This window comes from Mirounga angustirostris, unplaced genomic scaffold (assembly GCF_029215605.1).
Source record: "Mirounga angustirostris isolate CCGP_5_RB_7025 unplaced genomic scaffold, mMirAng1.0.hap1 SCAF_10, whole genome shotgun sequence".
NCBI classification, from domain to species: domain Eukaryota; kingdom Metazoa; phylum Chordata; class Mammalia; order Carnivora; family Phocidae; genus Mirounga; species Mirounga angustirostris.
Window position 1 is genome coordinate 21193284 of NW_026991718.1, and position 60948 is coordinate 21254231.

Below are 60948 nucleotides of genomic sequence, written 5' to 3' on the forward strand. Positions count from 1 at the left end.
CGCCGAGGCGCATGTGAGTGTCACCACGCAGCCGGCCTCTTCGGTCCCGAGACCACACGCACTTGTGCTCACTGTCAGCTTGACCTTCCCACAACTGTCCAGTTTCTCTCACGGCTAATCTTGAACAAGTGGTCTGCGGCTCCCTTTCTTACCACCCTCTTGGGCTAATCCCTCGGAATTTCACTCTTGCCCTCTGCGCCCTGATGGCGCTTGCGTGTGGAGTCCCCCAGGCTGGGCCAGGGCAGGCCCAATGAAGCCATGGGATTAAGGCTTCTTACTCGATCTTAGCCTAAGGACTCGGCCCACTTGGGTCCATATACACCTTCCCACAAGCCAGGCCCACCTCTCAGGCTCCACTTGTAGTAGCTCCTTCGTCCTTGTTTCTTTATGCTTCTTCAAGAACAAGCCCTTGTTCTCCACATTGACGCCCATCCCATGGACAGATCGGGTCACTTTGCCTGCCTGTCCTCTTAGTGTGGCCTTGGTGCTGGGCTCTTGTGGCTTATGACTACCGGACAAAGGGCCCAGTGTGTCTTGTGGTGGGGGAGGGGTGTAACATCGGCCACAGCCTGTGGAGCCTCTCCCCTCCATGTGTGACCCTTTGGCTTAATAGGCCCTTCTTTCTGCCTCCAGATCCCCAGAAGATGCCTGAGCCCCACGTGAAAGACAGACTTGCCCTTTTACCTTCCCCAGTTCTCCCCATGGCTGGGTTCTGCCTCTAGAATCTCTCAGTACATTTTGCACAAAACTCTGGGTGACCCAAACCAGGCCCACCTCTCAGACCAGCCCTCAATGCTGACGCTGGCCTGGTTGGAGAGGAGTCTAGAAGAGTCTCAGGTTTCTGGGTGGATGATAAGGGATGGCGCAGCTTGTTTTGAACAGGCTGAGTATGTCTGTGGAACATTCCAGTGGAATGGTCCGTGGGCATTTGAATGTTAAATGCCCTCACACCCTCATTATTGGCATAGAATAGGTTCTAGATTCCTGCTTACCCTGGAAAGCAGGGTCCTAGGTGTTGAAGAAGTCAGTCGTAAGGCAGGTAAAGTGTAATCATGGGATGTGGGGAGAGGTCATGCGGCAGAAACAGCTGTGAGCTTGTCTTTTTTATTTTTACCTGTCACCTAGTTGTTATTTTCATGAGTTCATACAAATTGACTAGAAAAGTGGTTGTGTCTGAGGGTGGGGGTGGGGTGGAACGGAAGAGATGCAGGGACGGCAAGGGTAGTGACGATGGTGAGTTCACAAGTGTTTGTCATTTTTCTTTATACCTGACGTGGACATTATAAATACCATTTTAAATCGACTCAAGAGTTGATAAAGCCAATTAAGAATTATAAAATTATACTTGCTTTAATATTAGTTAAGAATTGTTTAGTGCTTTACTGTTTAGAAAGGCAGTTCAGTTTATTACAAAATTAAATGTATTAAGTTAAAGTGCTTCCCACTCACCTCAGACTTCCCTTTTTGGCTTTTTGTGTTCCAGCGAACCTTTCATTTGTTCTCATTTTTCATCTCCAGAGAGAATCCCATTCCAGAATCATCCCAGGATGCTCTAAGTGCAAGCACCCCCATCTCCCCCCACAACCCCTGTTAGATTCGGCTCTCCCAGCTCTGTTCTATTACTCTTTCCTATGTGTTGATCAGAGGAAGAAAAATAGCTGCATATTTTAGTTTTCTTTTCCTAACCACTGCCATATATCGCCTTTTGATCCTTTGGCAAATGTTACCTGCTTGGAGCAAAGGAAAAGCCACATCATTCAGTGTGTCCCCAGCGACCGGAACTGGCTTCCCCTGCCCCTCCAGTTAGCAGCCCATCTGCCATTAGGATTGGCTTATGTGTTGTCCCAGGACACTTGTGTAGCTCTTGCCTTCATGTGCCTTGATATCACAGTGACCGATGGTCTGTATAGAATCACATGTTCTTCTGTGGGCTCGACCCAAAAAGGAAATGTGAGTCTTAAACCAGTGCCTATTAAAAAGGAAATACAGGGGCGCCTGGGTGGCTGAGTCATTAAGCGTCTGCCTTCGGCTCAGGTAATGTTCCCAGGGTCCTGGGATCGAGCCCCGCATTGGGTTCCCTGCTCAGCGGGAAGCCTCCTTCGATTCTCCCTCTCCCACTCCCCCTGCTTGTGTTCCCTCTCTCTCCGTGTCTCTCTCTGTCAAATAAATAAAAGCTTTAAAAAAAAAAAAAAAAAGGAAATACATACCATACAAACCAATTTCTATCAAGTTCTTTTTAAGGTCTCTCTGCAAGAAGCATCCCCTTTGCACCATTCTGGCCCCACATGTCTTTGTGGAGCCCCAGAGTCCCCCGGCATCCTCCAGCTGAGCTGCCAGAAGGAGACAGCTGTGGAGGCCAGACTGCAGGCTCTCCGCGTCTCGCACCTCCCTGCAGGCACAGGGGAGCTGGGGAAGGTGATGACAGAAGCAGGCAATTGCAAGACACAGTGTTGGGGTTGGCATTTCCTTGGCAGGACCACACTGCGCGCCTTCTAGGAGCATGGAGTTGTGTGCGTTTCACGAACGAGAAGCAGCAGCTGCCATAACCTTGACCATCCAGCCCGCAAGGTACCCCCTGTGCAGTTCTGCGCTGGAACAGCTCACAGCAGTAAGAAGCAGGAGGGTGGGCGGTATGGGAAATTGTCCTTTATCCAGCAAACGGTTATTAGGTAGCAAATAGCAGTCATTGTCACTGTTTTAAACAGAGAGAGGCTTTCTCGGGAAAGACTGCACTCCCAGATTATACAGTGCTGTTTCCCCAGCTTGCACATCCCCTTGGCTCTCACCCAGCAGAGGTTCAGGAACATAAGGAATCCATGCCACAGGATTAGGAAATTGGGGGAGATAAGCCGCCTACAGTTGCATAAATCTTGGCATATCAAAGATATCCATCTTGCTGTGGAAGGCATCATTTCTTCCCCACATAAACTGTGGAATTCCTAAGATGTGCACATTTGCACTGTCCCAGCCTCCTTTCGGCCCTGGGCTGCCTCTCCTATACAAGGTCACTGTTGGTGAAGACCAAGGACTGAAGGGAAAGTCAAGGTAGATTCGATGAATCTCCACAGCTCTAGAATTCCATAGTTCTGAGTTACTCCTCCTAATACCATTTAACTACCTGGCATGTTTCCATTTCTGCCTGGGAGGACAGCCATGTGGTTTGAATTCTTTCATCTGCATAGACAAAATAGCTGAGTGATCAACGTTTTTGGTTAGACAAATGGGAATGTGGGATGCAGCCAGAAGTCCTTAAAGGAGGTGACATTTATTTTAAGGCACAGTTGTTACTTAATGATGATTTGATTATAACGTTCACTTCTGTCTAATGTAGTATCTTAGCTCACATTGCTGTAATAAAAATACCATAGACTGGGTGGCTTAAATCACAGGAAATTACTCTTCACAGCTCTGAAGGCTGAGAAGTCCAAGATCAGGGTGCTGGCCAATTCACTTGCTGGTGAGGACTCTGCCTGGCTTGCAGATGACTACCTTCTGTCTGTATCCTCATATGGGGTGGAGAGAGAGAGGGGTGGGGGGGTGAGAGAGATCTCCTGTCTCTTCTTATAAGGGCACTAATCCCACTTATGAGGACCCCACCCTCATGACCCAATTCCCTCCCAAGGCCCCAGCTCCAAATACCATCACACTGGGATTGGGGCTTCAGCGTAGGAATTTTGGGGGTGATACAAACATTCAGTCCACAGCCTATGTAGTAAGCCAGTGGGCCAGATATTGGCTCTGTCTACACAGTAACTGTGTTTGGAATAAATGAGTGATTTGAAGTATCATAAATTAGTAAAACTGATACCAATTATGACCACTGACAAGAACGTCTTCTGAATACAGAGGGAGAGACAGTCATAGCTAGGGGCGTTTGCGGAGCTTACGAGCATGTATTTCAACAATTGTGCTCAAATCTTTTCCCTTCCAAGGGACTCTCCTAAGAGGGCCAAGGTATCTTCCCCACTCACCCACCCCCTCACCCCATTATGTTCACAAACTCGTACGTACACAGACAGAAGAAGCCTTGCTGCAGAAAATGATGCCAGGAACATGTTTTCTTCATTTAGTTTAGCAAAGACTAGCAGGGAAAGCTGAAGGAATGTGGTGCTAATGAGGTTACTGGGGGAGGTGAGAAGCATAATGAATGTCAGCCGTCAATGGTGAGGGGGACTGGGCAGGATGAGGCATCTTGGCCACCCAGACAATTTGGAAATCTAGAAAGGTGTGGGGGCGGGGATACTGGTGTAGCAAGACCGTCCCACCATCACCAGACAGCTCATCTCACCATTCACAGCTCTGGTGTCTGGTACTCCGTGAGACACCCCCAGTTTAAACCAATCCCTGGTAACTTAGTTTTCAGGCTTTTAGGCAAGAAGTGTCCCGTTACCCATTAGTCACTTTGTAACATAGCTTGGGTCTCTGTCAGCCACTAGACTGAAGCTCTTGAGAGCAAGGCCTGTGTCTTCTTCAGAGTTGTGTCCGGTGCTTGACATTGGAAGAGAGTGAGGGTCCAGAGTATTTCAGTGCGCACAAATGTTCGTTTTTGTTCACAACGCAGCCCTAGCGTGTTCTGAGTCCTCAGTCACCCCAAAAGGCTGACAGCCTACAGGCAGTTTTGATGACAGCAGCCCCTAGTCTGAAGCTGGCCGTCTGCCAGAGGGCAGGGATAGAGCGCCCAGCATCCCTGGAAGTGGCTCCACCAGGCGGCCTGAGATCCCCCTCCATGTTGGCAGTATGGCGCATGGCCAGGAGCGTAGGCTCTGGTATTAGTCTCCTCCAGCTGCCATAACAAAAGACCACAGACTGGGGGCTTATACAACAAAAAGTATTTTCTCAGAGTTCTGAGGTTGGAAGTCTGACATGAGGGCGTCAATATGGTAGGTTTCCGGGGAGAGCTCTCTTGCTGGCTGGTAGATGGCTCCTTTCTCACATGGCCTTTTTTAGGGCTTATGCAAAGGCTGTGGCGGTGGTGGGTGGGGGACTGAGCCCTTTGTCTCTTCTTATAAGGATACTAATCCTGTGGGATCAGGGACCCATCCTATGACCTCATTTAACCTTAAAAACTTCCTTAGAGGCCCCATCTCCAAATGCGGCCACACTGGAGGTTAAGGCTTTTTGAGTGTGAATTTTGGAAGAACAAAACATTCAGTCCACAACAGCTCTGGACAGTTGTCTGGCTTTTGGTCCCTACTTTGTTACAGACTAGCTGTGTGACCTTGAGGATGTTCCTTTAACTTTTCTGAGCCTCAGCCATCCCGGGGCAATAATGGGACATTAATGGTGCCTATCTCAGGGCATTGTAAGGATCAAGTACGATAAGGTGCATGATGCGTTCAGGGAGGACCCAGTAATTAGTAGGTGTGCACTGATTGTTAACATTATTTACAGGGTCCTCTAAGTTCTGAGAAGGAGTTCCTTCTGATGTTATCCTGGGAATCCTGTCTCTTCAGAGCCAGGTTAACCTTCAGGGATTTCTACAAGGAAGAAGAAAAAGACAGGTTGGGTGGGGGACCCAAGTTTATCCTACTATATAGTTTGAAAATATAGAAAACTATGAAGAACATAAAAATCACCTGTAACTCTTCTACCCAGAGCCAACTCTGATAACCTTTCCTTTAACTCAGACAGACCTGAGTATGAACTTCTCTTAAAAAGGGGGCTAAGGTCCCTGCCTTGTTCCTACTTCTCAGGGTTGGTTGCCACGTGGTTAAACGCATGTGAAGTGCCAGGCACGGGGTGTTAGCTTACTAAGAGCGATTGCTCTCATTTCTACTGAAGAAGACACCCTTCGCGTTTGATACCAACATCAAAGCTCAGACAGGAATTCCCAGTAATTCATTATCACATCACCTTTCCAGGACCCCCACCCTCCAGGTGTGCACTCTGAAGCAGGTGTTCTAGATTGATAAGCAAATCAGTATTCTCCTTTACAACACTGACAAACAATAAGCAGTTTCCCAGCATAAATATTGCTATTTTTCCTCTTGCCCTAAAGCAGCTTTAAAAAGTGAGGATTATATATTTGCACAGGGGGCTGGGGGTGGGGGGTGTCTTCTTTCGGCCATCTCTTCCATCACCATCACTTCCCTCCTCTAGTGCAAACTGAGAAGTTGCATCTCTCCTTTCATGGTCACACATGGCCTTGGCTTCGTAACGAGAGAGAGGGAGATTGCATCTGTCAGCCTTTCTGGGCTTCCTTTGGCCAGGGTGGTTGTGTCCCTCACCTGCAAAGAAACTCATTTCCTAATTGCATATTAAATTAAAACTCCAGTTTTCAGATTTTAGGACAAAAGATCAAATATACTCAGCTTCATCCAGGTTCAGACAATAAGCTTATGGCTGGGACTGTCCCATCTTCCCATCTCTCCAGCCTGACTCCTCCCCACTCCTCTTTGCCCACTACCCTCCTCACTAGGGGAGGGGCCCCTTCTCCCCAGAGGTTGGACTGATACCTGGGAGGGGAGGGGCGCAGATGTTCCTGGGAAACAGCTGTTGCTGTGTAAGGGAACAGGGTTCACTCCCACCACCTGTCTTGTTCCCCAGCACCGCCCCCAGCAACAGCCCCACAAGGGGCTGGCCACCTAACAGCAGGAGAGCCTCATGGTTGACCCCGAATAGGCACAGCCAACTTTCTTGGTGTGGAGATTCCATGCACTCCAGCCTGGTCAACTTGACAAAAACAAACTGCTTAACCAAGTGTGTCCAGGAGAGCAGGCTAAGATCACCAGATAGCTGACCCATCTCCTTACAAGAGGGTATTCCTTCAACAGGTTCTAGGCCTTTTCATCCTGGGGCACAGCCCCCTCACAGCTTACCTGATGGCAGACAAACGAAATGACAAGAATAAGAGGAAATATGTTTCTTCCTCTGCTCTGTCCACAGTAATTTGCTGTATTGGAAAAGGGATGAAAGCTGAGCATTGTCCTGGACATAGAGTTGCCAGATATCCCAGAAAACAAATATGGAACAGCCTACCACTCACTGGCTTTAGCCATTCGATCCTGTTGGGATGCAACAAGTAGATGAGGCCATTCATTCATTTGTTCACTGGTTTTGAGTATCCTATACTTGGGGCTGGGGCTGAAGAGGGAGCAGAAACAATGATCACTAATAAGGCTTTGGACCTTGAGAACCTTAGTTCAGAGGTGCGGAGAGACTCCAGGGCCATGAAGTCTGCAAAGGTGGCAGAGAGTCAGGGAAGGCTTCTTATACTTATAAAGGGGGACAACTGGATTAGGTCCTAAAGAATGAGCAATTTACCAAGTGGAAAGGTGGGCTTCACTCATGCCCGGGGAGACCCTGCAATGGTGAAGTCTCCCTCCTCCTAGTCAGACTTTGTTGTATCTTTCCTAAGTCTAAATAAAAATCATTTCTGTTCAGATACCTAAGGGTCAGGAGAGTTGCAGATCCAACCCAAAGGTGCTCCCTGGACGGGATTCTGATTAGCTCCATCACGGCAGCCGTCTGAACACCTACCCCTTCCCCTGTGTCCAGCCCACTTAGTCTCAGGCCCCACAGTGGCTCCTCCACATCTCCCCCACTCTGCTCACATCCTCTTGCTCCTCGCTGCTCCCAGGAGCTCCCCACCTCCCACTATTCAGAGCAGAGAGAACACAGATTCCTGTGTATCCCCACCTCTTCTGCATCTTCACATATCTCCTTTCTACAAGCCTTGACCTTAACCTTTCTTGAATCTGTTTCCTCTGTGGATGGGCATAATAATACCTTTGGAAGGATCAAATAAAATAAACCATCTAAGTCTGTGACAGAGACCTGGCTTCCATTAATAATGGCCATCATTCTTCCATGCTGCAAGACCTTCCATTACAAGTAATTCCTTGTCCTCTTTTATCTTTAATCAATCCTTTGACTCTTTCCTAGCTGTTTGAAAAAATCTTAGATCTGTCTTAAATTGATCTCTTCCTTCAGGCATGCTGTCCTCAGCCCATTTTACAGCTCCCTTTACTCACAAAGGACTTGACAAGTTTCCACAAACATGCCTTCAACCACCACTTATCAAAGACTTGCTCCTCTCCAAAACAGTGGCCAAGATCTCCCTGTGGTCCTTATTCCCCTCCCCTGCATGGCCACATTTAATGCTAAGGAGAGGAAGCTCCAAGAGGAAGAGAATGGTTAGTGGTCAAATGCGGCCACTCAATGGATGATCCATTTTGAGTTGATTTTTGTATAAGATCTGAGATTTAAGTCAAGGTTTATTTTTTGCTTATGGATATCTAATTGCTCAACATCATTTGCTGAAAAAACTATCTTCCCTCCATTGAATGGTTTTTTTGCACCTTTGTCAAAAATCAGTTGACCATACTTATATGGGCTATTTCTGGATCTTTATTCTGTTCCACTGATTTTGTGTCTCCATCCATACTACCCAGTTTTGACTACTGGAGCTAAGTAATAAGTTTTGAAGTTCGGTAGACTAATTCCTCCCACTTTATTCTTCTTTGTCAAAATTATTTTATTTTTTAATTTTTATTTATTTGAGAAAGAGAAAGAGACCCAGCGGAGGGAGAGGCAGAGGTTAATAAGTTAACTTATTCCTACTTTTCTGAGAGCTTTTATCATGAATAGATGTTTGAATTTTGTCAAATGCTTTTTCTGCATCAAATGATATGTGATTATGTGATTCTTCTTTAGCCTGTTAATAGGGTGGATTACATTGATTAAATTTTCAAATATTGAACCTGACATTGCATCCCTGGAATAAATCCATTTGCATGGTGTAGAATTCTTTTTACATATTGCTGAATTCCACTTGCTAATATTTTGTTAAGAATTTCTGTATCTATATTTATGAGGGATATTACTCGATAATTTTCTTTTTTTGGTGCTGTCTTTGTCTGGCTTTGGTATCAGAGTAATACTGGTTTCATAAAATGAGTTGGGAATGTTTCCTTCTCTTCTCCTTTCTGCAAGAGATTGGCATTCATTCTTTAAGCATATGGTAAGGTTCTCTAGCTTTTAAAAATAGTGGTTCCGGGGGCTCCTGGGTGGCTCAGTCGTTACGCTTCTGCCTTTGGCTCAGGTCATGATCCCAGGGTCTTGGGATAGAGCCCCACATCGGGCTCCCTGCTCAGCGGGAAGCCTGCTTCTCCCTCTCCTGCTCCCCCTACTTGTGTTCCTCTCTTGCTGTCTCTCTCTGTCAGATAAATAAATAAAATCTTAAAAAAAAAAAAAAAGTGGTTCTGGGGGACCCAATCCGGAGCAAATAAAGCTGAATCTCTGGGGGTGGAACTTGAGTGAAGGTGCTTTTCCAAAGCTCTGCAGATGAGCTTATTAACTGTGCAGCCTGCTGTGGAGTTCGGTGTGGTAGTGGCCTTGAGGAAGGATGGGAGGGCGAGCTGAAGCAGAATCCATCTGAAGAATGACATGAATTAAACAACGGGGAGGCTTAGAGAATTTGGCTCTCGGAGACATGCCCCAGGAGCCCCTGATATCTTTGGGACCATATCATATAATGGGGACATTGGTCATCCAAGGCATCTGGGTTTGACTTGGCTGCTTAGAAGCCATCGATTCCTTACTTAGCAATTTCAGCTTTCTTGTTGGTAAAATGTGACTCCTCGGGTGGTTTCGAGAATAAAACAACACAGTAGGTATGAAAATGCTTTTGAACCTACACAGCATTTTGGGAAGGTAAACATTGATGTTTCTTTGGGCCCCAGATTCATCCTTACTGCCACTGTATCATGATTCCCAGTAAGTCCCACTAGGAGGTCAATGGGAGGCTTGTGACCCCAGTCGGTTGTAGGACCGATGTTCTCAGGCTGTGGAGAAACTTCCTTCTCTTCCCTGCTCACTTACTCTGCCCAAGGAGGTTGGCCTCTGGTGGGAAGAAGTGGGACCTCAGTCACAGTGAAAAGGGACTCTGACCTTGACCAGTGCCTCCCTCTCACCTTCCGTAGGAACATGCTTGCCAATTCAGGCAGCGTGAGGATTCTCATCAAGGGAGGCAAGGTGGTGAACGATGATTGCACCCACGAGGCTGATGTCTACATCGAGAATGGCATCATCCAGCAGGTGGGCCGTGAGCTCATGATCCCTGGAGGGGCCAAGGTGATCGATGCCACTGGGAAGCTGGTGATCCCTGGAGGCATTGACACCAGCACCCACTTCCATCAGACCTTCATGAACGCTACATGTGTGGACGACTTCTACCACGGGACCAAGGTAATGCTCCTGTTTGCTGAAGGTGCCTTCCTTTTGGCTTCTTCCATTTGTGGGGCTGCTCCAGACTAGACCCATGTGAACAGGATGCCCCTGCTGTGTTGCTCAAAGGAGAAGGGTGCTCTCCTGGGGCCACTGTGGCAACTGACATAGGAAATTCCAGGCTAGATGTCCTAGATCTCCATGACTACCGAAAAGGAGGTATGTGGGCCTGTTTTACTGACCACATCACTTACCTATGTACTGAGGCCGGACACTGATTTTATGTTTATATTTCTATGGCATGTAACGCAGACCTAGAAGAAGAGAATTTGCTGATGTTTGTTATTGTGCCTGTATGTGACAGGAATGAGGAATTGATCTGATGGACTCCTTTATGTGTGATAAGCTAAATTAATTCCCCAAAGATGGTGACAAATAGATATTTCTCTTCTAGATGATTTTAATGGCAGTAATTATGAAACAGACATAGTGAGCGATCTTGTATTATCTCTCCTAGCTTGTTCATTATTTTTAAAAACAGCTAGAAAAAAAATGTGGTGAGCCTCTTTCAGAGGGCATGGCCATGGACACTGTTTACAGTTATTGAGCGGGGCCTGAGCTGCTGGATGTTCCTGAATGCAGAATACAAAAATTCAGGCCTGTGAAACAAATGAATTAGGAGGAAAGAGTCACATGTGGGTTCTTTTATCCCTCTTCTGTGCTCCGGAACCTGTTATTGCTGTCATTCCTCTGCATTGTAATTATCTGTCGCATGCCAACCTCTCCGTGAACAGCAGACTATGGACTCCTTAAGGCCTGACAGTATTGTTCTGCTTTCCCAGAGCCTGGCCCTGACCAGGAACCAGAGTAGCTACCCAGGAAATGTTTGTTGAGTGAATCAGTGAATGATGCTTAATCTGTGTGGGTCTCTGTACCCAGCTATGCATCAGAGTCACCTATGAAGGTTTTTTTTAAAGATTTTATTTATTTGAGAGAGAGAGAGCACGAGTTGGGGGAGAGGCAGAGGGAGAGGGACAAGCACACTCCCTGCCGAGGAGGGAGCCTGACGTGGAGCTCGATCCGAAGTCAGACACTCAACTGACTGAGCCACCAAGGCACGCCTGAAGATTTTTTTAAATGCAGAATTGAATCAGAATCTCAAGGACTACAAGTTCCTGACCCGGGAGGCTGCCCCTTACGCTGTCTGACTTCCAAAGGCCTTGGCCTCTAACACTCCCTGGGAGAAAGGGATCTACTAGCTACTGGCCCAGGGGCTATAGTCAGTCCTCTGTCCTACTTTGGCCCACAGCCTCAAATCCCCAATGGCCCTGCACCCTAAAATCCCACCTCTGTTCTACCTGGGGTTCTCGGGGAGCCCTTCTCCCATGCTCAGGTGTCTCCCCCCAGGATCCATTTTCCTGGGGGTTCAGGTGTCCTGGCTAGGCGGTGGCTGACAAGGCTCTCCAAACCCGCCTCTGAGGAGCCTGGCTGGGGCAGGCAGAGGCTGGCCTTGCGGTCACAGTTCTAGGGCTGGCCCATCTCAGGCAGTTGGCTATTTAGGTCTCCCTGAAGATATCCTCCCTTTCCAGTCCAGGAGCAACAGACCAGACCCCTGGAAGGCTGGGCTGCGAGGAGTCACAGTAGCTGCGGCCTAGCCTGTTCTGAGGCAAGGGTGCTTCCAGGACTGATACTTCAGCATCTGGGGCCAAATCTGCCTACCCTAGCGGAGCCCAGAGAAGAGAGGCTGTAGGCAGACCCTTCCCACTTTCTCTTCTGAGAATTCCCCCAGGACCTGTGGGTAATGCCTCACTGATGAAATGGGGAGCCCCGTCCCCATAAACTTTTGCGGGGTCCTCTTGCAGGGTACACTAGTGACAGGACCTTTCCGGAGTGAGGGAGCATATCCAGTTCCCCATCCCCATGTACTGGAGCCAGGCCAGGCCCAGCCTGTTTGGTTTGTGGTCATTGTCGTTTCTATTTTTATTGAAGCATAGCATAAATACCAAGAAGTGCACAAGTTGTAAGTATATAGAATTGTTACAACTGAACACACCCTTGTAACCAGCACCCAAATCGAGAGGCTAGACATTGCCAGACCGGAGTCCCTCCTTATGCCCCCTCCCAGTCACTACTCCTTACCAAGGATAACCACTATCCTGACTTCTAATACCACAGTTTCAAACAAACAAACAAACAAACATCTTCATTGAGATATAATCCACACACCATACAATTCACCCACTTAAAGTATAGAAGTCAATGGTTTTTAGTATATTCACCGTAGATTGGTTCTGACTGTTTACTTTATATAAATGAAATTAAGTGGTTTGTTCCTTTGCATCAGCTTCCTTAGCTCAACATTATTTTTGTGAAATTCATGTTGTATTTTATTCGCTTTTACTGCTTTGTAGTCTGATGTACCACACAGTACTTATCAATGGGTGTTTGGGTGGTTGCCAGTCATACTGTTGCTATGAATGTTCGTATACTTCTTTCAGCAAATCTGTGCACACATTTCTGTGGGGCACATTCCTGGGAGTGGAATTGCTGGGTCACAGGGTACACATGTGCTCAGCTTTAGGAGGTACCACCAAATTATTTTCCAGACTGGCTGTCACAAGGTCTACTCCCAGCAATAATGTAAGAGAGGCCATAGTATTTACTATCAGCATAACTCTGATTATCCCTGGGGTCCCTGCTGTAGTATGCTCAGGCCTGGCACCCCAAATTGTAGCTTTCTGGCTCCTGTTCCCGCCTGGGAGACCTGTAGTCCAAGGTCGGATGCCATGCTGTCACCACGCTCTCTATCCACCTCTCAGAGGGCAGGCTGGCCTTCTTTGTCTTATTTTTCACATTGTCATCTGCCGGGACCTCATTAGCCAGGAGTGACAGCTTTTCCCCTGAGAGCCTTTAGCTCTTTATAGCCAATGAAAACCTCAGCACGTGCATCTTTGTGCAAGGTGGTGAGTAACTCTTGATCTTTTCCAGGTTTCTCATCCATGGGAGCAGCTGCCTCTGGAAAACACATAAAAGCCCCTGTGTGATTTAAGGCCCCCCACTCCATCTCAGGCTCTAGTTGTGGAGTGTTTAAAGGCCCATAGATCCTAAGCCACCCCCCTGGCTACCTAAACCCACTCTTTATTCTATCTATCCCCTAAGCAAGACTGGATCTTGATGTCCTTGTGCCCCAGCCCTCAGATTGGACATGTTTCCTCATGCAGTCCCTGACTCAGTCTCCCCTGGATCCCATCCGTAGACCCTGCCCCAAGTTCTGCCTCAGTCTCCCGGCCTTCCAAGAGCTGTTTTCCTGCCCTGGTACTCCCACCCCTCCACTCCCGATTTCCCCTTCCCTCTGGTGCTCCTACAGCTGGGCGCTTGGGCATCCTCTTTCCTCGGGGTGCTGACAATCTCCCGGGGAGAGAAAATGCGCTCCTATTGCAGTGCCGCTCGGGGGGATGTGTCCACTAAATTATTCACACGGCCTGTGGCGCTCGTTCAGAGGCTGTGCACCCTGGTGGACCAACGCTGACCTACTTTGTACATTCTAAGGAAGGTAGCAGTTGATTCGCTTTAAGCATCTGGGTTTATAATTGAATAATAATCCTAAGGAAAGGCTCACCCGAGTGATTAGCCTAGAGAGAAAGAGAGATCAAGCTGCATCTTTTTGTTCTTATCTGACAGATCTGCGGGGCCTCGAACTCTGCACCCCCTGAGCTATTGCGTGCCTGTCAATTTGGCAGCCGCAGTCAGGGCTGGGAAAACAAAACAGTTGAAAGCCTGGCTTTTCCGAGAGCATCTGGGTCTCCATTGTACTGGGTCTAAAGGGATTTCTCTAGCACTTTAACAAACGCTTTGCCTGCTTTCAGAGGCTGTGGCAGGCTCTGCCTGGCTCCCCGGGCTCTGCATCCCGTGCTCACAGCCGGGCCCTTGATCCTCCTCCCCGCCTCCTCACACCCTCCCAACCTGCAGGCCCTGCCCTCCCCAGGCCCAGAACCTGGGTTTCTTGGAAGCAAAGCGCCAAGACCACCTGCTTGTTAATAATGCAGACCCCATTGAAGAAGGAGGTTATCTCCCGCGGGGAGGCAGGGGGCGGGAGGGAGGAGGGAGACCAAGTAACACCAACTGTGTTTATAAAGGTCCGGGATTTCAGTTGGGTCATGAGGTCTTTTATTATTATTCTGCTTAACGTACTTATGAGTTATATGTATTCTCTTGTGTGGAGCTAATGTTACCTAATAAAGAATGTTAATGCAAGCTCTGGAGCTCCACCCCACCAATGGCCCTCCGCTGCGCTCTGGGAAGATCAGAATCAGGCTTTTTAACCTATACGCACAGCCCCTTCACTAAGATGTTGATAGAGGGGGCAGGCATGGGCAATGGGGAAAAGCTTCCTAGATGCCTTTTCTGCCTCCCGCTCCTCCAAAAATATATTAAGAACCACCGTCTCGGCCAGTGGTTTTCAACCCTTGGAAACAAATTACATTAGAACAACTTGGGGAGAGGCGCCTGGGTGGCTCAGTTGTGTAAGCGTCTGCCTTCTCGGCTCAGATCATGATCCCAGTGTCCTGGGATCGAGCCCCGAATCGGGCTTTCTGCTGAGTGGGGAGTCTGCTTCTCCCTCTCCCACTGCCCCTCCCCCTACTCTCTCTCTCAAATAAATAAATAAGATCTTAAAAAAAAAAGAACGACTTGGGGAATTTTTTTAAGACACCAGTATCCAGGGCCCATGCCACATCGGTGAAATCTGTATCTCTAGGTCTGTCTCTTCCCCCATCAGTATTTTTTTTTAAGATTTATTTATTTATTTTAGAGAGAGAGGGTGCAAGCAGGGGGAGGGGCTGAGGGAGAGAGAGAATCCCAAGCAGATAACCCTGCTGAGCACGGAGCCTGACGGGGTCGATCCCACGACCCTGAGATCATGACCTGAGCTAAAACCAAGAGCCGGCCACCCAACCGACTGAGCCACCCAGGTGCCCCTCCATCAGTATTTTTTTTTTTAAAGCATCCCTGATGATTCTAACATTGGCAGGGGGATTAATAAGGAACTTGAAAAGTTCCACTCTTGAAAAGCACGTTGTCCTGGCTGTGACTCCTGCAGGTCTGACCCTCACCTTATGTGTCAGGCTGACATCTGAATCCCCTTTGAAAGCTCAGGCCTGCTTTGCCTTGCCCTTGCCAGTCTTATTTATTTGCTTCTCTCCTTCTATTCACATGCCTGGGTCCGGTCAGTGGGCTCCCAAATCCCAGCCTGGGTCCAAGAACCCCTGACTTGTTAGATTTCCCTGGCCCTGTGTTCTCCCCTCCTGTCTGTATCCCACCGACATCATCAGGGAGTGAGAAGTTGGCCATGGTAGAGGTGTCACCAAACGGAAGTCCGGCTGGGTCTGTCCCTCTTCTTTGAGGGTCCAGAGATTCCCTCTCGTTTGTGCCAGGACCATCTGTCACAGAGACATGCTCCCATTAACTCAAAATCAGCATCAGCAGGACATCTATTCTTCCCTACAAGGGAAGCCAAATCCAAGAAGAGTGCTTGGCCAATAGGTTTGGACAGTCTGTGACATCCCGCCCCCAGTGGAGGGTCCTGACCCTCCCTTGCCTTCTCTCACTGCAGAGGCCTGGGCCCTGTCTGGCAGAGTCCTGAGATTGGACAGGCTAGGACATAAATAAATTCCCTGTGGTGTCCGGCCTGCCAACATCCTTACCGAGGAACCCATTTATCCATTGTGCAGACTGTTTTTCTACTTTGCCTTTGAAATTTGCTCTTTTGGAATTAAAACTTTAAATGCTGGTCACTTCCTTTTTTTTTTTTTTTCCTTCCTTTCTTGACTCAGTACCCTGTTTCTGTTCGGTTCTGGCCAAAATGTCTTTCCAGTCTTTTAGCTCTGCAATAACACTTCCTGCTTATCAGGACCCAGACTCATAGGGTCTTGCTTTTTTTTTTTTTTTTTTTTTAAGTAGGCTCCATGCCCAGCATGGAGATCAGGTCTGAGATCATGACCTGAGCCGAGACCAGGAGCCGGATGCTTAACCAACTGAGCCACCCGGACGCCCCTATGGTCTTGCTTATTAATGTTCCCAAGTTCACTTGTGTCTTCATTCCTGTAAAAAGCTGGAAGGGACTTTAGAAATCGAGTTCCACCCTCCCACTGATGGAAAATGAATGAGTTGCCCCAAGTCCCAGCGTTATTTGGACCAGAATGCAGGTTTCTCAGTCTGAGGGTCTTTTCACCATGCCACTCAGGGGCTCTGCTGAAACCCCAGAGCAGGATAGTCAGCCCTTTCAGACAGCCTGTGACCTCTTGGTGGGTGCCTTGACACGATGGCTCTACACTTGCCTGGACCAGATGAAGTCATCCCAGAACTGACATGCACTGGGCAGACAGTGGAGCGAGCTCTTTGCCTCCCTGCCATGGTGGCTTTAGCAGACACCACTCGTCCTTGGAGGAGTAACATCCTTCTTAGTTTTCGCCCTTTACAAATGGGTGTTGTAGGGATTAAATGAGGATGCGTGAAAAACGCTTCCCCCCGTGCCCGGCACAGAGTACGCCTACGATCAATGTCGGTCCCCAGGCTGTGACGACCCGCGTCCACCCTAGGCCCACCCTTGGCTCTCTCTGCAGGCTCTTAGATCCACCCACTTCGACTTTGCAATGAAATTGTTCTACTGTCCCATCTAGTGCCCAGGCTGCCTCTGTGTCCCTGGCTTTGCCAGCAGGCCACCCTGACAGATTCTCTCAGAATCCACCCTCCTCCCGGCTTGTTTCCGGGGCCAGCTGCTGCCACACCATGCCTGTCCTTCCTGCGGAGCTGCCACCCTTCCGGTGTGGCTGTGCTAGTGGGGATCCGCACAGCTGGGCTCCGCTCCCCTTTCGGAATCCCTGCAGTCCCACGAAGATCTCCGTGAGTGCCTCATGAAGTGGCTTCCCCTTCCAAGCCACCTGGAGGTCGTCCCTTCTGCCTCTCCCAGTGGGACCCGGCACCTGCGCAGGGTTGTATTCGTCTTCTGCTGCTTCCGGACAAATTCAGACAATACCCACATGCTAGCTCCCAGTTCTGTAGGTCAGAAGTCTGGGCACAGTGTGACTGGGCTCTCTGCTCAGGGTCTCACAAGGATACAGTCAACGTGTTGGCTGGGCTGCTTTCTCATGCGGAGTTCAGAGTCCTCCGCCAAGCTCACGTGCTTGTGGCAGAATTCGGTTGCTTGACGCTCGAGTGCTGAGGTCCCCGTTCCCTGCTGGCTATCAGCTGAGGGCCCATCTCAGCTCCTTGGGGCTGCCGCCATTCCTCGCCACGTGCCCCCTCCATCGTCAAAGCCAGCCACAGAGACTCTTTCACTTTGAATCCCTCGGACTTGGAATCTCTTTTGCCAGAAAGAACCCTGTCCCTTTAGGAGCTCACCTGATGAGCCTCAGGTCCACTGAGATCATCTCCCTTTCTTAAAGTCAACTGTGCCATATAACAAAACACATGGGTGATGGTGCCCCATCTTATTCCCAGGGCCCCTTCCATACTCCTGGGAGGGGACTGTATGGGGCGGGGTTCACTGGGAGTCATCTGCCTACCATTGGGCTGGGGGGATCCCAAGCAGAACCATGGCCATCCTATAGACATTTTGCCCTGGCCCATCTCCACTCCACCAGTTTTGCTTCAACTACTTAAATCTTTTGAAGGCTTCATATTTACATATTTTAAATTAAAAATCACCTTGGCCACCCTTCACTTCACAGCTCTCTGCGCCTCGTGTCGTGCTCCTGCTTGAGAACCTGCCGCGACTCCCCGTTGTCTAAGATGTCAAGTTGGGATTTCTGGATCTTCACCCTGGGCAGCTCCCCATCTGACCTTGCCTCTCCCTCCAGTCCTCATTCCCAACACATGCACATGTATCAGCAAGAGGGTTTTCTCTCCCGGTGAATGTCCCACGCTCCCCGCTGCTATCCCTTCCCACCATCCGAGGAACCCTTCAAGGCCTACCAAGCCCACATCATGTTCTCCCTCCAGCTAATTCAGATCCAGGATCCCGCTTTCTCCTCCCCAGCTGAAATAATTTGTCTTCTTGGGGCTTTCAAATTGTTTCCTGTGTAGTTTGTCTTTCAGCTAAATTGAAGAGTATTTGTGGGGCAGAGACCACAATTTATATTTAACTCATGACCCACCACAGACCCACATAGCTTGAAACATAGAGTAGATGTTCAAGAAACACATGAATGTCAGCACAGTGTGGTGGTGATGAGCACAGACTGGAGTATACCATTAGAATCTGAATTTTAGCTCCATATTGACTGTGTGATTTGAACAAATTAATCTCTCTCTGTCTCTCAATCTCTTCTCTGGGAAATGGAGATTATAAGAGTATTTTATGTGTGTTAATCAAGTTACTATCTGTAAAGAACTTAAAATAGCACTATATGAGGGTCCATTAAATCAATCAACCAATCACTTGATCGTGCTACCAACCCCTGGAAAATACATTTGCACAGTTTCCTCATGAGCCTACATATTAAACTGTTAGGCATCAAATAGGAACTAAAAAGTTTGATTCTGTTCCTACTGTTAGGTCGACTATGTGTGTTTTAGATTTCAAATGGAGTCTAATAGTAATGGTGACGAATTCTAGATAATTTTCTCTCTTCTCTCTTTCTCTTAAAAGCAGAAATAGCCAGTCATAAACTGCAGGCATCAGGAGCTATTTAAAGATGTCCTGCTTCGGGCGCCTGGGTGGCTCAGTCGGTTAAGCGACTGCCTTCGGCTCAGGTCATGATCCTGGAGTCCCGGGATCGAGTCCCGCATCGGGCTCCCTGCTCGGCAGGGAGTCTGCTTCTGCCTCTGACCCTCCTCCCTCTCCTGCTCTCTGTCTCTCATTCTCTCTCTCTCAAATAAATAAATAAAATCTTTAAAAAAAAAAAAAGATGTCCTGCTTCAAATCCGTTTACCTTGCTTAACAATACCTTGCTGGCAACTTTCATTCTGCACCTACATTAATTGGTCAGGCAAAATGTAGGCCAGGTTGACCCTTCTTAGAATAAATGTAAGAGGAGATCTATTGTTTCTTATAAATTTTACATCTAGTATTGGAAAAAAATCTCCTATGGTGACCAAGCAGCTCCTCAATTTCTAGAATAGTGTTTGCAAAGAATTTATCTATATAGAGATTATCACATCTTAAAACCTTTGGTTCGAGAATAGAAATAAACGCCCCCTTCTATGATCCCAAACATACTGGAAACCTTTCATATCTCGTACAAGAAGTTCTGCTTTTATATTCTCATCCTTTGGGGTTTAAAAAAAGAAAATAAAGAAAAAAAATACATGTGTTGCATGTATATTTCAGTGATACATATAGTACATGAACGATATATTTTTCTTTCTTTTCTTTCTCCTTTTTCTTTTCTTAAAGCCTGCATATTTTTTAATAGTTCAAGAAATATTTGAACATAGCCTTATGGAAAGTCTCAAAAATCTTAATGGTAAATATCTCTTTTCCCAGACCTTGCTGTAGTTGCCTCTGATGTGAGGTTATCATAGTCTTATGTTGAGTGTAAGGTACACGTCTTAGAATGATGCCCTGTCTGACAGGTAGGAATGTGTGTAGATGCCGAATCTTTTCCCTTGGTGGTTTTAGCCTCGTGATTCCTTTAAGTGATCAGTGCAGCCAAGCACATTTTTTCTCCTTCTGATCCTTTTTTATTTCTTATTAATTAAAAATTAGGATCTATAGGGTGCCTGGGTGGCTCAGTTGGTTAAGCGACTGCCTTCGGCTCAGGTCATGATCCTGGAGTCCCGGGATCGAGTCCCGCATCGGGCTCCCTGCTCAGCGGGGGGTCTGCTTCTCCCTCTGATCCTCTTCCCTCTCGTGCTGTCTCTCATTCTCTCTCTCAAATAAATAAATAAAATCTTAAAAAAAAAAAATTAGGAGCTATAATGATCCTTAGTGACTATACGAATTCAAAACTATGGGCCAACTATAGGGCGCCTGGGTGGCTCAGTCGTTAAGCGTCTGCCTTCGGCTCAGGTCATGATCCCAGGGTCCTGGGATTGAGTCCCGCATCGGGCTCCCTGCTCGGCAGGAAGCCTGCTTCTCCCCGTCCCACTCCCCCTGCTTGTGTTCCTGCTCTCGCTGTCTCTCTCTCTGTCAAGTAAATAAATAAAAATCTTTAAAAAAAAAAAAAAACCAAAACTATGGGGCAACTATAATAAGAACTTTCTCACTGATCAGTTTTTCTCTCTCATACTCACACACTCACGTTCATACACTTTCACATTCTCGCACATGCTCAATCACACACACAATTTTAGAGCTGGAAGTACCACTAAAGATTAATGAATCCAACCCCGATCCATAAATAACTTTCGTGTTTAGATTGGAACTCGCCACAGTATTCTCAATTAATATTTAGAAATAAAATTAGGGGCGCCTGCGTGGCTCAGTCAGTTAAGCGTCTGCCTTTTGTTCAGGTCATGATCCTGGGGTCCTGGAATCAAGCCCCACATCCAGCTCCTGCTCAACGGGGAGTCTGCTTCTCCCTCTCCCACTCCCTCGCCCTGCTCCTTCTCTCTCTGACTCTCTCTCAAATAAATAAAATCTTTTTAAAAAATTAAACAATATATGTTGGTGAACTTTATTTTGGGGAGGAGTATGAATAGAATGAAGAAGGTCATGATTAGGCAACCTAGGAAACCACCCTTTTTTTGTTTTAATCCGTGTATTTTTTTTTTCTCAACAAATTGATTAAGGTATAATTGACATACAATAAGTCACGCATTTTTAAAGCATATATCTTGAGGGGCACCTGACTGGCTCAGTTGGTGGAGCATGCGACTCTTGATCTTAAGGATGTGAGTTCGAGGCTCACGTTGTGTGTAGACATTACTTAAAAAGATAAAATCTTAAAGTGTACAGTTTGATCCATTTTGAAATATATATATACTGTGAAGCCATCACCATTAATATAATAAACATATTCATCACCCCCAAAAGTTTTTTTGTGTCCCTTGTCATCCTTCTCTGCCCCTGATAACCACTGATCTGTTTTCTGGTACACTAGATTAGTTTGCATTTTCCAACATTTTTATATAAATGGAATAATCCAGTATGTATTCCTTTTTTGGCCCAGTTTCTTCCACTCAGCATTATTAAGTTTTTGGTTATTGTAGATAAAGCTACTAGGAACATTTAGGTACAAGTATTTGTGCAGATGTATGCTTATTCCCCTTACATAATTACCTAAGAATGGAATGTCTAGGTCATATGGTAGATGTATACCTTTACAGTAAGACTTGAAAGCAGGTAGTGTAAGTCCTCCAGCTTTGTTAATCTTTTTTTTAAAAGATTTTATTTATTTATTTGGCCGGGGCCGGGGGGCAAGCGGTGGGGAGGGGCAAAGGGAGAGGAGAGAGAACATCTCAAGCCGACTCACAACCCTGAGATCAGGACCTGAGCCGAAATCAAGAGTCAGACGTTCAACCAAATGAGCCACCCAGGTCCCCCTGTTGTTTTTCAAATTTGTTTTGGCTATTTTGTCTTTGGGAGCAAACTTTTTTTAGTACAGGCTATGAGCTGAAAACTTAAGAGAACTGTAAACTGAGTGCATTAACCAAATTCTTGATAAATATTCTCTGCCCTTAGCATGGTCCCTTTCTGCTAGCTAAAAGTTAAGACTTTTCTTTAAAATTTTCTCAAGTTATTTGGAGCGGGAGGGGGGGGAGATACGAGTGTGTGTGTGTGCGTGTGTATGTGTTAAAAGAAACTTTGTTGGGGGTCGAGGGGAGGGCCTCGAGGATGTTGTCTTCCATGAAGCTGGGCTACACACTGATGTGGACGTACTGTCTTCACGTGATGTGTATCTTACTGAACAGTGAACTGTGAGGACGACATGGGGAAGAGTCCATCCTGCCCCCTCTCTGCCTTACGACTAGTCAGTGGCGAATAGGGGTAGGCTGGGGCATGTTGAGGGACCTAGAGGAAGATAAAGGTTTTGTGGACTGGAATTCTAACCACTGAGCCATTGCCACCCTCTCCTGGTTCCTCTGTCAGGTTTCCATTCTCTTTGGTATCCCTTGTTACCACCAGGCTTGGGCTGTGGCTGTGATTTCTCTTCTGGGTCAGTGCCCTGAGTCACTTGCCAGGCTTAAGATACTCTAGAACTCTAGAACTCATGTTTGGGAGAGCACGCTAGCTCCGAATCTCTACGCCCTAGACATAGTGGCCCATCAAAGAGTATATTTTTCCTGCTGTGTGGAAAATACAGGGTTCAGAATGGAGCATATTGAGCCTCTGATGGGCTCTGGGATCCCCAGCCCCCAGGTGGCTCCTGGTGGCTCAGTGGCTCTGCACAGGACCTGCAGATGAGCTTCTGTCCCCTGCCTCCTATGAGAGTGGTGTGGGGAGCTGTCCAGGCCCATTTGTCAGAGCACCTGTATATCCATTATTCACTTATTTTGATCTTTAAAGCCCCCCTTGGACAGGTCTTATTATCTTATTATCTTTTCTTTTTCCAGGTGGGGAAACTGAGTCTCAGAAAGTGAAATACTTGCCATTTTAATCAGTGCAGGGACAGGTCTGCCTGCCTCCCAGCCTTGACTCCAGCCCCATTCTTGGGCGCCTTGTATCCAGGGAGGCCCCAGGGCCACCTCCCTCGGCAGTTTTGTTGATGATATTGTTATCACTTAGCTTTGGGACAAACACGCGGACTCGCCGATGTCAGGGTAGACCGGGGCAGGAGAGCAAGTTGGGTTACATGTGGTGTATTTCTGGATGGTTGATAAATCCCTCTTCTCTGGCATCTGTGGGCAGCCTGGGCTTTTAATAAAGACGGTTGTGCCCTGCTTGCCTGTTAACTTTCCCGCTTTGGGATTAGAAGGGGCTTTGCTAAGGAGGAGGATGACAAAGGGCCCCTCTGTGCGGCTCTATTTTAGAATGGTTTCCCCAGGCCCCTTGGCTTCTTAGAAGCTGGCAGCCACTTTCTCTCCGCCACATAACTCCCTTTGAGGATCATCTCCAGTCTCCATGGCAACTGCATGTCGGGAGATAGCCTGCTCTGTGCTGTGGCTTTGTATTAAACACAATGAATTTAAATTGGATGCTCGGCAGTGAAGATAATCATTCTGGGTTAGAGAGAAGCCTGGAGCTCCTCATTTCACAATTTTGGATGTTGGCACAATTCTCAGATTTAGCCCTGTAATTCAAGCTCTAGCCACACCTACCCCTCTGTTTCTAAACTGCAGTTAGGTCCAGTTTCACTTGGGCTTTTCTCCGTTGTGTCACAGAAGAATCTTGGAAACACGGAGCCCCTCAGTCAGGCCAGGACTATCCTGAGCTCTAGAAGGGGCAGCATATACTATAAAGGAAACGTGGGGGCTCTAGAAGCAGATGGACCCTCATTCAGTCTGGCTGTGCGATTTCCTCTGAGTCCATTTTCTTATCTATCAAAGGAGAAGAGTAACCTCTACCCTATAGAATCATTTTTTAAAAAATTTAATGTGCTAAAATAGAACATAACATTTACCATTTTAGCCATTTTTAAGTGTACAGGTCAGTGACATTAAGTACATACACAATGTCGCTGCAGTAATTCATCTCCAGGGGCGGGCGCCTGGGTGACTCAGTCGGTTAAGCGTCTGCCTTCAGCTCAGGTCATGATCCTGGGGTCCTAGGATTGAGTCCTGCATCAGGCTCTGTACTCAGCCAGAAGTGTGCTTCTCTCTCTCTCTCTCTCAAATAAAATCTTTAAAAAAAAATCCATCTCCAGAATTTTTTTTTTAAAGATTTTGTTTATTTATTTCACAGAGAGAGACACAGTGAGAAAGAGAACACAAGCAGGGGGAGTGGGAGAGGGAGAAGCAGGCTTCCCGCTGAGCAGGGAGCCCGATGCGCGGGGCTCGATCCCAGGACCCTGGGACCATGACCTGAGCCGAAGGCAGATGCTTAACGACTGAGCCACCCAGGCGCCCCATCTCCAGAATTTTTTTATCTTAACTAGCTGAAACTCAGTACCCATTAAATATGACTTCCCCATTCCCGCCCCCAGCCCCAGGCAGCCACCATTCCACTTTTTGTCACTGTGAACTTGACTACCCTAGGTACCTCATCTATGTGGATTCTTACAGTATTTGTTCATTTGTGACTGGCTTATTTCATTGAGCATAATGTTCTCAAAGTTTCAACTACATTATAACATGGCTCAGAATTTCCTTCATTTTTAAGGCTGCATAACATTCATATATACCACAATGTGTTTATCTATCTGTGCATCACCGGACCCTTGGGTTGCTTCCACCTTTTGGCTGTTAGAATAATGCTGCTATGGACACATATATCTGTTTGAATCCTTGCTCTCAATCACAGACAGACTCATTTTGAGGATCACACAGGATAAGCAATGTTAAGAATACTGCACGTAGGGATGCCCGGGCGACTCAGTCATTAAGCGTCTGCCTTCGGCTCAGGTCATGATCCCAGGGTCCTGGGATCGAGCCCCACATCAGGCTCCCTGCTTGGTGGGAAGCCTGCTTCTCCCTCTCCCACTGCCCCTGCTTGTGTTCCCTCTCTCGCTGTGTCTCTCTCTGTCAAATAAAAATAAATAAAATCTTTAAAAAAAAATGAACACTGCACATAGTAGGCCATCCGTCAGTGTGAACCCCTCTCCTGAAAGTGCGTGCAGCCCCGGGGGTTAACTGCCACAGCGACCTGCTGTTTTCAGTGTCAGTGATGTCACTTGCTCCGGAGCAAGCTGCTTCTCAGTCCCTGCAACGCGCCCATCTGCCATGCCTGGGAATTAACACAATTCATTCCAGGGTTTAAAGGAAATGTCTTAACCGTGAAAATGTGCATTGTATCACGCATGCTTTAACATTCCCCCTCCAGTTGGTATTCATGTATTCCTCGTTCCAGAAGCGAGAGAATGTTAGGGCTGATGTATATACTTCCTTATCAGTTGTCTATTTTAAGTATTCCCTCTAGGAGCCCTGAAGCGGGGCGAGATCACCCCAGGCTCTGAGGTTCTGGGCTTAGTTACTATTTCATAGGTATCAGATGTGTTCTTAGCATTACAGAAGAGAATGGGATTTGGAGTAAAAATATCTAGCCCCCAGTCTTGGCCCAGCTCTAAGACACCAAGGTAGGCAAACCGCTGTCCCACGTGGTGGTCGTGGTTGATGAGAGGAGGACTCTGCTGTGCAGCTGACCCACTCCTGGAGCACTCCGTGCATCGAGGGAGAGAGGGACCAGGTCCTTGGGCTGGGGCGCAGCCCTCCAGGAGATTCTCTCTGGGTGTAGTTTCATCCAAAGCCCCTGAAGTAGGGGTGACTCTCTGCAGCCTTGGGCGCCTCCAGGGATGAGAACCCCAGAGCTCAGGAACAATCATCCTTCCCTGCGGGGTCCTCTGAAATTAGAGGTTCTGCCGCCAGCACCGCCAAGCGAGCAGCCCCCCAAGAGAATCGGCTAGCACCCCTTTGTACTTAGGAATCTGAGACAGAAGGGAAGGAGGAGGAGAGCTCTTGCCAGCCTCCTGACCTGGGTGTGACCCAGCTGCTCCAAGCAGCAGAGCAGCAGGGCCCAGGGCCGTTGGGCTGACGGGAGGAGGGGAGGGGAGGATTTGGCGTGGAGTCTCAGACCTTTCTCTGCCTTCTCTGCAGTGCTGCTGCTGGGGGCGGTGTGTGTGCCCGGAGTCTACCTTTTGAGCTGATGTCAGGGCTTCAGGAGCAGATGCGTTTGTTCACTGTCCCTGAGACCCCCAAACTGCCCTGGTTTGTTCACTCCTGGGGAGGGGGCGCTTAGGCCTCTGGGGGGGGCGGGCAACTTAACCTCTAGGGTAGTTCCCCTCTTCTTGAAGCCGTTGAGCCAGGGAGTTTCGTGCCTTGGTAGGAGGGTTTGCTCGGCTTCCATAACCCCGTGCCAGACTGGTCTAACTCCTAGACCTTGGCTCTTCTTGGCTCTTCTTCCCAGTGTTCTTCCTGGTCTTATCTCCATCTTAATCCTCTCCCACGTGCCGCCTCTCAGAGCCCTATCCCACATCACCTCCTCCGACTCACCTTGTCCCCCTGGGTGACCTGTTAACGATGACTCCCACGGTCATAGCTACAGCCTGGGCACCCCTGTGTGCCTCCCCCAGATGCAGCCGTCCACCACAACCCTGCTCCCCTCCCAGGGATCCCACATTCCAGGAATGGCACCCCCATCCTCTCAAGCTGGAGCTCGCTCGCCCAAGACCACAGGACTCAGCGATACAGCCAGAAGTCGGATCCAGGTCTGCCAGGCTCCAGAGTTCGGGCTTCTCTCACCGGAGAGCCTGCCTCCACACACTGCTAACAAGCATAAAAATGCAAATGTCACCCTAAGCCCCAACCAAACCCTGGGCCAGCCCTGAGATGCCTCCCCCTTTATTGCTGTGCTGGATCTCTGCCCGGACCCTTTTGTGGGCCAGCCCTGCCCCACCCCCCCGGGCTCCCCACTCCCTCAGCTCTCCCGGGCTGCTTCCCCTGCCCCTGCCGCCGGCTTCCCTGGCCCCTCACGATGGCATGTTGATTCTAGCCCTCTCTAGTTGATTCTGCATGCAACTCCCGTAGGAGTGTTGGCTCAGCGCCACACTCCTCTAGTTTTTCCAAACCTTGCCCCTGGGAATTTGACTCCATTTCCTGTTTTGCTAAGGGGTCTGGGACCAAGGGTCCGGGGACCCTCTGATCATCTCCTCCTTTCTCGATTCCCTACCGCTCTTGAGTGGATGGGAAGAGGGGTCCCTCCCAGCCTAATAGATACAAGGATCAACCCTCAGTTTCCTCATCGGAGCAATGGGGACAGTAATGTACCTCTTTCACAGGGTCATTGTTAGAGTTAAAGGGGCACAGAGCACGTGCTCAGGGAGTGTTGGTTGTCATTAGTGATGTTCATCTCCACTTGGATGTCCCTCAGTGGGCTCTGTCTTAAGACGAACAAAAACTCCCTTCCCTCTCCTCATACTGTTTTTTCAGCCACACAAGCATGAAACCTCCCTCATCATTTACATCACCTCCCCTTCTAGCATCAAACCTGCCTGTTACCGCTTCTCCCGGGAAACAGCTTTCACGTTTGTCCCTTCCATCCCCGGCCCCAAATTCGGGGCCATGACACTGCAGCGGGCACTCCATGGTCAGAGTATCGGCAGTCAGACTTCATCTTCTTCCCCTGCCCTGCAGCCTGCCGTGACTACAGACCTGTCCAGGGCTGGGGGTGTGGCAGCATCCTCCTATAAACCCCGCACTCCCTCAGCGCCCTCAGGACCACCGCCTCCTCAGGACACAAGTTGCTAAACTTTGCTGACCCGATGGAATCCAGGCTCAGCAGGGTCCTCACAGTCTGGTCCTAACTAGACCTGCCTCGGCCCAAACCAAACAGGTCTACTGTCTGTCCTCCAGCTGTGCCCCCAACTTTGCCCACACTATCATGCCCACCTTCCAGCTCTTAGCCTGCCTACCCAGTATATCCTTCCCTTCCTCTGGCCTTTTGCACTAGATGCTGCCACGAAAAAAAATACTTTTTTTTTTTTTTAAAGATTTTATTTATTTATTTGAGAGAGCATGAGCAGCGGGAGGGGCAAAAGGAGGGAGAGGGAAAAGCAGACTCCCCGCTGAGCAGGAAGCCCGCCCAGGACCCCAGGATCACGACCAGGACCCCAGGATCATGACCTGAGCCGAAGACAGACTGACTGAGCCACCCAGGCGCCCCAAGAGGAATGTTACTTTTGATGCCTTGTACTCTCACAGCACTTCGAAATCATCTCTATTACAAATGAACTTTTTTCTTGTCCTGTTTGCCAACCACATTTCTTGCTTCTTCTGGAGCATCTGATACGTGTCCAAGAGGGCACGTAGTGTATGTATTAATGCTACCTACAAATTACATACTTACTGGCCATAAACACTATTTGTTAGGCTCCTACTATGTGCAGGCACTGTGCTAAGTGTTTTACATACATTTTCTCATCTAATTAGAGTAACCCCATGGATATATATTATCTTCATTTTACAAATGAGGAAATGGAGCTCAGAGATAAACAACTTGCCCAAGTTCTTACAAGTAAGTGATGGGACTAGGGTTTAAATCTGGATCTGCCTGCCTTAAAGTCCCGATTCTTGTCCTTATACTATTTTGCCTTTTTTTTTTTTTTTAAAGATTTTATTTATTTATTTATTTGACAGAGAGAGATAGCGAGAGAAGGAACACAAGCACGGGGAGTGGGAGAGGGAGAAGCAGGCTTCCCGCCCAGCGGGGAGCCCGATGCGGGGCTCGATCCCAGGACCCTGGGATCATGACCTGAGCCTAAGGCAGATGCTTAATGACTGAGCCACCCAGGCGCCCCTATTTTGCCTCTTAATATGCCTGTACATGGCAGCCAGGGTAAGTGTGGGGAAAATGTCCTTTTCCCAAAATATATTGTGGATTGAAGGTTGCCTGCTTCCTCTGCAGAAAATTCAAAGAATGAAATGTGAGTTTTAGATAGGGTAATGCTTAGAGTAAGAGCATTGCAAGGTCAGACGTGGGACCAGGCCCCCCCAGATGGTGTGGGAGAGGCTGTGGACACAGAAGGCGGGAGTGGAAAGTGAAAGGAAGTTTGGGAGTGCAATTAATTGCAAATATACAATTTAGAGAAAACCAGTCAGCTGCAGGATGAGCTCCACAGGCTGTAAATTACAGGTCAAGAGAAGGCTTGAGAGCTGTCTGCAGCCACAGGGACAGAAAGGGTAGCCCCAGGGAACTGATCACACATCAATCGGATGCCCTGCAGAAAAGCTAGGGGGTTTTTTGGTTTGGGTTTTGTTTTTTCAGAGAAAAGAGGCATTTGATAGAAAGGGGTGGGGGCAACTGCAAAAGAGACTGGAACAGTGGTCAGTGCTCTAGAGGCCTGGAAGGGAATTGTCAGAAAGAGTCGGTGTCCCGAGCCCCCCAGTGTGAGCTGGCTGAGTTGGTGAAGCTCAGTGTAAACCTGTAAGAGCCGGATCACCCTCGATCAGGCAAGTGTAGCTAATAAAAATGTGGTACTCCTTGTTCAAAAATTATGAAGAATTTTAAGATGATGACAGCAAAACATTAAATACCAAGCAGAGAGCCTCTCTACATGCAAGGCACGGTGGGACCCCTCAGGCCACGAAAGATACGGACTGAGTGCCAGGCATGGTTCTAAGCACCGTGCATGTGTCATCTCACTTGATGAAATGCTCAGGTCCTTCTTTTGGAGAGCTTCTCAAGTCCGAAGACGTGGTGGTGCTTAAGTGCTGGCTTTGCAGAGGGCCCATAAGCAGCTGACAGATCCCTGATGGTGAAGGAAGTTACTCAGAGCAAGAGAGAAACCACCGAGCTAGTGATTTTTTTTCTCTTGTACTTTGGGAGATTGTGAATAAAGGATAGAAGATCATTTTAATGTGCAAAGAAAAAGAACTGGTTCAGCACTTCCATGAGAGACAGATCTAGCTGAACCAGTGCTGCCTTTTTCAGCTGCTTCAGTGAATGTAGAAATGTTTGCATCGCGGGGCGCCTGGGTGGCTCAGTCGTTAAGCGTCTGCCTTCGGCTCAGGTCATGATCCCAGGATCCTGGGATCGAGTCCCACGTCGGGCTCCCTGCTCCGCGGGAAGCCTGCTTCTCTCTCTCCCACTCCCCCTGCTTGTGTTCCCTCTCTCGCTGTGTCTCTCTCTGTCAAAATAAATAAATAAAATCTTTAAAAAAAAAAAAAAAGAAATGTTTGCATCGCGTTCACTAGTCAACAAAACACATCCAAATACTTATTTGACTCTCCATGCTGGAGCAGTCCCTCTTTAAAGACTGAGTTGCCCTTGATCTAGAGGTCTAGGCAAAAGCAGATCCTGCTTTTCTGATTCCAGTCACCTCCCCGAAAACAAATCCCCTTTTCTATGCGAAGTATAGAGCGTTCTATACACTGCAGGAAGCCCCTCCCCCTTCCCCAGTGAAAAACCCCTCGGATTAGCTCTGGCCCAACTGCCTTCTCAACAGCAGAGCCCAAAGTTTGTGCCTTGACCTATTGGTTCAGCCTTGGAACAAGCTTCTTCTTTGGGAGAAGGGTTGCGGGGCAGGAAGTGGTGTGGAATTGGAAGATAAAAATCTGATGAACTTCTGAAGCATAAAGGCGAGCTTTCTATCAGGTTTAAGTTGAGTTTCAGTACAAGTTCTGGCCAAGTGTGTGCCTGGAAAGTGGGTCATAAAATGGATTACCATTAAGTATATTGGGTTTTATTAGGAAACAAATGGAGGTGAGCATTACCGAACGTCAAGTAATTCCAGATTTACCCAGCAGAATATCACAAATGTCAAAAACAAATAACAGTAACCCTTTGAAATACTCAGGTTATGTTTCATCTCCTGCCAAATGTGTATCACGATGCTGAGTCTGTTGGTTAAACAAATGGTCCCAATATCCATATTAACTTAATAGAGATGTGAAGTCCCACATTCACAATAAAAACAAATGCCACATACTCAGTGGGGGGTGCTTGGCTGGACAGCAGTTTACGTAAAAACTTAAGGACCTGTGTTGGTAAATGGGCAGCTGTGGTCAGCCACGAGGCTCCGGGAGACCCCCGTAAATTGGCTCTTCCTTGGGCCAGGCCGGTAAAATTGGAAGTGCGCATGCGCCGCGAAGCTACACAGCCGCTTCCTGGTATTCTATGCACTGAACGCGGGGACTGTTCGTGTGTGAGCGGGAATACTCACGCACCATGTGTGGTGGTAAACGTCCGTGAACCCGAAATTGAGTATCTACGTGGAGGAGTATTCATACAGCTAATTAAAGTGAATGAAATAGATCTTAAAGATGTTGAGTTTTGGGGCGCCTGGGTGGCTCAGTCGTTAGGCGTCTGCCTTCGGCTCAGGTCATGATCTCAGGGTCCTGGGATCGAGCCCCACGGGGGGCTCTCTGCTCAGCGGGAAGCCTGCTTCTCCCTCTCCCCCTCCCCCTGCTTGTGTTCCCTCTCTCGCTGTCTGTCAAATAAAATCTTAAAAAAAAAAAAAAAGTTGAGTTTTTTTAAAAAGCGAGTTGCAAAAAGGTATGGACAATCCAATACCATTTGTGTAAATTTTTTAAATTCACAAAGCAAACATAGTCAAAGCCTAAGAACATAGATGGGAGCAATTTATATCAACCTCAAGGGAGAGGGATGGAGAACAGGATGGAGGGCTTTGTTTGGATTGCTTATATTCCATTTTTTTTTAATGTTTTTTAAAAAAACAGCAGAAAGTATTAAATCTGTTATGTTTGACTAGTGGTGGGCTCATGCCTATGTGTTGTATTATTTTCTATACTTTTTTTTTTAAAGACTTTATTTGACCGAGAGAGACACAGCGACAGCAGGAATACAAGCAGGGGGAGTGGGAGAGGGAGAAGCAGGCTCCCCACTGAGCAGGGAGCCCGATGCGGGGCCCGATCCCAGGACCCCAGGATCATGACCTGAGCCGAAGGCAGACGCTTAACGACTGAGCCACCCAGGCGCCCCTATTTTCTATACTTCTACTGTATGTTTGAATTGATTCATAACTTTAAAAGAAAGTATTTTGAACACATAAGCATGGTTAACTAAAATTTTTTAAGGATTTATTTATTTGAGAGAGAGAGTGCAAGTACGTGGGATGGGGGGAGCGGGGAGGGGCAGCGGGAGAAGAAGAGAGAGAATCTCAAGCAGACTCCTGCTGAGCGGGAAGCCCCATGGGGCTTGATCCCAGGACCCTGAGATCATGACCGGAGCTGAAACCAAGAGTCAGACGCCTAACCGACTGAGCCACCCAGGCGCCTCACATGGTTCACTAAATGTTAAATATTTAGCCTCCTCTAAATTTATGTTTAAAAAGGATATTATAGGGCGCCTGGGTGGCTCAGTCGTTAAGCGTCTGCCTTCGGCTCAGGTCATGATCCCAGGATCCTGGGATCGAGTCCCACATTGGGCTCCCTGCTCAGCAAGAAGCCTGCTTCTCCCTCTCCCATTCCCCCTGCTTGTGTTCTTGCTCTTGCTATTTCTCTCTCTGTCAAATAAATAAATAAAATCTTTAAAAAAAAATAAAATAAAAAGGATATTATAAATAAAGTAATATAGTCTATTAAATAGATTTCAGAAAACTAGAAAAAAAATAACTCAGACTCTCATCACTCAGAACAGTCCTTGTTAATATTTTGGTCTATTTCCTCCCATGTTTTTCCTTGTGTGGGTGCCTGTGTGTTTAAACATACTTCTCAGCATCTTGGGTACACATATTGAATTCTGCCTTTTTCACTCATTATAGTATCACCCTTTTTCCATGTTATGACTTAGACTCCATGAACATCATTTCTGTTGACTTCCATTAAACATCGTCCACAGCTTGCTCAACCAACACCATCTTTGCATAAAACCAGGAACGTTCAGCAGTCACACAGCCCCGTGTTCGTAAACATAATCCCTTTGAAAGCCTCAGGAACAGGATTGGGTCGTGCTCTCTGTTGATTTCTAAAGGCTGTTTTGTGTGGGATGACAGTAAAAAGGTCTGTCACATCTGTGATATCACACTCCCAGGAAGACAGAGCTTGTCAGCATTCGTCCCGTGGGTTGGAACAGTACATATTTTCAAAGCCAGCTCTGTATATCTTGCCTGACAGGAAACAAGTGCTCGAACATCCTTGTACATCCAGCATCTGGTCTGGATTCCTGAGCCTGCAGCTGGGGGAGTATTTGCTGATCCTGTTAAACTCTTGTTTTGAGGCCGGAGGTTATAGCAGAAATAATTATTCCAGATATTTATGTGCCCCTTCCCAGCTTGCAGGTGCTCTCACATCCATTGCCACTAGATCATCTCTGGGCCCCCAGGAGGTGAGGTGCAGAGCGGGCACACAGCTGGCCCTGGATTCCAGCCAGTAAGTGGGAAAGTCAGCACCACCGTCCTGGGACACCTACCAGAACTCTTCAGTTACTGTCCTTAGACTCAGGCAAGAGGGGCCATGTCTGCCCAGAGCCCATTGTCCTCTTCTAGACTCAGGATCCCTGGAATTCCCTAACAAATAGTCCTGAGCACTTCCAGGACCTATGCAAGCTTGAATCCGTCCTCTTGGGGGCCAGACTACCAGTGTGTGCACGCCTGGGTCCAAGGGCAGCATTTTGCAGGGAGTGAGCAGATCTTAGACCCGCAGACTGCAGGATGAACCCCAGTGTCAGGGGTGTGAGCTGGGGGCAGGTGCAAAGGCTGAAGGCCAACATCCCCTGCAATGTAGCTCAGAGCTACAAGGACTCCCAAGAGCTCTAAATTCAGGCCTGGCCTTCTCAGCCATATATTTGTCAGAGTAGTAGGAGGATAGAATGTATTCTGTGTAACAGCTTGATCTGTAACTTTTAACCATTTTAGAGATTCATCACATGGACCTCCTTTTCTACTCTTGCTCTGGGACCCACAGATCTTAAGAAAAGTCTTGGCTCTCTTATCATACTGTGCTGTTTCCAGGTCCCCCTTTTTCTATCCAAGGCCACACACATAGGGGAGTGCAAAGGAAAGCAATCTAGAACCAATAAAACAAGTGTATAAAATAAATAAAACAATTTAGTGTATAAATTCCCAATATCCGACACACCCCATGTCCACGTGTAAAGGCAAGAAATGCATTTCAGGGCAGAATAGAGTACAACCACCTGCTGCAAGGATGAATCAGCCTGGCAGATCCAGCCGGATCACAAATAGAAGCCAACTAGTAAAGCCACAATCTGCTGCTCTTCCCCTTCTCTCATTTCCCTGCCCCCTCACCCCCATCCCGGTTCCCCCTTTGTGTACCGCAGAACTACCGCCCTCTGTTGGTTGTTTTAAGCCATGCAAGAAGTGGGACCCCTGACATCTTGACAACATGGAGAGTTTTCTCCCTGGCCACGTCAGGGTCAGCGTGGAAAATCTGTGTTGCAAGAGTTTTCATTTTAATTGTTGTTTGGCCACAGAACTGAATTTTTTTTCAGTTCCCCATTCCCCAGCAATATTTCTGATTTGTGATCAAGGATCTGACTGACTAGAGGAGCATGAAATCATCAAGACAATTTCATTGTCCTGTTTTTCTCCCCTACAGAAAACGGAGATAAACAGCCAAAGTCTGGATAATTAAACACACATTAGGATAGACTTCACTCCGTCCATTTTATTCGAGGTGTTTCACTTGACTTTCCCAGCTATCCAGCAAGGAAGCTAATTTCGGTAAAGCTTAGAGAGGTTAAGTAGCTATTATAGTAGCTATTATAGGTAAAGCATGTCAGACAGGTTAAGTAATGTGGCTGAGGTTATCCAGCTGGGAGGTGGCGAGTGGGGACTCAAATTTTGGCCCAAGTTGAAGGACAGGTTTTGTCCAAACTTTTACTCATTGGAAAAAGAGAGTCAACTTCTATCAGAGCACTCACAGAGTAGTGGAGCCCTCTCTTAATTATTCTATTTTGATGAAGTTTTGTTTGGGAACAACACATTAGCCTGGAACAGCCTTTAGTCAATGCTAGTTCTGGAAGCTTGTGCAGGTCACCCAACCAAACTGGTTCAAAAAAAAGTATGTGTGGGGGAGGTGGATCTTTAATACAGATTTGGTAATTATTCCTGGAGGTATGCTTTTTTTTTTTTTTATTACAAGTAGGCTTTTTAAAGATTTCTCTTGAAGTGGTATCTTGTGGAGATTGTGAATAGGATAATTTTTCATTGATAAATCATACAGGGACCTAAAAAGTGCTCTATCTCAAACAAGATAAATGGAAATGAACTTAATGTGCTTGGAAAAACTGAAGACAAAAACCCCCATGTGGAAGGTGCATATGAAAACTTTGAATAAAATTGTTTCATGAAGGGGCGCCTGGGTGGCTCAGTTGGTTAAGCGTCCGCCTTTGGCTCAGGTCATGGTCCCGGGGTCCTGGGAGTCCTGGGATCGAGCCCCGCATCGGGCTCCCTGCTCAGTGGGGAGCCTGCTTCTCCCTCTGCCCCTCCCCGAAGCTTGTGCTCTCTATCAAATAAATAAAAAATATTTTAAATAAGTAAATAAAATTGTTTCATGAAATACGAGAGAATAAAACAAAATGACATATCCAAATTAACATTTGCTTCGTTAGGATTTAAATACGTCTGGGTGACTAAATAAATATTAAAAATAGACACATTACATTGAGCATTTAGTTGCATCATCTACATACTCCAGTTGGCCAGAATCATTGTGGGTGGGGGCGGTCTGCTCTTTGGGAAGGAGAGGCTGGCCTCAGGCTCCAGTAACACACGAAGTGGTTTTTCCAAAGCACCGAGCCACACTCCGAGACAAGGAAGAAGCAGGTTTGTGTGCTGGATCCACAGTGGGGGTGAAGGTTACACACTGGGTCCTGCATGTCCGGCTCCTTACAGTTTCCCAAGCGTTGCTGCACTGGGGACTCACAGCCTCTTGCTTGATAGGGTCTGTTGTTGGCCCCCCCCCCCCCCCCCCCGTGTCTCCCTGCATCGGCGACTCCCGTGTGGGAAGGGATGTGACAAGACTGCTCTTCCTGTCCCCTGCAGGCGGCGCTAGTCGGAGGAACCACCATGGTCATCGGCCACGTCCTGCCTGATAAGGAGACCTCCCTGGTGGACGCCTACGAGAAGTGCCGGGGTCTGGCCGACCCCAAGGTCTGCTGTGACTACGCCCTGCACGTGGGGATCACCTGGTGGGCACCCAAGGTAACAGTGCTGGCTGGAATCCCAAAAGAAGAATGAAAGCTCTCTGAGGCAGAGGGGCAGTCTGGTCGGAGCCGGCTAGGTTGGGGTACTCTCCCACAGGTGTGGGACCCCCCCACCATCCTAGCCCCCCCCAAATGCCAAAAGAAAAAAAAAACCACAGGATTCCACAAGGGGGTGAGAAGGCTTGTTCTTAATTTAAAGGGCCAGTTTTCCATCAGACACAGAAGGCCTAAGACAGAGGTGTAGGGAGCTCTGAATCCTTGCTCAGCCCACAGCAGCATCTCGATGGCAGCGGCACCTAAGGGGGCTGCTGCTGAGTAGTGAGCAAGAGTCAGGCTCCAACGGTCGTGTCGTTGTTGCTGGAAGGGACAGCATGGCCCTGAGGGCTCAGAACAGAACGGAGGGTGCTATCCTGGCTCAGTGCTGCCTGGAACAAATGGACAGGGCCCCTTCTTCCCTCTGGGGGCCCAGCCCCCACTCTGAGAGCCCGGAGGCTGCTCCTGGCGCATGGCTGAGGCTGCCTCCCACGGAGCCATTTCTCACTTCAGCCTTTGTGGCCTTCACTTCTGGCTTTCCTGTCCTCCCACTGCCCCAGGCCCCAGGCCCACACCCCGATTCCCACCTCCTTGCTCCTCCTAAAAAACAGATAGACAGGCGTTTAGATTTTGCTTCATTTCTGGAGTTTTACTGCTTATTACCCCAGGGAAGCAGGCTGGGTGTTCGTTCTTTCCTCAATTCTGTATTAATCACCATGTGCCGGTTCTTGTGTGGGTGCCCTAGAATCATAAAAAGAAACGAGCACTGGGCCGCCAGGCTGGCTCTGTTGGTAGAGCATGCGGCTCTTGATCTCAAGGCCGTGAGTTCAAACTCCACATTGGTCATGGAGTCTACTTTAAAAAAACAAAACAAGGGGCGCCTGGGTGGCTCAGTCGTTAAGCGTCTGCCTTCGGCTCGGGTCATGATCCCAGGGTCCTGGGATCGAGCCCCACATCGGGCTCCCTGCTCAGCGGAGAGCCTGCTTCTCCCTCTCCCACTCCCCCTGCTTGTGTTCCCTCTCTCACTGTGTCTCTCTGTCAAATAAATAAATAAAATCTTTAAAAAAAAAAAAAAACAAGCATTAAGACATTTTACAAAATCCTTCAGCTGTGGAGCCTGGCCTAAAGGGCCTGACTCCCTTCTCAGATGGTAATTAAAAGCCTTGTGTACTTCTGCCCTTGGTTTTTAGCTGTGAGTGTGGGGCTCACCCAGTCTCCTCCGTTATTTCCAACCTGGTCCTGAGGAAAGGCCTCAGAGCCCCCCAAGCCTCACACCATGAAGACCTCCCTCCTGGTATTGGGAAAAGGCTCAGACCACCCTGAATGTCAGCCAGCCCCTACACAAGTGGGGGTTTTGTTTATTTGGACACCCTCCTGGGTGGACGACCCTATCCCAAGCTTCTCTATTCCCTCCCCCTCGAGTTGGCCTGGAATAGAGCGTCCATTCCGATTCTCAGCCACACTGAGGCCAGGCCAGCCATCCCTAGGTCCCCGGAGGTTGTGGGGACTTCCATGCCTCTAGAATTTCAGATTCTTTTTTGTTATTATCAAAAAATTTCTTTCTAGGGGCGCCTGGGTGGCTCAGTTGGTTAAGCGACTGCCTTCGGCTCAGGTCATGATCCTAGAGTCCCTGGATCGAGCCCCGCATCGGGCTCCCTGCTCGGCAGGGAGTCTGCTTCTCCCTCTGACCCTCCCCCCTCTCATGTGCTCTCTCTCTCTCTCATTCTGTCTCAAATAAATAAATAAAATCTTTAAAAAAAAAAAATTTCTTTCTAACTATAGATTTTATTTTTTTTTTTTTAAGATTTTATTTATTTATTTGAGAGAGAGAGCACATGAGAAGGGGGAGGGTCAGAGGGAGAAGCAGACTCCCTGCCGAGCAGGGAGCCCGATGCGGGGCTCGATCCAGGGACTCTAGGATCATGACCTGAGCCGAAGGCAGTCGCTTAACCAACTGAGCCACCCAGGCGCCCTCTAACTATAGATTTTAAAAACAGAAAAGAAGCCCATCATCTGGTCACCCCCCCAACACAACCACTATTGTTTTAGCTTATTTCCTTCCAGTCTGTTTTTCACAGGTGCTTTTTACATAGTAACTCTTTCACTTACGTGGGAGCATTTTTTATTTGGCTGCATGGTCTTCATGGAGATAAACTTCAAGTTATTTTCCTATTGTCAGACCAATGTTGCTTCCATTTTCTCATCCCAGTTTCCAGTTTACATCCTAATAATGTTGGAATGAATCTTCTTATTCACATAGCTTTATTCACATTCCTAAATTAGATTTTTCCCAGGGTCTCAGGATTTTTTTTTTTTTTTTTAGATTTTATTTTTAGGTAATCTTCATGCCCAACCTGGGGCTCGAACCCACAACCCCAAGATCAAGAGTTGCATGCTTCACTGACTGAGCCAGCCAGGCGCCCCCAGTCTCTGGATTTTTAGCATTATTGTGCCTTCTTTGTAACGCCACTTCCATTATGGGGGCTGGGGGCACAAGCCGTGGGAGTAAAAGCTGTTAGTGCATTCACCAAGAAGGCTGCCTTGGAGTCAGAAACGCAGGACAAGCCTCTGGGATAGCAGAAACGTGCCTGGACAGTAACAATATAGGCTATGTTCGTGTCACGCTTGACAAATTACCAAGGAGTTCTGCGTCCGTTTGCTCATGTAACCATACAGCTGCCTGTGGGAGGAAAATGAGATACTGCGAGGTGGCGGGTGGTCACACAGTCACTCCGCCGACTGGCCCACATCCCCTCCATCCTGGGCCGGCATCCGCCAGCCCGCCTCTTGAACATCTGTACTCACGAGGCATTGCCTTTGCATTTTGCTCTCCAGGTGAAAGCAGAAATGGAGACGCTGGTAAGGGAGAAGGGTGTCAACTCGTTCCAGATGTTCATGACCTACAAAGACTTGTACATGCTTCGGGACAGTGAGCTGTACCAAGTGTTACACGCTTGCAAGGACATTGGAGCGATCCCCCGAGTCCATGCTGAGAATGGGGAGCTCGTGGCCGAGGCAAGGCAATAGAGAATATTGGGAAGGGGGAGGCTGGGGCGCCAGTACAAACAGTTCTTGGGGGGATTCCTGACCCCCCCATCACCCATCCCACAATTTTGTTCAGAGAAAATAAGTTATAAAAGAAAGTGTGAGATGTTGACACCCCAGATGACAAATCTGAGTCAGAAAATCCAAACTTTTCTACTGTCTATGAAACAAAAAAATCTCTTTACAGTCCAGAATGGTGTCTGAGTCTTAGATAATGATGTCTTAGTTCTACTGATAGGATATTTAAATTCCATTTTAGCAAAAGAATTTGGAGCACCTCTAAAAATATTCTTAATGAGATTTGGCATCGGGATAAATCAGAGTCCACTCTCTGCTTTCCTGTTACCCCCCCCGACCCCCAAAAGAGCTGAGATATTATTAACAATCTCCTCACTGGTAGATGAGCCCCTTTTCACGCCTGGAATTTAAATAGGATACTTGGGAACGGTTAACCTAGGTGTTGCTGGAAGCTAGAGATTTGACTAGACTTTCAGTGGGGGCAGTTCTGACTTTCAGACCGAGTGTCTTGGATGTCCCAAGCCTGTTGGCTAATTACAGAACTGTAATTTTAAGAGGAAAAAATATGTTCAATCCTTAGGAAGTGAAACTCAAGAGAGACTTACTGCAAGGGAGCCCTGTGCTGATTCTGCCCTCTTTGGAAGATGAATACTACAGAAGTGAGAAAAGTAGCAAGCCTATTGGAATGGGCTACGTCCGGCATATTTTAGTGTCCCTGGGGTTTCTGATTTTCCTATATCTGTATGGTTCTCTCAGTTTTCTGTCTTTTATTCAGGGTGCCAAGGAGGCGCTAGATTTGGGTATCACAGGCCCAGAAGGAATCGAGATCAGCCGCCCAGAGGAGGTGAGGAAAACTTTCTGTGTCTCTTGTCAGCTTTTTTCCTATGGATTCATAGAATCTTTAGGATAGAAGAGACATCAGTAAATATAAGTTGTGTCGCTTTCTCCATGGGTGAAATTCTCATCTGAAGCTTTTCAGAGAACATCCTCCTCCCTGCTGAGGTTGACATGGCCTTAAGCTTCTTTGGGAAAGACTGTATGGGGGAAACCAGACCCACCCGATTTGATTCTGATTTCAGGGATCCGAGGGAGACAACGTGAGGACAGCGGGAATTGCTTTCCCCAAAATTGAATGGGGGGCGGGGGGGTGGGGGGGAGACAGAGTGAAAGTGCCTTCAGGTGTTAAAAGAAATTCTAGACTATAAGCCAGTGATTCAGCATTTTCTGAATGACATCGCTTTGAGCACCTGAGGAAAACTTTGGACCCTTCCCACCAGAAACCAGAGGCACACCCATGTCTGTGCTCTCTGCCCCTTACTACCCCATGACCCACGGCGATGGTAATGAAAAGCCCTGCCGTCCTTCTAACCTGTGGTTTTATCCTTGCTCAGTGCTGCAGGGCGTCCACACACATCCCCGATAGTCCCCCTCCCTGCTGGAGAATTCTCCGGAGGGACCACATTGGACTTCTTGTCCTGTGATCCTATTCAGACATCCTCCACCATTCGTGAGGAAAAAGCTATTTTCCATTTCTTCAAAGCCTTCAGTGCAGGGTGGTGGCTGCATGTCCCTGAGGGACGAGGAGCCAGAGACAGGATGTGAGGGCACTGCCATCAGACAGACAAGGCCCTGGGTGTCCGTGAGAACAGGAGTGGGCGGGTGAGCACAGGACTGGGCTTTGCTCAGTTATAGGAGGGCAAGAGCAAGGCTTTGACTATAGGATATTAATAGCATGAGTCATCACTGTCGTGGTCTAGTGGTTAAAGGCTCCACGCCAGGGGAGATTTTGCTCTCCGCAGGACCTTTGGCAACACCTAGCAATGTTTTCAGTTCTCCACCTGGGGGTGGCACTGCTGGCCTCTGGTGGGTAGAGTTGAGGGATGCTGCTTCTAGATCCTACGGTGCCCAGACAGCCCCCACCATGAAGAATTACCTGACTCAGAACGTCCACAGTGCCAAGGTTCAGAAACCCTGGTCTGGGTTAATTTCCAGTTTGGTATTAGTGAGCATCGTTCCTTTGCTACCGTGCTGAGGTGGCTGTGGAGAGAAGACACCAGAAAACACGGAGAGATGGGAATCTAGGTTTCCGTTTGCTTTTGTTTTGTTGCCTTTTACTTAAGGCCTGAGTAGCATCCAGCAAGTATATGCCTGGTGCTAAGTTCTCCGATTGCCTCAGGGGGAGCAGAGTGGTTGGAGCTTGGTGCTCTTGGGATGCAGCCCCTGTGGGTACAGTGGACCCTTCCAGCTCTGTGTTGAATATTCCAGAACTTTCTACAAAGTGGGCTCTTGAGCAGATGAGGGCTTGCTTGGGAGAGATGGTAAAGCTTGTTTTCTTCCGGTACTTTGTTTCTAACAGTTGGAAGCTGAAGCCACTCACCGAGTTATCACCATTGCAAACAGGGTAAGTAGACCCCGACTTGCCCTCAACCCATTCTTGACTCTGGGATCAGAAGCCAGACTCTTCAGTCTGCACGGCGGGGTCCCATTCTGCCCTGGCTGCCAGCACTATGCCTGACTTGCAGGAACCCAGAACCGTTGGCTGGGTGAATGTTGTTATTCCCACAGACCTGGTGCCTAGGTCTTTCCTGCCAGCTCTCTATTCCACCCCCTTGAGCTTGCTGAGTCTGGCTTCACTGCTCAGGTGGAAATGGCTCCCATGGGAGGCAGGTGGGTTCAGGGGCCACAGAACCTCCCTGCAACTGAACTCTGCTTCCTGTAGAGGAATTCGGTAGATGTTTGCTTAAACCTCCACCTCTGGACCACTTAGAACTTTTCCTTGGTATCGCTCAGGATCTGGGGGTGCAGATGCAGTGTGGTGATGAGAACCGAGGAAGGGATGTGAGGCCTTTACCAAATACAAGCTCTCAAGTGTATGCAAGTCACTCAACCACTCTGCTATACTATTTTGTTACCTAAAATTGGAGTGGTAATATCACTTCTCACGGGATGGTTGTGAGTCTCAAAGGGGGCAGAGCAGGAACGGCAGTTTATAAACAGCAGAGCCCTAGACCAAGGTTATTTCTCCTTCTAAACGATCAGTAAAGAGTTCAATTTGCTCAGAGAATCTGAACCGTCACATCTAGAACACCGGTTTTCTAAGTGTGGTAACTGGACCGGCAGCATCAGCATTTGTTGGGAGTTTAGAAATGCAGATTCTCGGGCCCATGCAGACCTATTGAATCAGAAACAGGGCATGATGCCCAGCCATCTGTTTTCAATAGCCCACCCCTGATTCTAGTGGGCACTAATGCTCCAGAACCTCTCCTCTGGAAAGACACGGACTCCCTCCAAGGGTGTAAGCCTGAGGGGTGGTGTTAAGAACACCAGGGAAAACACAGAGGTTGGAGGTCCAGCAGATCTCAGAATCAGACAGTAAAGTTGTGCCAAGCATATGACCTGTCGGGCCAGTTCCTAAGCTCTCTGTCCTCTCATTTTGATAAGCAGAGAAGGCCTCAGAATAACATTTGGGAAAAGTTTCCCGTTAGCAATTTACAATGGACAGGGACATTGTTTTACTGGCATAATGAGAGTTACGATATCAATTACTCCCTGATGGAAACTTAACCCAGAGTAAGGACAGATCTGAACAACACAAGTCCAGCTTCCTATTTTTTAGCTCAAACATATGCCCAGAGAAGCGAAGACATGGACCTTTGTCGTCCAGCTCAGCAGAGGAGAAGCTCATCGATACTACAATCCAGGTGTCCATTTGCAAGACCAGTCCTGTCTGACATGGACTCTGAACCCTGAACCTCCTGTATTTTGTTTCTTGTCCAGGGTGCATTCTGTCTACTGATAAAGCAGCCCTCATACAACAGGTTTTGTCATTTTAGATACGGAGTATAATCCACGACTGTCTCTAGGTCCTCACACCCGTGAACAGAAAACAGTCCCTTGTTTTAAATTATAAATCATCTTGATTTCGGCTGACCTCTTGCCCTGACATTCCCACTGACTCTGGGGCTGAGTGCTGCCTGCCTCCTCCCTGCTTCACGCAGTCCGTGCTCTGGCCGCCAGCCCCGCATTCCTGGTGGAAGACCCTCACCCTGAGAGTGGGGCTGAGAGACACAGGGGGAGGTGCTGCGGCCAGCATTGGTTTGTCTGGGGCTGTGCTCGTGCTTGGCAGGTTCATGGCATTGATGCGCTCTCCTTCCCGCTGGGTTTCCTTATTTAGACCCACTGCCCGATCTACCTGGTCAACGTGTCCAGCATCTCGGCCGGTGAGGTTATCGCAGCTGCTAAGATGCAAGGTGAGTCCTGGGGCTGGAATGGACATGGGCATGTGGGGTGGGATTGTAGCCCTATGGGGCCCGCCAGCCCAGGGGCCCAGTGTATGCCCTGTTGTCTCCTGTCACCCTTAGAAGCACTCTGCTCTAGCCTGGGTCCAGTGAGTTAGAACCACTGTTTTCCTCTGCACATCTGTCTGCCTAACAGCTTTACAAAAGTGTCTGTCACCTCTCCTGGGTCTGGTCAAATTTTCCAAGTTTTCAGGCAACTCATTAATTGCTATCTTTTTGGCCTCTTGGGTTTTACTAGCAGTTGCCTTGGTAACTGACATAAAATCCTGGACCAGTTCCAATGGACATTTCAGGGGATGCTTTGGAAGTCCCTGGAGGAATAACAGCATCTGAGTGAGCCCAACTTCCCTCACAGCCCCCCCCACCCCACCCCCGGCACCCTGAGTACGAGCCCCAGGGCGCCTGTGTTTCTGCTATTGCCGAGCACCCGGCAGCGCCTGGGGGTTTTTATCTGTGCTTGTGGTCTCAGCCGGCTCAGGGTGCCAGCGAGGTCCTGCTAACAGGAGAAACCAAGGCATGGTCACAGACCTGGGGCTAGAAATCAGAGCAAGGGCTCCCAGCCTTCTGGCAGGATGGCCTGCGAGGTCCCGCCCCCTCCCGCCCCCTCCCGCCTCTCCCCTCCTGGGAGCCCCTGGCCTGCCTCACCCGCGCCGTTGCCCCTCCTTCCTCCCAGCAGCGCCCCGCGGCCCCTGAGCTCCAGCCAAGCCGCGCTCTTCCAAGTGCGGCGCTGCCCCTCCTCGGCGCCCCTGCCCTTCTGTTCTTCTCGCCTGGAGCCAGCCTGGCGCGATGCAGCTCTGGCCTTGAGCCCAGCTGTGCTCTCGAACACCCTCGGGAGCTTGGGCGAGTCCCTTCCTCTCTGACTTCAGCTCCTTCACCGAGGACCATTCAGACCAATGGTCTCTCAGGTCGGTGGGCTTCCTACTCATGGTCTGACCTCTCTCCTTGCAGGGAAGGTTGTTCTGGCCGAGACCACCACGGCGCATGCCACGCTGACCGGCTTACACTACTACCACCAGGACTGGTCCCACGCGGCCGCCTACGTCACGGTGCCCCCGCTGAGACTGGACACCAACACCTCAACCTACCTCATGAGCCTGCTGGCCAAGTAAGGCGCTCCAGCCGAACACTGTGGCCCCAGAGCACAGCATTAACTCGTGATAGGCGCCTTCCCGGGAATTTACGCATCTTCACCGTGATGTCCTAGCGGCCCCAGATCTGACCTAGAGTCAATTTCATTGTGCCCGTGGGATGACTTGGCCCTGGTGACCCTCCCCAGGGCCCGCCAGATAACTGCCATCCTATGGGGCTTCCCTGACCACTCGGTTTGGAGTGAGAGCTTCTGAAGTGTAAGATGCGAGAGCAGCCTATAGAAAAGCGTGAACGGTGGTGATGCAGAATTTCAAGGGACATTGCTTTTTACGCTGAAGACCACTGCAGGGCTGTGGGATGTGGCCTCTGATGTGTCCTAGAATGTATGTGGGCCTTTCTGTCTCTTTGTTCTTGACCTCTCCCTCCTCTCATTGTTTTGCAACAATGTATCTCCCCACATGTGTCTCCCTCCTTTCTTTCCTCTTTTCCCTCTGCCTTCTGCCCTCTCTCCCTCTTTCCCCTCATCCTCCCCTTCCAGATCTCCTTTTCTCCAGCTTCTTTTTTTCTAACACTACTTTTTCCCATGTGATCCGAATCTAAAGGCAAAAGTTTAACCAACAGGTTGAATTCAGAGGGAAACAAACATGAAAAGCCTTTGTTTGCAGCTTCATTCTTTCCTTTAGTAACATTTTGGGTAGAATCCATTGCTTTCTCTCCCTTTTGGTTACTAACGTCCAGTCTAGTTTAAATGTCCATCTCCTCCCTTCCCCACGCCCAGTTCGGGGCTGGGGGATTCTTCTCCACACCCAAGCACCAGCCTGTACTCCTGCTTCTCAGGCAGAAAGTGGCTGGCCTTTGGGGCCCTCGCTGGGCAGGGCACATGCCCAGTGTGGGCTCTCTTGTGCCTCCCTCACGTAATCCCCTGCTCTGGGAGATGGGGTCCAGCTTAACCTCTTCCTCCTGCATCTTCCTAGCTTCCAGAGCTAGCGGTGTCCCTGCAAACAAGGACCCTGGAAGGCAGCTCAAGCCTGGCCACCTTCTGCAGTGTCTGGGGCCCAGCAAAAGCTCACCCAGCTTTGCCACTCTCCACAGTGGGAGGGCAGGCTGTCCCCATCCCAATGGGTCCCCTCACCCAGAGGCTCGGGGCAGGTCCACCAACCCACCTCCCAGGCAAAGGCCCGCTGCGATCACTTCTGCTCTCTGTGGGTGAACCTGTTGAAATGTGCCCTCCTTGACTGCTAGGAGAGAGAGTAGGGAAGCCCACTCAAACCATGAAAAGAAGGAGGAAGGAAAGACAACAGGACTCTCCATTCTACAACACCTCAGTCTCCCTGCCTGTCCTCTGCTTTTATATACCTGGGGGTGGTGATAGGCCTCTTCTCTTCTAGGGTGATGGTGGGGATAATTGAGGGAAGTGGCCAGCCCTGACTGAAGGCGGCTGAGAGGAGAAATGCCAGATCAGCTCTTACTTTTAAAGATGCTTTTCAGGGGCGCCTGGGTGGTTCAGTCAGTTAAGCGTCAGACTCTTGATCTCAAAGTCATGAGTTCAAGCCCCGTAGAGCCTACTTTAAAAAAAAAAAAAAAAGCTTTTCATTGGGAAAAACCAGCCTCCTTTTCATCATTATCAACACAATAAAAACAAACATGTATCATGAGCCCACTATAATACTTTGGGCTCAGTTCCAAGGTCAAAGAATCTTTTGAAATACCTGCTTGCCACAGGCAATTTAACTGAAAGAACAGAAAGGTGGTAAGTGCCCCCACCCACCCAAATTCAACTAGGCTGGGGGAAAAAGAGTATTTTTTTTTTTTTAAGATTTTATTTATTTATTTGAGAGAGAATGAGATAGAGAGAGAGCATGAGAGGGGGGAGGGTCAGAGGGAGAAGCAGACTCCCTGCCGAGCAGGGAGCCCGATGCAGGACTCGATCCCAGGACCCTGGGATCATGACCCGAGCCGAAGGCAGTCGCCTAACCAACTGAGCCACCCAGGCACCCCGAAAAAGAGTATTATTAATTGAATAATTTAAGTTTTTATGTCTAGCCTATTTTTAATCTAAATTATGTAAATAAATTCGCTCAAGTCGAATTGTAATTTCATATGAACTATTATGAGAATAGTTTCAATCCCTTTTTAAAATCAGTGCATATTATAAAAATGTGCAATTTTATAGAATTTGGAGCATTGTTTTAACAGTCTCGTGATTGACAGGAATTTATGGTTACTTTCTTTTTGTCTTTAGGGCGCACTGTTGGTGATAAATGATATAATACAAAATACCTGATTGAAAACCCAGACACCAATGATCATATTCCTATAAGAGAATCTGTGCTGCTTCATCGTGATCTACTTTAGGATATGATTTCTTCTATGTCAGTGTAAAAAGCATAATCTGTGGATAGGAGGATTTATCTTTTATTTGAAATCTAATTTCTTTTTCCTTTTTTTATTGAAGTACAGTTGACACAGGATGCGACATTAGTTTCAGGAGTATAGCAGTGATCCGACAGCTCTGGGGCTTCCGCTGGGCTCACAGTGTAGCTATGACCTGTCACCATGCACCCCACCATCACAGTACCACTGACTAGGTGCCCCGTGCTGGGCCTTCCTTCCTGGTGACTTACTCATTCCAGAACTGGAAGCCCGTACCGCCCCTACCCTTCATGCATTGTGCCCATCCCGCCACCCCCTCCCTTCTGGCAACCATCAGTTCATTCTCTGTGTAAAATCTGATTTCTTAAAGGGGCCAGAAGTTTTTCATTTGAATATGTAAAATTTTAAAGGACTTCACAAAGCCAGTCATGTTTGAAAGTTTGTTTGTTTTTTTTGTAAAGATTTTATTTATTTGACAGAGAGAGGCACAGAGAGAGGGAACATAAGCAGAGGGAGTGGGAGAGGGAGAAGCAGATTCCCAGATGAACAAGGAGCCCGATGCGGGGCTCGATCCCAGGACCCTGGGATCAGGACCCGAGCCGAAGGCAGACACCTAACGACTGAGCCACCCAGGAGCCCCTGAAACTTCAGAGTATGGTTGGTGTGTCCTATCTCCTAGATTCAGGGCAGCACTAGGTGACCTCAAAAGCCCCTTTGGAGGGGGCACCTGGGTGGCTCAGTCAGTTAAGCATCTGCCTTCGGCTCAGGTCATGATCCCAGGGTCCTGGGTTACAGCCCTGCATCATCTTCCCTCTCCTTCTGCTGCTCCTCCCCCAACCCCTGCTCATGCTCTCGCTCTCTCTCAAATAAATAAATAAGAAATCTTAAAAAAAAAAAAAAAAACCTTCTGGAATGTGACCACATTATTCACACTTGCCCCAAGGGCACCTACTTGTGTGGGAATCTTTTTTGAAGGTGGGTGCTCAGTAAGACCTGGTTGAAGAATGGGAGTTGAGGTCCCTAACCCTCCGCTGGTGACTCTGACAGGCACCTCTTCTCATCTGATCCCTGCCTGGGCGTCTGGAAGACCCCTGAGAAGAAGGTGAAACTCTGTTGGGTTCGGCAGGCCCAGGGAACGTGGGCAGCCCTGAGACACCCTAGAACAAACCGTCTGCTGTGTGGAGAGTCCCTCCTGCGGTCTCTGAGAAGGCCCAGAGCAGCAGCTTTGGCTAAGGAAGACACCAGCCCATGCCTCAGGAAGAAGAAGTCATCTCACTGTGGATCTGGCCAAGGACATTAGTCATTTGGCAACAGCTGTGACTGATGAGCCCTGCCAGGCCCCCGCTAGAGACAGCCCAACATGCAGCCTGACCCCAAATCATCTGAGGACCTTACAAATATGGTCACCAAGCCAGTGAATGCCTTCTCCCAGAGTCCCCTTCTGACTTGAGCAGCCATCACAGCCCACGGGCACTCCCAAGGCTTTTTCGCCTCCTACAAATTAGATTCTCAGGGCTCCTGCTGTGCGGTCCCAGCAGTTGTCCCCCTCTCCCACATGACCCCCATGCTGCAGCCTGGACTCTGCCTGCCCTCCAACAGTGTTTCTTCCTGAGGTTGCCCCAGCCTGGGCAACGTGGGCACCCTTCCTCCTCCGCCCCACACCATCTCTGAGCCCTCGGCCTACTACAGAGATCTCTGAACGTGGCCCGGCTCTCTGCCGCCCTCATCTGGCAGAGTCTGCCGCCTCGTGCCCGACGGTCTCACTGTCCTGAGTTTCTAGCGAGCCCAGAACCCCCGGAGAGCCCCACCGCGCCATAGCCACCCGCAGCCTTGCATGGAGGCCAGCCTCAGTAACCGTCTGATGCTCACGGAGGGCAGGCGTGGTGAACTGGTTGACTTGCGCATCACGGCTGGGTTATGAAGGCAGACTTCTCTTCCATCTTGTACCTCCTTTCCCCAATTCTGCGCCATTGGAGCCCCCACGTCCAAGAAAGCTCCAGCTGCAAGTTATTTAGCAAAGCTTAACACTGGACCTGTGAATGTTTTGCCCAGCACATGCTTGTCGCCAGTGGGAACTGGTGGGGGTTGAGGAAGGAGATGAGAGGAAGTTGGCATCTGGGCCTGTGGCAAGTGCAACCACCTCACGCAAGCAAAATGCTAAGTTCAGTCTTTCTCTGGCCGCGGTCTTCACTCTTAAAAGTTGACGTCCCAGGCGCCTGGGTGGCTCAGTTGGTTAAACGACTGCCTTCGGCTCAGGTCATGATCCTGGAGTCCCGGGATCGAGTCCCGCATCGGGCTCCCTGCTCAGCAGGGAGTCTGCTTCTCCCTCTGACCCTCCCCCCTCTTGTGCTCTCTCTCTTTCATTCTCTCTCTCAAATAAATAAATAAAATCTTTAAAAAAAAAATTTTTAAATATTGTCAACTCTTCTAAAAAAAAAGTTGACGTCCCAAAGGCTCTTATCGGTGTCTCCTGTGACGTTGACAGGTGGTGTCACACTCAGCCCGTATTCCCATTCTGCATATGAGTCAACTGAGGTTCACACAGATTAAGTAACTTGTTAGAGGGGCGCCTGGGTGGCTCAGTCGTTAAGCATCTGCCTTCGGTTCAGGTCATGATCCCAGGGTCCTGGGATTGAGCCCCGCGTCGGGCTCCCTGCTCCTCAGGAAGTCTGCTTCTCCCTCTCCCACTCCCCCTGCTTGTGTTCCCTCTCTCGCTGTCTCTCTCTCTCTCTCTCTGTCAAATAAATAAAATCTTATAAAAAAAAAAGGTAACTTGTTAGAGATCATACTTCAGAGGTCAGCTTTGCCTGGGTCCCAAGGGAAGGCTTTTCCCCTGCATCTGTCCCCACCCTCTGGGACCCTGGCCCCCCTCCCTTACCAGTCACATCCTTCTCTCTATCCAGTGATACTCTGAACATTGTGGCATCAGATCACCGGCCTTTCACTACGAAGCAGAAAGCTATGGGCAAGGAGGACTTCACCAAGATCCCGCATGGAGTGAGTGGTGTGCAGGACCGCATGAGCGTCATCTGGGAGAGAGGAGTGGTATGTTCCAGGGACCCCTTCCTGCTCAAGTCCTAGCAAGTTTTCACTCTTTGGAGGGCTGCATCAATGGCTCCTTGTTTTACTCAAAAACAAAACCAAAAAGGTCTTCCCCGCCCCAAAACCCCCACCCCCATGCCCCCGCAAACAAAAAGGTAGTATGGCCTATTACAGAAATTTGGAAAATACAGAGAAGTATTAGGGGGAAAAATCCCCATAATTCCATTCTGAGAAATTAAATGATTAATATTTTGATATATTTCTTTCTAGTTCTATGTAGTGCTACATGTTATTTTAATAACTGGGTTCATCTTTTTTTTTCATATAACACTCTATCTTGAGTGTTTGCCTATATCAATAAAAATTCTTTTAAAACATCTTTTTGATTAGCTAAATAACATTTTGTCCAATGGAAGTACCACATTTGTTCATCCTTCCCTGATGTTTGGAACTTTGAGCTATTTCAAAATTTTGCACTTACAAATAATGCTGCAGAGAATTTCTTTGTTCATGAGTATATGTACTGTCAGCATTTCTAATTATTTCCTTAGGATAGATTTCTAGAAGCAGATTTCTGAGCCAAAGGATATGGACATTTTTAAGGCTCTTTATATATTTTGTCTAATTGCTTTTCAAAAAAGATAGGGACTAGGACTTCATTTGAATACCACCTGTTCTCCCCGTGAAGAATAAGTATTTTTGGTCAAAGTATGAGCCTAAGGAGATCTGAAGTCCTCAAGACTAAGCCACCAGCTCAGGGGGGCACAGGAGTGTCTGAGGAATCCCCCTTGAAGGGAGTCCATGGTTCTCTCCCTGCTGGGTGAGGCAGGAAGATGTTTTTGAAGAGAACAGAATATACGTCCCTTTGTGGATGAAGGGAGGCTACCGACCAATCCGTAGTGAGCATATGAGAAGAGCTGGTTGTACAAACAGGAGGTAGATTTCCACTGGATAGACAGCCTTTTGCAAAGGGCCCACTCACCATTGTTGCTGGATGAAGGAGTAAGGAATGAGCAAGGGCTGGGGACCAAGCCAACCAGGTTGGCTTGTTAGACATGGTGCCCACGTCATTGTCCTTCTAGGCACCACTGACCTGACCAACTAAAAGGCCACAGGCCCGAGGCAAGGGTGACCAGGGGTTTGAGGCACACGCGGGGCTTGGTTGACTTGACACTCCTGCAATGTTTCAGGTTGGAGGAAAGATGGATGAGAACCGTTTTGTGGCCGTTACCAGCTCCAATGCAGCAAAGATTCTCAACCTGTATCCCCGCAAGGGCCGCATCATCCCTGGAGCTGATGCCGACGTGGTGGTGTGGGATCCAGAAGCCACAAAGTAAAGCCTGCTGCTAGCTTCCAGGATGAGAGGGACATGGGGTTTTAAGGAACTTATATTACAAAACTCCACAAGCTTATTGTCTTTGCCCTGTGTTTAGCATAGCGAAGTCTGACCCTGAGGACCTGCCATGGTCTGGGCACTAGGAATGCAGCAATGAACAAAACAGTCTTTTTCTTGAGAGAGAGAGAGAGAGAGAGAGAGCAAGTGGGGAGGGGCAGAGGAGAAGGAGAGAGAGAATCTTAAGCAGGCTCCACATGCAGTGCAGAGCCTGACGCAGGGCTCGATCTCACAACCCTGAGATCATGCCTGAGCCGAAATCAAGAGTCAGATGCTTAACCAACCCCGAACCCGCTACAGTGCATCTCCATGCGCACAGCTCTTTACAGTATTTCAAAGCGGCTTCACATCAGTGAGCTCATTTGATTTCCATGCAGCCCCAAGAAACACTCATGCTGGAGTTTACATTTCCGTTTTCCTATTGAAGAAGCTAAGACCAGAGAGTAGAGGGCTCCCCACATCACAGAGCTAAGAAGCAGTTGAACCGGCTGGATACCCTGACACTCCAGGCTCTCCCACCCGCCCCCTGCTTCCCTCCTAGAGGGTGTTGGGTACTCCTGAGTGCACAGCGCTCGACAGCCGCAACATTAATGGCCACGAGCTGAGTGAATATATGGAGTGTCTCAGTAGTCACCATGCCACAGGATACAGAGCATGGTTTTTACTTAGAGATTCGGGCAGGGGAGATGGAAACCGTTTTTCCGTATTAAATTTCATTCAATCACTCAACAGATTTTTAAGTGCCACTCTTTCCAGGCACTTTTCCAGGTGCACAAGCTAGAAGTGACAAGATAGGCAAACATTGAATGGAATTTTGAAAATACAAAGTTGAATTGAAAAGAAAGCCAGGACTGTGTACCACCACCCGCCCTGATGCCAGGATACCCACGCTGTCTTCTCTGTAAGAGCATTCAAGAAGCTGTGTTCTGCATCCTGATGCCTGGGGCTGGTCCCTGCTGCTGTAGAGGTGTGGCTGTCATTGATCGCTAGTGGCAGAAAAACCCCTAGAGTTTGGGGGCACCTGGCTGGCGCAGTTGGTTAAACGTCGGACTCGGTTTCGGCTCAGGTTGTGATCTCAGGGTCGTGAGTCTGAGCCCCGCATCAGGCTCCATGCTCAGCACGGAGTCTGCTTGAGATTCTCTCTCCCTCTCCCTCTGCCCCTCTGCTCATCCTCTCTCTTTCTGTCTCAAAAATGAATAAATAAATCTAACCCCCCCCGCCCCACACACACAAACAACACTAGAGTTTAGCCCAGTTGATTAATTTCCTGGGGCTGCCCTAACCCTACCTCAGACTGGGGGAGTTTACACACCAGAAATTTATTTTCTCACAGTTCTGGAGGCTAGTCCAAGATCAAGGTGTCTGCAGGGTTCAGGAGGGTTGGTTTCATCTGAGGCCTCTCCCCTTGGGTTGTAAATGGCTGTCTTTCCCCTCTGTCTTCATATGGTCTTTCCTTTATAAATGTCTATGTCTGGTGTCTGAATTTCCTCTTCTTATAAAGACATCAGTCAGATTGGATTAGGGTCCACCCATATTACTTTTGACCTCATTTTACTTTAATTAGCTCTTTAAAAGCCCTATCTCTAAATGTAGGCACATTCAGAGACTGGGGATGAGGACTTCAGTATACAATTTTGGGGGGTAATACAATTCAACCTGCAACAACCAGCTTTGGGGGATCATTCCTTCCCACTGAGCATCCCCCCATCCCACTGAGCATCCTCCCTTCCTACTGAGCATCACCCTTTCCAACTGAGCATCACCCTATTCCACTGAGCATCTCCCCTTCCTACTGAACATCTCATCCCACTGAACATCACCCTTTCCCACTGAGCATTTCCCCTTCCCACTGAGCATCCTCCCTTCCCACTTTGAGCATCACCCCATTCTACTGAGCATCACCCCATCCCACTGAGCATCCCCCCATTCCACTGAGCTGAGACATCTTTACCTCTTCTCAGAGCTTTCTATCCCACCACTGCTTCTCCCGCAGGACCATTTCATCCAGCACCCAAGTGCAGGGAGGAGACTTCAACCTCTACGAGAACATGCGCTGCCATGGCGTCCCGCTGGTCACCATCAGCCGGGGGCGAGTCGTGTACGAGAATGGTGTCTTCATGTGTGCTGAGGGCACTGGCAAGTTCTATCCCCTGAGGTCCTTCCCGGACACTGTCTACAAGAAGCTAGTCCAGAGAGAAAAGGTAAGATGAGGGAAGGAGAAGGGTATGGGAAGAGGTTGAGGCCCCCTGTTGGGGAATTCTGTAATGACTGTATTAAATCTCAAAGATGTTCTCACTCTCTTCTCCCACTGAATCCTATTGCCTGGAATGGTCACTTTAGGAACAATTGAAAGAGCAGAAAGGGGTACCTATAACAAAGTAAAACATAGTGGGAACAGTCGCCAATTCCCCTGGAGCTAAGGGAATACTAAAGGCTGCTCACAGATGTCCCCAACATCTAGTCCCTGGGAGGATTCTTGCCCACCCTCCAGTGGAATTCCTGGCTTGGCCTGGGTTACCATATCTGCCCTGGAGTTGCTCTTTCCCTGAAACCTCCCCCTCCCTTGTGACTGTAGTAAGGTGGGTGGGATTTGCCAGGTTTGGACCCCCCCTCCCCCAGCACTGCTAATGGTCAGGCCAGGTCTGGAACAGTTCATATCTCAGGGGTCCCACCCAGTCCATGGATTCCATAAGCACCCTGTTCACTAAAGTTTTGGGCTTCTCATCCCCAGGGGTTCTGTCCTCCGAGTAGACACAGTTACCCAAAGGAAGCCTGGCTGTACCTTCATTGCTTGGGGATTGATTGTCCAGCCTTATCTTTGAGAGCTGGCCTGGAGAATCTGGCCCGAGTTCTTGCTGACAACGCCAGGTGCTGGGGACTGCAGGCCTGGCCTCTGGGCAGAGGTCGCAGATCATCAGGAGAGAACAGCTCTGACACCCTGAGAGCTGAAAGCATCATGCTGTTTCCTCTCCCATTAGTGTGGCTTCAGAAGGCTCCTGTCTAGATAGGGCGAGCGTTCTAGCACGACCGAGGGCCCAGCAGCTCTCCTGCCTAGGCCCTGGGATGCCGTGGTTGGAATCGTGGCACACTTAAGAGATGTTGATCTTTTTTTTTTTTTTTAATTTCCTCACCCAGCTTCCCCGGTGTTCTGTTCGTCTGTTCCTTTTGCCTAGTACATCCCAGTCCTCTGTACACAGCAGGTGCTCACTGTGTGTTCTGAAGAAAGTTCAGTGCAGATTTCTGGTAAACTGCTCAGCTCAGCCTTGTCTGCCAGCCGCTTGTCTGTGCAGGGGTGAGGCCCAGTAAAATGGTCTGTGTGTTTTTCAGCCAGAGGCCCTAAGTAGCAGCTGGTAGGGGCGCCTTTTCTGGACCCTTCCAGGTGACCTCCCTGCCCCCGCCCCACCCCCCATATTGTGGTCACTGTCCCAGGCCAGCATCAGCTTCCTACTCCCAGGCCCCATGCTCTCCACTCATCATCAGCTCTGGCTTCCAACAGGGACCAGAGATATAAAGGACCCTGACTGAAAATAGACTCAGCTGCCATATGACTGAGCCCTAGAAGTCTGCTCAATAGTATCTCAGGAATAGGGCTTTTAAGAGCTGCCTGGGGCTTGGCACACTTGCCATAAAATGATCATATGACCTCTCATCTTCGGCCAGACTTTCTTAGTCTCTTGGTTCTCTAGTCCTTTATGCCAAAGCCAAGCTTCTTTACTCGGTGCCTCAGGCCTCCCCTCCTTGTTCCCCTTCTCATTCCTTTCTGGAACCACCCAAAGGCTTTCAGGAGTAGCTGCTTCAGCCTGTGCCCTCCCAGCTGTTCTCTGAACACCCACTACTCTGGCTGGCCTGTGAAGCCCCAGCCCCGGAAGGAAGGTTCCACCGGGTGGGATGGGAGGCAAGTAGGCCTTTCTGCACTTTTCGGGGCCCTCACCAAGACTTCGTTCCACCCGAGTGTGGTCCTCAGTAGAGCCCCTCTGTACAAGTGCATTCACAAAAACTACAGCTTTCTTTCACAAACTGTGGTCCAGGCCTCCTGGGCTGGGAGGGGTGTGTGTGACAGGACAAGGGAAACGCCAGAGCAGGATAGTGCCAGTTTCCATTCCCCATCTTTGATTATCAGAAGTTTTTTTTAAGTATTAGTTATTTAAGTCATCTCTACACCCCACGTGGGGCTCAAACTCCCATCCCTGAGATCAAGAGTCACATGCTCCTCTGACTGAGCCAGCCAGGCGCCCCTGATTTCCAGATAGAATTTTAAGTGATCGGGCAAACTGGGAGTTCCGGGTTCCCAAAGGCACAGGAGGCAAACGTGATCGTGTCTGTGACCGCTGAGTTCCTCTTGATTCGCTGGCTTGCGGGGCCTTCAAGGTTCCACCATTGCCTGGTTCCTTCCCAGTCTCGATGAAGTAAGGGCATGTAAGACTGATATTTGAGAAGCAAGCATCTAGAGCGTCAGAGTAAACAGGGCATATGAACACCAGAAGATCAATCCTGCTGGCTTTTTCCATGTGTGAGGGCCCAGAGCTCTCAGGATGACGATTGATCCTTCTCTGCCAAAGGCCAACAAAGGAAGAAATCCAAAGCCAGATCTGCTGCGGGGGAGCAGACTTGGGCTACATGAAAACAAAACAAAACAAAACCATGACTTCAGTTATCACAGTGTTCAATCCAAAAGCAAGCTCAGGGTCTGTCGGGAGGTCAATAGTCCCATCTCCAGTGTGCTCCTCGGATGTGGACGGTGGCAGAGGCCTCAGCCAGCCTCTGGAAGGCGTACCGACAAGAGCCCGAAGAGGGAGGCATTCATACACCAGAATGTCTGACAAAGGGTGGCTGTCATTTTAAAAAGGAAACTGGAAAATAACATGTGTCGGTTAGGATGTGGAGAAACTGGGACCCTTATTCATTGCTGGCAGGAATGCGAAATGGTGCAGCCACTTTGGAAGACAGTTTGGCAGTTCCCCAAAAGTTAGATATTAGAGTTACCAAGTGAGCTCTACTCTTGGGTATAGCCTCAAGGGAAATCAAAATATATATCTACACAAAAGCTTTACGTAATGTTCATAGCAGCATTTGTAGAGGCCAAAAAGTGGATACAACTCAAATGTCCATCAGCTGTTGAATGGATAAACAGAATGAGGTATATCCATAGGGTAGAATATTATTGAGCCAGAAAAGGAAATGGAGTGCTAACAGATACTACACACCACGTATATGAGCCTTAAAAACCTGACGCTAAGTGAAAGAATCTAGTCACAAAAGACCACGTATTTTATGATCCCATTTATATGAAATGTCCAGAAGAAGGAAATCCGTAGACAGAAAACCCATCAGTGGTTACTCAGGGCTGGGTGCTGGGGAATGGGTGTGGGATTGCTTTTGGGGTGATGAAAATGTTTGGGAATGAGAAGGTTGTGGGAGTGGCCCAATGTTGTGAATATACACCTCTGAAACACCACTGAATTGTATACTTCATTAATTTTTTTTTTTTTTTGAGGAAGAGAGAGTGCGCGTGGTGGGGGGTGCCAGAGGGAGAGGGAGAGAATCTTAAGCAGACTCGGTGCTGAGCACAGAGCCCGACATGGGGCTTGATCTCACGACCCCGAGATCATGACCTGAGCAGAAATCAAGAGTTGGACACTTAACTGACTGAGCCACCCAGGGACCCCTGAATTATATACTTTAAAATGGCAAGTTTCGTGGTACATAAAGTATATTGCAATTTGAAAAAAAAAAAAGAATATCTGATGACAGTTCTGTGGTCTTTCCAAAAAAAGGTATTTTAGTCAGGAAATAGGTCAACAGAGGTCACAGAAAGTACTGTAAGCCCTTCTAAAAGCCAGCCTCATAAACGCGTGAGATGGATACCAATTCACAACATGTGGCTCCTCAGGCCCGCCAAGGTGGAGGAGCACCAGCTTCCAGGACTGATGTAAATTCAACCCAGGGTCTCTTTAACTGAAGCATTTATTACAATGACAATGTAAGGTTCCCAAGCAAAGGCCTGTTCTATTGCCTGTTGTCACAGCCTTTCTGTAAAAGAACGCACGTATGCAGTAAAAGGAAACTAACAAAAAAATCTCATTTTCCAAAAATGATGAATGATCGGCCCCTAAAGAGCATGGGCCTCGGGGAAGAAAGCATCTCAGTGGAGGGTTTGGTGTGCAGCCAGTAGTGAGGGGGCTGCCAGCAGCCGGGGTGTGGCCTGCCAGGGTCACTCGCTCAGGATTCAGCCAGCCCGTGCTTCTACGAACCCCACCCCCCGCCCGGGACCCCGGCCTCCAAAGCCAGGATGCCAAAGTGCAGCCCCGTAAAGGCCGAAACAGTTCAGACCAGGCTTGACATTCTGAGGGTTGAGCTAAACTATGGCTCTGTTGTGGGAGAATATAAAGGACTATGTATGTAGGCGGAAGCTCCTTCAAGAAATTCCCCGTATGTGTTGTTTTTCAACAAGATTTTCAGTAAGCAGCAAGCAGCAAGGAGGTTGAGGTTCTGTCCCTGACGAGTGCCTGGGGAGCAGATCATCTACACTGCTGCGTCAGACCCTGTGTGCCCACTCCAACTCACTCTGTCCTCCTCACGGTAGCACCTTCTAACGTGAACAAGCACACGTAAGTGACCTCTGCCATAATTAGGGCTGCTGGTCCTTTAGGTCACTTGCCACGTGCCAGAGCTGTTCTGAGAGCTTTATGTATATTAATCCATTTGATCTCGTAACAATTCTATATGTAATGCTAATAGGTACTATCTTCATCCTAATTTGACAAATAAGGAAACAGACACAGAGAGATTAGATAACTTGCATAAGGTCGCAGAGCTGGGATTGGAACCCATACTGGATGCAGAACATAGGCTCTTAACTTTACTGCCTTTGTGAGTACAAAACTAATTAGTATTGCCACGGGGGTGGGGGGGATTCTCATCTCCAAATCAGCTATATTTTGCTTCTGTCCCCATAGAGTTGTCAGGTCACAGTAAAAGGCATGGCCTCTTGGGAGCCTGGCAAGAGAGGGGATAGCATTGCTCCAGGTGAGGGGAATACCCCAGAAATCTGCCCGCTACCTTGGAAAGGATTCTGCCAATATTGAGGGGGAGCCCACAGGGGCCCCCGTATGCAAGCGTGCATACCTGCGCTCACACACACTGTTTAGGAGAGAAGAGAATCCTCCTCTCCCTGAGCTCCAGATGTAAGGAACTTTTGTCACATCCAGTCATTTGGGTCCTGAGCGGAGTGGCAGCACCCAACCTCCTGTCAGCCATCGAGGCGGCTCTGGTGGCGATGGCGTCTGGGCTCTGACAGTGTCCTCTTTTCCCGTTTTCTCCTTCTCCGTCCTTCACTAGACCTTAAAGGTTAGGGGAGTGGACCGTACGCCCTACCTGGGGGATGTAGCCATCGTTGTGCATCCTGGGAAAAAGGAGATGGGCACGCCACTCGCAGACACCCCCACCCGGCCCGTTACCCGACACGGGGGCATGAGGGACCTTCATGAGTCCAGCTTCAGCCTCTCTGGTAAGAGCAGGGGCCACTCCGCCTGGGACCTGCGTCTCTCCCGCAGTGGGGTAGCAGGAGCTGAGGGACTTCTGCAGCGTTTCCTCTCCCTCTTCTCCCCTGCCCTGGCCCCCGCATGTCTAGAGATGAGTGCCGGGTCCCACAGTAGAGACGCAGCAACATTAGGAGGGGCGGGAGGGCTCTCCAGGTCACTGGGCACCAGCCACTCCAAGAGGGCACAGCTTGTCTGGTGCTCCTCTCCCCATGGCTTCTAAGTCCACATACTTTTTTTATTTTTCCGCTTGAAACATCTTGAGGGCTCTGCACACAGTGGGTGCCCTGGGGATGATCAGAGCTCAGAAGGGTTAACCCTCTGTGCTACGTGGGACTGCACCCCCACTGCAGTCTCTCCGTCCCCGTCCCTGCTCCTCACCAGCCTCTGAAAGAGGTGTTTCCCTTATTCCCTTTCCTCTCACCCCAGCCCCATGTTTGCCCCTCCAGCACCTTCTTTTTTGCCAACAATTGTAATGCATGTGATACCATAGATGATACATGGGGTGTGTCTGTGCTCTGGGACTTTATTTATCCCAGGCACTCTGCAGTAGTGAAAGGTGGGGGTCATTGCCACAAAAACGGTAGCCCTCCCAGAGAACGAGCAAGGCTATAAGGTGGCCTGGTCCTGCAGGCAGCTCTGACGGATGCTGGGACCCCCACTTGAAGAGGGCAGGGCCAAGTCTCCCTGAACTCGCTGAGTGGCCTTCGGAACCAGACCAGGTGGAGGCCTGGCATCGCTCTGCAAGGGCCACACTGGGGCCTGAACGGTGAAAGGAGCAAGATCCAGATCCTTCCACACAGGGCGTGGCATTTACTGGTACATACAAGCTGTCCTAATACGAGAGGCCGAGGAGTACCGAGGGAGGAGGGCTGCCCCCCGAGCTTCCTCTGTGCCCCCCTATGTGCTGGGGGCAGCTCAGGTCAAAGGACACATGCTTCCTGTTTTGAGGACCTTGCAGTTGGGGTGGGGGTCCTCTCCATCCTCAGAGCCAGTCTCGTTGCCATGATAACTGTTCCCCCACCCTGAGGGCCACAGTGACAAGACACGGGTGCTGGGAGTCACAGAAATCCGTGGTGTGGACTGCATTCCGCCCTTCAGGCGTCAGCCACGCCCGGAGAAGCCTCAGGGCGCTCAGAGCTGTGGGCGCACCGGCCAGTGGCTTCTGCCACATCTCAGGGCACGATGTCTCTCAGACTCAGCAGATATCAGGCGTCCTCCCACCTTCCTTCCACCCAGCCTTGTCTGTTCTGGATGGGCTGGACTGAAGAAGGTCCCACTCACCCCCTGGGACACCAAGCCTCTTTTTTCTAAGTCTTGGGATTTCAAGACGCTGGGCCCTTGGGGTGTGGTCCTTTGGTTTTCCAGAACAATGGAGTGCCCAGCCTTCTCCCTGTTGTACTCACTGGGGTGTGTGTACAAAGGTCCACATGCTGACGGGCTGATTCGTGGTCTGTGTGCACCACAAAAGCCCACATTCCCAGGCTTGGGAGCGAAGGTGGCAGAGGCCCTGAATCAGAAAGACCCGGGTTCAAATCCAGGCGCTACCACTTACACACCCTGTAACCCTGGGCGAGTCACTTAACTTCCCTGAGCCTCGGTGTGCTCATCTGGAAAATGGGCTGGAGCTGTGAGGCTTCGGTTAGAGCATACCCACAGAGGGCTTACCAGCCTCCCCCGCCGGATGGTGGCTGTGCGTTTATAACCCGGGCGAGAGCCGCCGAGCTCACCCTCTGCTTCCTTCCTGCAGGTTCTCAAATCGACGACCACGTTCCAAAGCGAGCTTCGGCTCGGATCCTCGCTCCCCCCGGAGGCAGGTCAAGCGGCATTTGGTAAAGGCACTGACCAGCCCCCCAAGTGAGGACGCACCACTGCCACCAGCCCGCACACCCTCCGGCCACGGCTGCAGGGGGCGGGAGAGGCTGGGCCGGGCGGCACACCACCTGAGGGGGCCACGGGACCCGGGGAGCCCTCCCCATGTCTGACCCGTGATTCACTGTGCTTCGAGCCAACCCGAACAGGCACTTTGAGATGTGTTCCTCCCGCTGCAGTCCTTTCCTGCCTTGGCCCCGGCAGGCTTTTTCGGGGGCCCAGGAAAGCCACACTATGCACCGAGCCCACTGCATAGAGCCCAGCCCAGCCCCTCCTCTCACCCCCCCGCCACGTGCTGGCCTTTAGTGCCCTGCCCCCTGGCCGACCCACCAGCTGTCCGGAGCACTTTAGCAGGTGGGTGTTGGAGGAAAAGGACCCCCTCCCCCGCAGGAGGCCCTGTGGTCACTTTTCCCAAGTCAGACC

At 49.1% G+C, this 60948-nt stretch overlaps 1 protein-coding gene across 1 annotated transcript; it reads left to right on the forward strand.

Moving 5' to 3' along the window:
- Positions 1 to 9927: 9927 nt before the first annotated feature.
- DPYSL5 (dihydropyrimidinase like 5) lies at positions 9928 to 60527 on the forward strand. Its single transcript, XM_045883726.1, has 12 exons — positions 9928 to 10188; positions 35664 to 35822; positions 38693 to 38872; positions 39696 to 39764; positions 41277 to 41321; positions 43095 to 43170; positions 44167 to 44323; positions 49584 to 49725; positions 50913 to 51055; positions 53109 to 53316; positions 58454 to 58622; positions 60404 to 60527. The coding sequence occupies exons 1-12, from the start codon at positions 9928 to 9930 to the stop codon at positions 60487 to 60489; spliced, it is 1695 nt and encodes a 564-aa protein (XP_045739682.1). The 3' UTR covers positions 60490 to 60527.
- Positions 60528 to 60948: the final 421 nt, after the last annotated feature.

Coding starts and splice junctions, on each gene's coding strand:
- DPYSL5 (XM_045883726.1), top strand. CDS start 9,928: ATGCTTGCCAATTCAGGCAGCGTGAGGATTCTCATCAAGGGAGGCAAG. Junction 35,823..38,692: donor TCACCTGGTGGGCACCCAAG/GTAACAGTGCTG, acceptor TTTGCTCTCCAG/GTGAAAGCAGAAATGGAGAC. Junction 38,873..39,695: donor ATGGGGAGCTCGTGGCCGAG/GCAAGGCAATAG, acceptor TCTTTTATTCAG/GGTGCCAAGGAGGCGCTAGA.